Genomic DNA, 72,089 nt, shown 5'->3' with positions numbered 1-72,089 from the left:
TCTGTTGACTTAATGAGGCTTCATGTGGGGGGGGGAAAAACAACTCTCAAAAAGATAAAAGCAAAATACTGCAGATGCTGGAAATCCAAAATAGAAGCAGTAAATGCTGGAAGAACTCAGCAACATCCATGGAGAGAGAAACAGAGTTAACGTTTCGAGTCCGTACGACTCTTCTTCAGAGCTCCCAAAAAGAAATTGAGGGAAGGAAATATATTTTTTAATGGATCTGGCAATACCAGTGCAGGGAGCATCCACAAAGCCTGAAGGACTGCAGGACCTAAAACCAGTAGAACCAGTGGAGGAAGCAGTACAAACCAGCATTGTGGGACAGCAATGCAGATTTGCATTTGAAAATGGCAAACAAGTGTGAATCTGTGTCAAGGTGCCCTGTATCCAAAGGCTGATCAGGAACTAGCAAAATTCACAGCTCCACTTGCGCTGGTGCGTCAATGACCTGTGACTGTTGCCTTGGTGAAGCTTATCTTTGACGACTTGAGGGACGTGACTGCTTAGCAAAGGTTATCACCCAAAAAAAAAAGCAGTCAGAGCTAAACATGTAAATATAAAATAAAAGCAAACATATAAATCCGGTTCCGCCACTAATAGTGAACTGAAATTTGACGCACTGTTGACCTACTGATAAATAGTAATTGCACCAGACTAATAGAAGCAATGCCCCGGTAACACAATTGGTTTCAGAGTTCCTATTTATACAACAGGGTTTAATAAAAGATTAACTGCTCTGTGTATGTTTCAAACCTGTTTCTTTGCGTTTGCTCTCAATAATTTGAATCCTTTACAACTACAACTAAAATGTTCAGTTGACTTCCTGAATATTGATTCATTGTTGCCTCACTTGTGGTGACAGGTTATTAAGAGCACTGCAACTCAGCAGTTTTAGAGGGAATGACATGCAAACATTTATTCCAAGGTGGTAGCTCTTTGCTGAGTTCCTCTGCAATTCCCTATGTGGTCAACCCCCGATAATCTTGCAATCCCGCACCCCTCCCCTCCTCTACATTGGAGAGACCAAACGCAAACTGGGCGACCGTTTTGCAGAACACCTGCGGTCTGTCCGCAAGAAAGACCCAAACCTCCCTGTCGCTTGCCATTTTAACACTCCACCCTGTTCTCTTGCCCACATGTCTGTCCTTGGCTTGCTGCATTGTTCCAGTGAAACCCAACGCAAACTGGAGGAACAGCACCTCATCTTCCGACTAGGCACTTTACAGCCTTCCGGGCTGAATATTGAATTCAACAACTTTAGATCTTAAACTCCCCCTCCCCCCATCCCCACCTCGTTTCTCCCCCTCCCCCTCTTTTTTTTCAATAATTTATATAGATTCTTCTTTCCCTACCTATTTCCATTATTTTTAAATCTAAAACTAAAACCTTGTTGGTCTTTTCCACCCCACCCCCACTAGAGCTGTACTTTGAGTGTCCTGTCTTCCATTCTTAATTAGCACTTTTCTTAGACAAATAACACCACCTTCAACACCTCTTTGATCCTTTTGTCTGTGACATCTTTTGATTATCTGCTCCTATCACGGCTTGCTTATCTCCACAATCACCACACCCTCAACTTCTCTCTCCCCCCGCCCCCACCACCTTAAACCAGTTTATATTTCTCCCTTCTCCTAACTATGCTTCAGTTCTGCTGAAGGGCCATGAAGGCTCGAAACGCTAACTGATTTCTTCTCCACCGATGCTGCCAGACCTGCTGAGTTTTTCCAGGTAATTCTGTTTTTGTTTTGGATTTCCAGCATCCGCAGTAGCTTTTAGCTTTTTGTTTTTACCCCTCCCCTCCTCTTCTGTTGACGAGACTAAATCTACCTGCTCTACACCATGCTGCATAACCTTTCCCCAGATCCACTGAATTTCACCCCGATAGTGCCTCACTGCTGAATTCTGCTCCCACTTGATCTGGATCAGAACTCTGATTTCCTCTATCCTATCGCTCTCCTCAGGCTCCTCTGTTACTCCTGCTTCTCGAATATCGGGACTTTGTTCTCCCATTGTGCTACTCACCTGCTGGAGTAACCCTCCATGGTATTAAATTTACTTCCTTCATTCCTGAATTAAACCCAACTTGCATCCAAGCTTTTTATCTGCCGGCTCTCAGCCTGGAGCCTTGTGCTCTGTTAGTTTCCTGGGCTCTGCTTTTTCCCTCTGTTTTCTGAAGGGCTGAACCCTTTTCTTGGTCTCCTGGACTGCACACCATGGCTTCCCTGGATCAATCCTCGTTCCTCTACTATTCCTCCCCCAGAGGCTTTTCCCTCAAAGCAAAGTCTCAGTTTTTAACCCCTGGCAGGTGATGTGGGCCAAGGTGGTTGAGAAACCTGCGCAGCGTGAGGTTTTAACTTGTAACTTCATTTCCCTGCTGGTCCTCCAGCTCTGACCTTCTGTCCATTGCACCACTAACCCACGCCCCACCTTGTCCACTAACCCACGCCCCACCTTGTCCACTAACCCACACCCCACCTTGTCCACTAACCCACACCCCACCTTGTCCACTAACCCACGCCCCACCTTGTCCACTAACCCACGCCCCACCTTGTCCACTAACCCACACCCCACCTTGTCCACTAACCCACGCCCCACCTTGTCCACTAACCCACGCCCCACCTTGCCCACTAACCCATGCCCCACCTTGTCCACTAACCCACGCCCCACCTTGTCCACTAACCCACGCCCCACCTTGTCCACTAACCCACGCCCCACCTTGTCCACTAACCCACGCCCCACCTTGTCCACTAACCCACGCCCCACCTTGTCCACTAACCCACGCCCCACCTTGTCCACTAACCCACGCCCCACCTTGTCCACTAACCCACGCCCCACCTTGTCCACTAACCCACGCCCCACCTTGTCCACTAACCCACACCCCACCTTGTCCACTAACCCACGCCCCACCTTGCCCACTAACCCACGCCCCACCTTGTCCACTAACCCACGCCCCACCTTGTCCACTAACCCACGCCCCACCTTGTCCACTAACCCACGCCCCACCTTGTCCACTAACCCACGCCCCACCTTGTCCACTAACCCACGCCCCACCTTGTCCACTAACCCACGCCCCACCTTGTCCACTAACCCACGCCCCACCTTGTCCACTAACCCACGCCCCACCTTGTCCACTAACCCACACCCCACCTTGTCCACTAACCCACACCCCACCTTGTCCACTAACCCACACCCCACCTTGTCCACTAACCCACGCCCCACCTTGTCCACTAACCCACACCCCACCTTGTCCACTAATCCACGCCCCACCTTGTCCACTAACCCACACCCCACCTTGCCCACTAACCCACATCCCACCTTGTCCACTAATTAGTGGACAAGCCTTTAGCTGTCAGCTCCACATTCAGAACCCCCTTCCAAAGACGTCCACCTCTACATGATTCTTTCCAGTTTTAAAGACGTTCTATAAACCCATCTATTCAAGCAAGCTCTCAAGGAGGAGATTCCTCTCCTTGTCCTCCCACACGGTTCAGTTTGTTTTCCTTTGCTTCGTTTAATTTAGATTTTTACTCCACTCTCCAAGCACCTTGGGATGCTTGCCATTTTAACATTGCGATATAAATGCAGGTGGTTGTTTTTCAACTCCAGTGTTACTGGGCACTTTGTGATCTGAAGCTAATAGGTTCAAATCCTGCTTTAGGCAGCCATACCATGCTCCATATTCTGGCTTCATCCTTTCTGACTGTCATTAAAAGATTATCTTCCCTCTTTGCTCAGCCATGGCCCATTTCATAATCCTTTTATTCACATTCAATTGCCTGACACTTGAATCTGTCTGACTCAGTTAAGACGAGATTTGACATCAGGCCTCTAAGAGAAATCCTTCCGATAGCGGATGTTTACAGCTCAAGGGGCAATCCATCAGAATATATCCCATCCTGCTGTGTTCATGCCTCTTGCTGTCCTCTGACGAATGTCATGAGGAACCAAGAAGTCTGCAGCCTGGAAATACTCGCTCCTTGCAATAAATGTTCACTGCACATCCACGTGAGATTGTAGTGAGCTGTTGTATCTATGGAAATAGTCCATCAGACTTCATGTGAAGTGCTCTAGTGTTCTCCCCCCCCAACCCCCTCCCATAGATGCCCCCTCTATAGGTTAAGCACATGCCAGCAACGCAGTGCACATATCCTTCTTAGCTAAAGAAATAAGCGCACAGCTGTGTTAAATTACATGGAGAATTGAATTCTGTATAACCATCTCTGTTGTTATGACGACTGAGAACCCTTGCCTGTCAGCCAAAAGGAACCCAATCAGGGAAGATGGAGAACCAATGGCCTTGTGTCAATGACAGGTAAAGGAATACTGATTAAACATCAGAGTGTGTCTAACCTACCTCGCTGACTTTGCTGGGCTGTATTTAAATCATGTGACTGGGTGCGTTGGGTTTACTGGAAAGCCTTCCACATGGTTCCTTGTGGGAACTCCAGGTAGAATAAGGTTAGGAAGCTGGGTGCTGGAAAGGACACACTGCGAGGGGAGAGGTGATTTCTGAGTGTGGAAAGGGCGAGTACTGAGTGGAGTACCTCTGGGCAGGCTGCTGGGATTCTCTGTTTAAATAACAGCAAGTACCTCTAGGCGGGGTGGGGGAGAGAGGTGGTTTCGAAATGCATCAATCTAAATGCATCAATCTAAAATAATTCTAAACAGACGCACATCTTGCTGGAGTGATGGTGTACTGGAAGAGCCCTCACATTCCATCCTTTTGCAGGAGTAGATTTGCCTGTTCGATTTTATTTTGCTAACTTAAGCTTCTTCATGACATTGAGGGGAAGAGTTTTTCAGATGACTTCAAAACAATAGCTCACATTTATGCAGCTCCTTTAAATATAGTAAAACATCACGAGGGCAATATGAAAGCAGTGATACATGGGCCAAAGTGATACAAAGATTCCTAATAGTTACGTAAATTCACTGCTTACTTCTCTCAATGTTTCCTTTACATGTGTAGATTTTTAAAAAATCAAATTTGGCGGGGTGAGGGACGTTGTAGTTTTCTAACTTTGCACTCCTGTTGAGGTTTCTATCTGAAAATCATGGATAAAGACATTTCAGGGTGTTCTTACACTATTTCTCATTAATCTATAAGGTAAAAAATGACAGGCAGCATGTCTAAATATTTGACATGGGCTTGATAGGGTCGATGCTGTGTGAATGTTTCCCCCTGGGTGGGGAATCTATAGCAGGCAGCCGCAGTCCCAGGATAAGGGGGCCGATCATTTAGATCAGACAGGAGGAGAAATGTTTCCATTCATAGGGTTGTGAACCTTTGGAATTCTCTACCTCGGGGGTTGTGGATGCTCCATCTTTGAATACATTTCAGACTGGGATGGACAGATTTTTGGTCTCTCAGGGAATCAAGGGAGATGGGGAGTGGTCAGGAAAATGGAGTTGAAGCCCAAGATTAGCCATGATCATATTGAGTGGTGGAGCAGGCTTCACAGGCCATCTGGTCTACTCCAGCTCTTATTTCTTGCATTCGTGTATGTGCAATTCTCTTAAACTAGGAGCATTTAAATCACCACTTGCTATTTTTCCTCTTCTCTTTTTGGCTTTGACGTCCTTTCCTGTGCCATTGTCCACACTCTTCCACCTGGGTTCCTCGATGAAAACCTTGGCTCACAGGGGCAGTTCCTGGATTCTGAGCAGGCTCGTGTGTTGGGGCAATGGGTTGACAATGCTGGGAATGACAATCGAACTGTCTGCTGCTCCCTCACTCTTCAGAAAATGAGAGCAACAAAGATTTAATCCTTTAGGCACCCTTACAACAAAGATGCATGCACCCACAAGCAAGCCCACACAGTTAAGTTGGGTGGGAATGTTCCAGAAGGGAGTGTGGCCACCTTTTTGCGCCAATAATACGGCCTTAGGCTATTTTAATCATATAAGATCATTTGTTTTCCCAGTCCAGATCCATTTTGTTTACTTCCAGGACTCTTGGTCTAGGTTACATTTTCTTTTAATGATGTTATGGTCATATGTTAGCTTGAGTCACTCCTTTTGAAATCCCACAATGTAATCATTAATTAGACGTAGGCATTTTCCGTTAAGTTGCAACACAGGAGTAGTAAGAACAGGGAAAGGTACAAAGCCATGGTCTATCACAGCGATCTCTGACCCCCTACTTACCTTGCATAGAAAAGGGGTCTGAACTTCCAGTAAACTGAAGCATACACTCATTAAAGTCGCTATGAGAATTTTAAAAAAATATTCCTGGCCAGAGGCCCAGCCTCATTGAACACGAGTCTTTCACATGAAAGCACTGTGCTAATTTTGGTTCCACCAAATATTTCTCAGCTAAGCATGAAGTATATCGTTGTCCATTTAATTTGGTAAGGATTTTGTGTCATCCTGTTTTGCAAGCAACCCCAAATTTACACATTTTATTTCCCAGCTGCTGCATAATATATGAGCAGCTATTATTTTCAGAAACCAGTGGTAATTCTCGAAGTTTCACTGTTAGTGGACAGAAACTTAAAAATTACCAACAGCAAACTTCAAAACTATGTCAGTAAATGTCCTCATTAGGATTGCTATTTTGAGGATTTACTGATATTCTCGTAATGCGCCCTTGGCTATTTTAGTCATTTAGGATCATTTGCTTTCCCAGTCTGGTTCCACTTTGTTTCCTTCCAGGGCTCTATGTCCAGGTATCACGCACACCTTGACTTCATTGTAAAGCTTAGTCTCAATTCAAAGTCCACGCTGAACCGAGCCAAGAGGCAACAGAGCTCCGTGTGGTAGATCAGTGTATCTGAGATGGGGATCCCTTATGTGCTGGGAACCAGGCATCTTTGCATTAACACTCAGTCTAATATTGATGGAGTTCAACACAACCAAGAACATGTGCTATATCCAACATGCAGTACCGAGAGCGGCTCACTGTCTCTGTGGTTGGTAGATTTTCCCCAGACGTTTTTGCTGAGACTTTTCAGCCCTGGAAGGAGTGACAAGGCTTCCCTTTACCATGGAGGCCTACTCCTGACCCAAGCTAGACCACCAAATAAACTAACGATGCAATGGAGAGAAAACCATGAACGGAATGGACAGGGGCCATAGTTGTGAGAGAGTTACTGGTGAATCGAATTGGGAAATAGGAGAAATGTCTTTGCTCCGAGGATGGTTCGAATGTGGAACTCTCTACTACGGGAAGTGGTTGAGGCAAATAGCTTTCAAAAGGAAAGCAGACAAGTACGTGAGACAAGGTAGGTAGAATGGGATGAGTCCCATGCAGAGTATAAACTCTAGCACTGTCTTGTTGGGCTGGATGGCCTGTTTTGCACTGTACATTCTAAGTAAAATCTGGGCCTTTGTCTTGACCTGAAGGCTTGTATTTTTTGAGTTTCCATGGCCTCCTTGATAATTTATTAAAGCGCTAGCTAATGTTATAATATTAAACCAGACACGCTCACCTTGTAAAATTGAAATGACTTTTCTTTAAGTCAGGCAAAGTTACCACTGACATGTAAAAACTGATTTGTAATATTCAGCTGGAATTTTAATCTACTGCACACAATCCTTTACAAAGCTTTAATATTTGAGAAGTAATTGATCTTTTACTTTTTTTTTGCGGATGTGGACAACACTAGCAAAAATTATTACCTAACCCTTGTTTCCCTGAGAGTATTAAGAGTCAGGCACATGGGACTGGAGTCACATGTAAGGGGTGGCAGGTTCCCTAATTCCCTCAAATACATTAGTGAACCAGTTAGGATTTCTGCTGCCATTGTGTAAGACCAAATTAGCAGATTTATTAAATTCAACTACATAGAGCAGAATCTTCTACCTTTCGGGTGGGCCGATTGGGAGCGGGCGCAGGCAAGCTTGGAGCCGATCACCGCCCACGATTGGCTGCATGCCGCCATTTTACGTGGGCGGGCCAATTAAGGCCTGCCCAGCGTGATGCGCGCCCGGTAGCGCTCAGCGCTACCTGTGCAGGCAGGGGGAGGATGGACAATCGGGGCCTGAGCCCTTTCACACATGCGTGCAGAACAGCGCAGAAATCTCCCTGAGGCTCGGAGCTGCCTCAGGGAGATTAAGTTCATATTGAGAATGTGTAATAAAGAAAGTTAAAAACCATTTACACATGTCCCCTCAGGTGACAGTGTCACATGAGCTGGGACATGTTCATGAAATGAGCAAAATTTACTCAAATTTTTAAATTTAATAAAACCTTCTTGAAACCTTATCCCGCCCGTGGATGAGGTTTCATGCAAAATGCGAAGGCCGCTTGGGCTCTTTGCCTGCCCCGTCAACCTTAAGGTTGGATGAGCAGCATTGAGAATTAGGTTAATTGGTTTATTAATGGCTCCCGTGGAATGAAAGATCAGAATGATGCGGGTGACGTTGGGACACACGCCCAATGTCTCCACGCGTTTCCCCCGCACGCCCGTGTGAAAATTCTCCCCGTTATTTGCCACAGTGGGCTTGAACACATGGTCAGCAATAAAATGGGTTGGTAGCCCAGTGCCATATCACTAGGCTAGCTGTACCCAGGAAATGGTCTTGCACGCATGAGATGTCACTGCCTTTAATATTCAGTGAAACATAATAAACACTCGATGTGAATCCTGTGATGCAGTTATGGGTGTTCCTGTGGGGAGGCAGTAGCATAGTGGTATTATCACTGGACTAGTAATCCAGAGAACCAGGGTTATGCTCTGGGGACCTGGGTTCAAATCCCACCATGGTATAAAAATCTGGAATTAAAAGTCTAATGATGACCATGAAACCATTGTTGTTTAAAGCCCATCTGGTTCACTAATGCCCTTTAAGGAAGGGAAATCTGCCATCTTCATCTGGTCTGGCCTAAGTGTGAACACGGGCCTAACAAGCTGCTCAGTTGTATCTAACTGCTAAAAAAAAAGCTACTTCCTATAACAGGATTAATGTACCTGTTATAAGAGTGTGTTGCTCAACAAATACGCATCTCATTGAGATAGCATTGCTAGATTTCCCTTTGCTGCTGCATTCTGGCACACCTCCTGCACCTTAGCACAAACATGCTCCAAATTTATTCCTTTTCAACTCTTTAGATGGGACAGGTCATTGGAATTTTAAGGTGCCTGTAGTAATTATGGTTTTATTTAGTAATGTGCCTTTAAGAATAATACGTGTTAGGCAAGATCACATGATCTGTAGTAACCAATAGGAAAGTAGTGCAGGTGACCTCAGCAGTCAGCGTAGAGATAGAGTTGGAGTTGAAAACACATGTGTGGTTGCTGCTGAGTATATTGTAAATGAATTTAATGTTTCCACCCAAGAAATGTCTGCAGATCAGCTCTACATGAATAGCACAACTTGTCCACCCTACAATAGTGCCTTTATGTTGTTTTGATCAGATCATGAGGGATGAGAAAGTTTAACATGATCTAGGAGTCCGAAATGTTTAAAACCAGGAAGTTTTAAAGAACTCAGTTCTGAAATGAGGAACAACTGATGCAAATGGATTGGGAAGGCAGGAATATGTCAGGGAACTAGTGCAACATGTTTTTCTCTGATTTTGCTTCTTCCCACACTTCGAAACCCACCTTCAATGGTCTGGTAAAACTACCCCCATGTCCAATTAGTGCAAGAGCGGCAAGTGACAAAGCTGAGTGGATGATGAGCTATATAGGCAAAATTGTAGAATGCAGGTCCGAGCAGGTTAAGATCAAACTTTATAATCCTCAACTGGGCCACATCTGGAAAGTCATGTCCAATTTGATCAGCCAAAAAGCAAGAGAGAGATTGAAACACTAGATCTGTATCTCCCTCCACAGATGCTGTCAGACCTACTGAGTTTTTCCAGCATTTTCTGTTTTTGTTTCAGATTTCCAGCATCCGCAGTATTTTGCTTTTATTGAAACACTAAAGGCTTTGAGGAGAAGGGCTGCCAAGCTGACCCCCAATATCAGGGTATGAGTTCTGAGAAAAGATTGGAGATCCCTGGCTTTTCCAGCCTGGAATAGAAGAATCTAAGTGGTGGTTTAATGGAGGTACATCAAGGCTATGGAAAAGGTTGCTTCAAATACTTGGGGTATTACTTCAAATTAAACTACAGGGGTGAAACAAGGGGACCAGGTTCAAGCTAGAGGAGAGTGCTTTTAGAACAGATATCTATAAATTCTTCAAAGCAGCAACTTGTGGAATAAACCCAGGTATAGTGAAGACAAAAACCTTAGAATCATCGATGAAACAATGGATGTTACGCACAGGGATGGAGGTATAGTTCAGTGGCAGTGCCTTTGACCAGAAAGATGTGCTGATAAGATTAGATGAAGAGGCAGGGAGGAGATTCGAGTGGAGCATAAATGTTGGAATAGATGGGCCAAATGGTCTGTTTTTGCACTGTAGGCTCCATTAACTCCGTGCAGTGAGCAGGGGGCTAGTATCAGGATCGCTTTGGATGAATTGATCAAGGCGGGTCAAATGGCCCTTCTGACTCATAATTATTGCATGTTTGTCTGTCTCCTAGGGTTTACATTTTCTGAGATAATTTATCCCTAAAGTGGACTTAGAGCCGCACAAACCTTGGTTATTGGAATGAAAGAGACGGGTTTGGAAGTATAAACAGTGGGAGCCAGGGCTGGCGCTCTCTAGGAATCTTGCCTAAACAAAGCAGCTTTAGAGTTAGTTTTGAGGCTTGGGACAGACAGGAATTGGCTTGTGCCAAAGCTGTTTGAGAAAGTTTTCACTGCAGCCCGTCTCTTGTGATCCACACTTTGCATTAGGTGTCAGCTTTATTTTCCTAGCTTTACTCTTAGGGGCTTAATTTCGTCACAGCAATGAAATAACTTTCCTTTCCATAAACTTGAACACATTCACTAACGTAGGTGTCTGCCTGTGTGTTTGTGTACATGGATGTGCAGCATTTGCATTCTCTATTCATGCATGTTTGAGCATAAATGAGTGGAGATGGTTGGACATATATTGTGTCGTTGTTCTTTGCTGATGGGATCTGTCAGTCTTGTATTTTAAAGATTGTTTTCCACTTCTGGACTTCACAATATGTTAACGTTTTAGTTTGCAATCTCTAATGTGCTACAAAAGAGCAGAAAAGTAATCTTTGCATGAATGAATTGCTAATTAAATGAGAAGAGAATTGCTTCGCCAACGCTTTAACCGCCTATTGTTCTGATTCAGTGCTTCGGTCTTGGAGAGCTGTGATTGTCTCTTGCGTTATCATGGCACACGTTTTAAGTACAACAATCATATCTGGATGGACCCTTTTAAACTTTGCAAAGCATTTGCATTTCAAGGTGATGCTGTTCGGCAAACTATTCACAGCGATGTCTTCCATTTCTGGCGTGGTGTGTTCAGTAAATGCACATGACACAGTGAATGCTACCCCTTTTTCACAAATTAAAAGGCTGCATTGTTTAATTTGGAACCTTCCAGGACTAGGTGGCCACAGATGCAAAGATTAGCCTCTACCTTACTTTTCTGCTCTTTTGTAGCAACCTTCACTATTAACACCGAGATGCAGTTTGCCCCCATTAAAGTTAATAGCCTAGCAGCTTCGCATAGCTGGTGAGACATCAGATATAACCTGCGAGACAATTTTGTGACGCTTTCAGTTGTAGCAACAGCAACAATTTATATTTATATGGCTACTTTAATGTCCTAATGCACTTCACAGGACAAAGCAAAGTGTGACTGAGCCACATAAGGCGATATTCGATCGGAGGTAAGTTTTAAGCAGCATCGTAAAGGAGGAAAGCGTGGTAGAAAGGCGGAGAGGTGTAGGGAGAGTACTTCAGATCTTCGGGCCTGTAGTAATTATAATTCTGATAAATGTAGGACTGTAGCTTTAAGAATAATCCTGTGTTGTAAGATCACATGATCTGTGTAAACCAATGAGTTAACAGCGCAGGGAACCTTGAGGGAGGAGCTCTTCATTAGTTATAGAGTCAGATGCACGCATGTAGTTGCTGCGGCTGTCTTGTAAATAATAATGTTTCTACCAAGAAATGTTGTCTGGAAAATCAACTCTATAACAAACTGGCGACGAGGATAAGACCATAAGACATAGGAGCAGAAGCAGGCCATTCGGCCCATGGAGTCTGCTCTGCCATTCAATGAGATCATGGCTGATCTGATAATCCTCAACTCCACTTTCCTGCCTTTTCCCCATAACCCTTGATTCCCTTACAGATTAAAGATCTATCTCAGCCTTGAATATACTTAACGACCCAACCTCTACGGCCCTCTGTGCTAAAGAATTCTACAGATTAACTACCCTCTGAGAGAAGAAATTCCTCCTCATCTCTGTTTTAAATGGGTGACCCCCTTACTCTGAGATTATGCCCTCTGGTCCTAGACTCTCCCACAAGGGGAAACAACCTCTCAGCGTCTACCCTGTCAAGCCCCCTAAGAATCTTATGTTTCAATAAGGTCGCCTCTCATTCTTCTAAACTCCAATGAGTTCAGGCCCAACCTACTCAACCTCTCCTCATAAGAAAATCCCTCCACACCCAGGATCAACCTGGTGAGCCTTCAATGGACTACCTCCAATGCCAGTATATTTTTCCTTGGATAAGGGGACCAAAACTGTTCACAGTACTCTAGGTGTGGTCTAACTAATGCCTTATATAGCAAGTCTTTAGCAAGACTTCCCTATTTTTATACACCATTCCCTTTGAAATAAAGGCCAACGTTCCATTTGCCTTCCCTATTACCTGTTGAACTTGTATGTTAGCTTTTTGGGATTCATGCACGAGGACCCCCAAATCTCGGTGCTTAGCTTTCTGCAGCCTTTCTCCATTTAAGTAATATTCAGCTCCTCTATTCTTCCTGTCAAAGTGTATAACCTCCCATTTTCCCACATTATATTCCATCTGCCAAGTTTTTGCCCACTCACTTAACCAAGCTATATCCCTCAGTAGAGCAGGAGCGGGCGTGGGCAGGAGCGGGCGTGGGCAGGAGTGGACCCGATTGCTGCTCGTGATCGGGCCCATGCAGACATTTTACGCGGGCAGGCCAATTAAGGCCTGCCCAGCATACTTCACAACTCCCATGGATAGCGGGAGTGGGCAGGTGGTGGCGGCTGCGCTCAGGCTGCCAGGTCCAACGGCGACACGGCAGCCTGTATAAAGGAAGAGCCTGGCAGCCTTGGAAAGGCTGCTCACAATGGATGGGCAAAGGGCTCTACAGAGGGGCAAGGAAGTTCACGCAAGCCCGGAGGGTAGGCCTTCGGGACAGGCCAGGCCTTGAGGAGGTGGCAGCATGGCAGGAGATGCTGGTCCCCCAGGATGGGAGGAGGAGGCCCCCCCACATGACGAAACGTGTCTGGGAGGAGCTGGCGGGGGTGGTGAGCTCCCGCGACGTGGTGCAGTGCACCTGGATCCAGTGTCACAAGCGCTTCAATGACTTGTTGCGCTCTGGCAGGGTGAGAACCATGTTGGCATTGGGTATTTAACCCAGCAGGTCAGCTTACCCCCCTCTGCTGCACCCCCCACCTCCCAAGTCTGAGTGTACTGACTGCATTGAATCATTGACGGCCTGTGCCCTTTGCTGGGTGGGTCAGCAGATAGTGCCCATGCTGAGGTCAGCCTGAGAGGGTGGTGAAGAGATGTGTTTTGCCCCCGCAGCGTGTGTTACACTGAGTCCCACATGACTCAGGTTTGGGAGCAACCTGGAGGAGTTGCACCTGGGCACAGTGCTGGAACTCCAGGACATGTCCTAGTCAGGGTGATGAGATGCTGGGAGGGGAGATTCAAGGTGGCGTTGGCAACAAACCATCTGCTGCCCTCTGCGCTCCACGTGCTTGTGCCTCCTGGCTATGGGAGGATATACTGTGTGGTGCCTAATGTCATGTAGGCAGCATTTATCCAAGGAGGGGGTGGGTGGGTGGGGAACAGGCCCACCATCTTTGTGTGAGTGTTCAGCAGCAGTGGGGTGAGGAGACACTGGAGCCCTGATATGTCCCACTCTGGTTGGGGTGGGCCGTGTGTGAACAGAGTCCATGTGCAATTTGCACTAATCACTGCTCTTCTCTCTTTTTCAGGAGAAGAATGTTCATAACGCGGCCGAGCGTGTGAGGACTGGCGGCGACCGGGCGCAGATCGCCATTCTAAGTCATTTCAAGCAGGAGGCCCTAGGTTTGGAGAGGCGCCATGTACCCTGGCCCAATGGTGTTGGTGACGCTGGGTGATGCCTCTTCTGCATGTAGATGGTTTCCAAAACTGTAATGAGTGCTTTTTTGGACATTCAGCTTTATTAACAAGGCCCTTAGTTACTGTTCATAACCTGGCAGATTTTGCACTTAGGTCGAGTATGGAGCCTACAGACCAGGCTTGTCCTGGAGGTCCATATGTGGTGTGCTAGCTGAAGGTTCATTGGATTAAAGCCTCCCGGGTGTCCCTGACTCCCTGGAGTATGCTCAGGTCAGCGTCTACCCCCTCAGCATTTCCCTGTGTGTGCTCATCCTCGTACCCACTGCTGGACTCATCGTGTGCAGCCGCAGCCACTGCATCGACATCTTCATCATCCACTGCATTCCCCCTTTCCAGCGCAAGATTGTGGAGAGCGCAGCATGAAACCACTATCAGCGAGACACAATCTGGGGGGTACTGGAGTGCGCCCCCTGAGCGGTCCAGACATCGGAAGTGCATCTTGAGAAGACTGATGGCTCTCTCCACCATAGCCCTTGTGGTGCCGTGGCTCCTATTGTACTGCTGCTCAGCTTCTGTTCTTGGATGGCGCAGAGGCGTCATGAGCCACCTTCTGAGGGGATAGCCCTTGTCACCCAGCAGCCATCCATCCAGCCGGGCTGGAGCACTGAAGAGCCCCGGCACCTGGGAGTGTCTTGAGTATGTAGGTGTCGTGGGAGCTGCCTGGGTACCTTGCACAGACTTGTAGAATCTGCATCCTGTGGTCACACATTGTCTGCACGTTCATGGAGTGGAAGCCCTTCCTGTTGACGAAGGCACCGGGCTCACCTGCTGGCGCCTTGATGGCCACATGTGTACAGTCTATAGCACCCTGGACACGGGGGAAGCCAGCAATGGCCGCGAAGCCTCTGGCTCACTGTGTCTGACTGGCCTCGTCCCAGCGGAAGTGGATGAAGGTCAATGCACGCCTGTGGTCATCTTCTATTGGTTATTAAAACTTTCCCAATCCTCTGGGTTACCACTTTGCTTTTTCTTGTTGTTTTTTCTTTTAATTTAATACCATCCTTAACTTACTTGGTTAACCATGGTTGGTTTATCCCCTTTATCTCACTGGGATATATTTTTGTTGTGAGTCATGAATATTTTCTTAAACGTCTGCCATTGTTCAACAACCGTCTTTTCTGCTAAACTCCTTTCCCGGTCCACTCCAGCCAACTCTGCCCTCATTCCTTTGTAATTACCCTTATTTAAGTTTCGCACAGTTGTTTCCAACCTGAGTTTCTCGCTCTCTAACTGAATGCTAAATTCCACCATGTTGTGGTCACTGTTTTCCAGGGGATCTTTTAGTCTGAGATCATTTATTAAACTTGCCTCATTACACAGTACCAGATCCAAAATGGCCTGATCCCTGGGGCTGAATTTTAACCCCCCTTTGGGGAGGTTGTACGTGGGCGGGCGAGAGCGAGTGCGAACCCAATCGGCGCCCCCCGATCAGGTGCGCGCTGCCATTTTACGTGGGCGGGGCCAATTAAGGCCCGCCCAGCGTGACGCTTACCCTGTGCTGAGCTCTCCCTGTGCGGGCGGGAAGGGGGGGGTCCCCTGAGATCGGGCCTGTGCTCTTTCGCGCCCAGAGACGCCTCAGGGAGATTTGTTTAAGGTTCAAACATTTAAATAAAGAATTGAAAATATTTTAAGACGTATTCCCTCAGGTGACAGTGTCATATGAGCTGGGACATGTCAAGGATCATTAATTTAAAAATGTATTTAATTTATAAACACTTCATGAAACCTCATCCCGCCCGTGGATGAGGTTCCATGAAAAATGCAAAGGCCGCCTGGGCTTTTCACCTGCCCCGTCAAGCTTAAGGTTGGACAGGCAGCTCATTTAATTGATTTAATTAGTTTTAAACAGGCCTTAATAGGCCTTTGACAGTTCCCCTGCCATGCAGCAGAGTCAGCTGTGCGCCCGCCGAACTGAAAACCTAAATGACGCGTGGTGACGTGGGGACGCACGCCCGACATCACTGCACGTCATTTTGCGACCGGAAAATTCTCCCCCTGGTTGGTTCCAGAACATATTGTTCTAGGAAACTGTCCCAACTACAATCTATGAATTCTTGCTCGTGGCTAACTCTGCCAATTTAATTTTCCCAATCTACATGATGATTAAAGTCACCCATGATTAATACACTGCCTTTTTTACATGCCCTCATTATCTTCTGACTTATTCTCTGTCCGACAGAGGACAGTAGCTACAGTATAGCTACTGTTAGGGGGCCTATAGACTGCTCCCATGAGTGCCTTCTTCCCCGTGTCATTTCTTATCTCCACCCATGTGGATTCTACATCTTCCAATTCAAGGTCATTTCTTGCTACTGTACTTATTCCATCTCGTACTAACAAGGCCACCCCACCACGCTTTCCTTCCCGACTGACCCCACTCTTTTTAGTTTAAAGGCCTCTCTACAGCCCTAGTTATTCAATTCACCAGGACAATGGTCCCAGTGAAGCCCGTACCACTGGAACAGCTCCCTTCTGCCCCAGTACTGGTGCCAGTGCCCCATGAACTGAGTCCATTTCTCCCACACCAATCTTTGAGCCATACATTTAACTCCTTGACTTTATTTATCCTATGCTAGTTTGCCCATGGCTCAGGTAGTCGTCCCGAGGTTGTTACCTTGGAGGTTCTGCTTTTTAATTTAGCTCCTGACTGTTCAAATTCTTTCAGCAGAACCTCCTTTCTAGCCCTATCAATGGTACTGTCCCTCGCCCAGTGATTGTGAGTATCTAAGATAGTTAATAAAGAAAGGAAGATATACTCATCCGAGATGCCGCAGCTTGGCAGAATCGATCCCTTTGCACTAGCCACAGGTGATTGGTCTCAATATATAGAACGTCTTGAGTTCTACTTTCAAGACAATGAAATCACGGGGGAAGAAAAGAGGAGAGCGATTCTCCTGAGTATTTGTGGGAGCAAGCTTGACAGTCTCCAGTGCCCCAGATTTGAAGACCTTCAGTGAATTAGTAGACCTTGTTAAGCGATGTTTACAATGCAGGCCCTCAGTCACAATGGTTCAATTCACGGAATAGAGCCCCGGGGAGACCATTGCTACCTACGTGGCGAAATTAAAACAACTAACAGAATATGGTGATTTCGGTGAAACCCTGAATGACATGCTCAGGGATGGTTTGGTCAGTGGCGTGCAATTCAGCAAAGATGCTATTCAGTGAAGATTGCTGGCTGAAATAGATCTTGATTTTGAGAAAACATTAGAAATAGCGCTTATGATGGAAAACGCTGCAAGAGATTCGCAAGCGATTCAAGGTGCGCAAAATGGAGCTGTTCCCCTGGTTAGGCGGGAACGATCAGCCAAAGGTGGCGCGAGAAGCTGAGACTCTGCTGCAAAGTGGGAAACAATCCCCACTACCCACAAAGTTAGCGGAAACAATTTAGCAGCAAATTCGAAAACTAATTTTTAATCAACGTGGAAACAAACGCACTCCTAACGATTGGCAATTAAAAAGGTAGAGTGTTATTTTCATCACGACAGTGGACACGTATTGAAACATTGCAAAGCGAGATTAAAACAGACTTCCAGGCAACAAATAAAGTCCAGTGAAGTCTATAGTGCGGAAGAGCCAGAAACAACCAATTCTGACATTTATTCCTCACTTGATAGCTGGGAAGACAGAGCCAATTACTGTCACACTGCAAGTGAATGGTAAAGCCTTAAAAATGGAAGTAGACACTGGTGCTTTTACCACTGTAATAGGAGATCACACTTTCAGATATTTAAATAAAAGTGCTCAACAATTCAATTTCTGTCAAGCTGAAAACCTACACAGGCGGAGAAAACCAGGTAAAAGGTAACTGTTCATTATGGACACCAAACAGCACAACTACCAGTGATGGTGGTAGAAGGTGAAGGTCCAAGCCTTCTAGGTCTTGATTGGTTGTAAGAGGTTAAATTAAACTGGTCCAAAACCTTCCTGTTGCGAGCAGGGGGACGGCCAGAGCTGCAAAAAAAAAATGACACCGTCATTCAAGGATGAACTGGGAAAAAAATCAAAGGCCTACAGGCCAAGATTTACATGGACCCAGAAGCAACTCCTCATTTTTTGAAAGCAAGGCTGGTGCCATACGACGTGAGAGAGAAGGTTGATGCTGAGTTGAAACAGCTAGAGAGGCTGCATAACAAAGCAGTTCAACTCTCAGAGTGGGTAGCACCCATAGTCCCTGTCCTAAAATCAGATCAGACCGTCCAGATCTGTGGGGGCTATAAACTAACAGTCAATGGGGTAGCCAAACTGAACAGGTACCTTATTCCCAAGATTAAAGGCCTCTATGCCAAGCTAGCGGGAGAGACAACATATACAAAGCTTGACATGAGTCACGCATATCAGTAACTGGAACTGGATGGTGCCTCCCGAGAATTTGTGACCATAAACACCCACAAAGGATTGTATCAATACGCACACCTGCCTTTCGGTGTTTCTTCGGCCTGTGCCATTTTTCTGAGGATAATGCAGACCTTGTTACAAGGACTATCTCAAGTTGTGGTCTGCCCGGACAATGTACTAATAACTGGATTCTTGGAGAGGAACACTTGGCTAATCTGGAAGAAGTCCTGAAGCGATTTTCAGAAGCATGAATGCATCTAAAGAAGGAAAAATGCACTTTTCAGGCAAATGAAGTCATTTATTTGGGCCACCGGGTAGATCCCAAGGATTACACCCTGTTGAAGAGAAGGTTAAAGCAATCAGAGAGGCACCTGCACCTAAGAATGTCTCTGAACTTAAATCATTTTTAGGGATGGTAAATTATTATGGCCGATTTCTACGGTTCTATCAATGGTTCTAGCCCCTCTACAATCACTGCTAAAGAAAAACCAGCGTTGGGTTTGGGAACCACCCCAAGAAGAAGCCTTCATGAAAGTTAAAAAGCTCTTGCACTCTTCAAATTTGTTAGTGCACCACGACCCAACAAAGGAATTGGTGCTAACCTGTAACGTGTCCCCCTATGGAGTGGGGGCGGTACTACCTCACAACATGGACGACGGTACAGAGAGGCCGATAGCCTATGTGCCTAGGACACTTACCACAGCTGAAAAAGGATATTCTCAGATCGAAAAGGAAAGCCTGTTGATTATTTTTGGTGTAAAAATATTCCACCAATACGTCATGGGCGACATTTCACGATAGTATCAGACCACAAACCACCTTCGGGTCTGATTAGCATCGAGAAGGCTATCCCTCCCATAGCTTCTGCACGAATTCAAAGATAGGCCCCAATTTTGGCGGCATAAGAATACACCTTTGTGCACAGACCAAGGATTCATGCAGCCAATGCCGATGCCCTAAGTCGCCTTCCTTTGCATGAGAACAATGACCGTGTCCCTATTCCCCAAGAGCTCATATTAGTGATGAACTTCCTGGATTCCTCACCAGTCTGTGCCAGGCAGATAAGAAACTGGGTGAATTGTGATCCAGCCCTGTCTCGAGTGAGAGACCAAGTGTGACATGGATGGCCCCAGGAACCAGTCTCTGATGAATTGAAGCCATTTTTCAGCCGAAGACACGAAATGAGCAGTCAAGATGGTATTCTATTATGGGGTGCCTTCACAAGGAAAGGATCCACTCTTAGTAGAGCTACACAGTGCCCATCCGGGAATCTCCAGAATGAAGATGATCGTGCGAAATTATCTCTGGTGGCCGGGAATGGATGGCGATATTCAGGAGGTGGTTAAACACTCTGTGCAATGCCAACAGCTACAAAAGTTGCCACTGGCAGCCCCATTACACCCATGGGAGTGGCCTGGTAGGCCCTGGGTGAGATTGCACATAGATTTCATTGGTCCTTTTCTTGGAACCATGTTTCTACTGATTATAGATGCTCATTCCAAGTGGTTAGACATTTATGAGGTGATGGCATAGTGGTATTGTCGCTGGGCTGGTATTGCAGAGACCCAGGGTAATACCCATGGTAATCCCACCACGGCCGATGGTGAAATTTGAATTCAATAAAAATCTGGAATTAAAAGCCTGATGACCATGAAACCATTGTCGATTGTTGTAAAAACCCATCTGGTTCACTAATGCCTGTTCTGTTTTATTTTGCCGTCCTTACCTGGTCTGGCCTATATGTGACTCCGGACGCACAGCAATGTAGTTGACTCTTAACTGCCCTCCGAACAGAGCAATTAGGGATGGGCAACAAATGCTGGCCTACCCAGTGATGCCCACATCCCATGAACAAATTTTTAAAAAGTTGCCAACATCAGGTGCTACTAAAGAAAAACGATGCCAAAACATTGCTATCCGTGGATTGCCAGAAGTAATCGTCTCAGATAATGATACTGCATTTACGAGCACTGAATTTCAGAGGTTTGTCAGCCTGAATGGTATCAACCATATGAAGACTGCACCTTACCATCCGTCATCTAACGGACTGCCGGAAAGTGCAGTTTAAGGTGGGAATGAAAAATTTAACAGGTGAGTTCTGATGAAGGGGCATGTGGACTCGAAACATTAACTCTGTCTTCCTCTCCACAGACGCTGTCAGACCCACTGAGTTTTTCCAGCAATTGCTGTTTTTGTAACAGGTGAATCGTTGGAAACTAAACTTGCTCATTTCCTATTTCATTGCGGAACAACCCCCTCCCCTCCCCCCACACTACGACTGGAGCAGCAGCTGCAGAATTACTGATGAGGCGCCGTCTTTGAACAAGACTGAGCCTGATACTTCCCAATTTGGAGGGGATGGTGAAAAAAAGTCAAGGGAACCAAAAAGCGACTCATGATTTGCATAGTCGTGAGTGACAATTTACTGTTGGACAAGGAGTATATGCAAGGAATTTCGATGGAGGACCGAAGTGGTTACCTGGTAAAGTAAGCTCTGTGATTGGACCATTGTCGTACCATGTGGAAGTGGAGGCCCGGATCACCCAGAAGCATGTGGATCATTTAGGAAGGAGGGAGAGACCCCAAGAAAATGATGTTCCACCTGTAACCATTGCTGAGCCTGTGGTTCCTGGTGAAGTTGCTCAACCAAGGACAGACATGCCCGATGTCCCTGTCGGAGTGGGAGGCACTGAACTGCCTGTGCCTAATGAGGTACCTGACGTTAATGTGGTTCCAGAGAATGTGGTTCCTGCAAAAGAATCAGAAGTCGTGGAGATGCGATGTTCCACACGGATCAGGAAACCACCTGAAAGACTGAACTTGTAATTTCATGACCTGTGTAAACATTGTAATGTCAGGAGATAAATATCCTTGTAAATAGAAAACGTACAGGAAAGTTAAAGGGGGAGGAATGTAGTAATTATAGTTCTGATAAATGTAGGACTGTAGCTTTAAGAATAGCCCTTTGTTGTAAGATCACTTGATCCATGTAAACCAATGAGTTAACAGCGTGGGGAACCTTGGAGGGAGTTCTTCATTAGTTATAGAGTTAGATGCATGTAGTTGCAGCTGCTGACTTGTAAATAAAGTTCAGTGTTTCCACCATGAAAAGTTGCCTGGAAAATCAACTCTATAACAGAGCCTAAGCAGCTGAAGGCATGGCAGCCATTTTGGAATGACTAAATTCGGGGATGCTGAAGAGGCCAAACTTAGAGGAGTGCAGATATCTCAGAGGGTTGTGGGGCTGGAGGAGATTACAGAGATAGGGAGGGTTGACATGATGGAGGATCTCAAATCAAGGATGAGAATTTTGAAGTCAAGACTTTGCTTGACCGGGAACCAATAAAGCGAGAACAGGGATGATAGGGGAGCGGGACTTGGTGCGAGCTAAGGCCCGAGCAGCAGAGCTGCATTGGAAGATTACCTGAGGTGCCATCTGAGCGAGGAACTGACGAGAAACCAATCATGAAGGGTTTAGATTTGAATATATAAAAGGGAAATTGTTATCAGTGGCCGCAGGGTCGCTAGCAGAGGGCACAGATTGAAGGGTGACTGGTGAAAGGACCAGAGGCAACGTGAGGGAAAACTTTTTATGTGCAGCAAGTGGTTAGGATTTGGAATGCACTGCCTGCCTTTTGTGGAGGTTGCAATATCATTGGTGATCCCTGTTTGCAATTAAGTAGATGTTGATTTCAAGGCTGAAAATGACCAGATGCTGCTAGATGACAGAACGTGGGTTAATTTTTGTAAATTGAAAGATGAGTTGCGTTGTTTTTCCCCAGGAGATTTATTCTTTTTTTAGTTTCATCAGGGTTGAGGCTGAGTTTTGTGGGCTTGAATTGGTTTCGGCAGGTACCAGGAGTGAGGCCTTTTCCCCTCATCCCCTGTTGGTTACGGGTCGCTTGAGAACCTTCTTTTTAAATGTGCAACTTGTAAAATCCGTGCCTCCTGCCACATTCTGTTTTGACATGAGCAGCTGTGTAATTGTCACACTAAAATCAAGGAAAGCCATGTAAGGGTAGAGGCTCCAGCATTGCCTTTTTTAGTATCTGAGAATATCAAAAAGAGTTCCTCTAAGGCTGGAGGTAATAATCAGAGGTCTGAAGTGAAGCATTAACCATGTCTGTCTAGACTGTCCCACTTCCTGAGCACTGGAATTTCAAACCAGACTGTAGAATTCCACAGAAGTTGATGGAAATAGGGCTGGTTCAATATTTCTTTTCTCCAGCCCACAAGAAAGATTAAAAGATATAACTTTAGTATGACTAAAAGCCTCACCACTGAATAAGCTACTAATCAACTGGGTAAACAGTGAACTGCCATGAACTCCAATCAGCCAAAGATTTGCACCGATTCTATCTACAATATTACAGTCTACTCCCGATAATTATGTCATATTTTATATTGCATTTTCCAGTAGTTCAAATTACGCAACTTTTAATTAAGGGCAAACTGGTAGACCACACCAGGAGTTACCGAGAGCAGTTCTGGGCACCACACCTACGGAAGGACAGATATTGACCTTGGCGGGGTGGGGGGGGGTTGGTGGTGGGGGGGAGTGCAGTGTAGATTTACCAGAATGATACCTGGACTCCAAGGGCTAAATTACAAGGAGAAATGACACAAACTCAGGTTGCATTCCCCGGAATTTAGAAGGCTAAGGAATGATTTGATCAAAGTTTTCGAGTTATTGAGGGGAACAGATGGGGTACTTGGTCACAAATTGTATGGCGTGTTTGAGGTTTATCTCCGCTTCCAGTGCAAATAGTATTGAAATTCAAGGAGCTGTCTTCATGTTTTTCTTTTAATGTTGAAGGGTCAAGGCTGCTTTATGGGTTTTACTCGACCCCCATCTTGAGCTCTTATGTGATGAAGGAATTTCTGTACCGTCACTCTGTGGATTAGGTTGTTTTGAAGCTGATGGTTAAATTGAAAATTTATCCATATCTGATATTTGTTGTGTGCATTTACAATGATTTTTCTTGTTATTTGCGGTTTATCTTGCTCCTGGTGAAGTTGCTGTATTATACCTTGCGTAAAGAAAGGAAATGTATCACATAAGCTGAGAACATGTTAATTTCTACAATTTCAACCTGTGATAAACATGCATCAATATGGGGTGGACGTAAATGACAGTCTAGCCCACATCCCAAAATTACTTAAAAAAAAAACCCCAGCCCTCACTCAAATGGTAAATAAAGCACAATACCTCAACCTCAAATGAGCCAATATATCAGATAGCCCACATGCATGAAGAAAGGCTTCTTTTTCCTGTTGATTTTTCCTTTCTTTCATGGGATGTGGGCTTCGCTGGCTGGGCCAGCATTTATTGCCCATCCCTAGTTGCCCTTGAGAAGGTGGTGGTGAGCTGCCTTCTTGAACCGCTGCAGTCCATGTGGTGTAGGTACACCCACAGTGCTGTTAGGGAGGGAGTTCCAGGATTTTGACTCAGCGACAGTGAAGGAACGGCGATATATTTCCAAGTCAGGATGGTGAGTGACTTGAAGGGGAACTTCCTGGTGGTGGTGTTGCCATGCGTCTGCTGCCCTTGTCCTTCTTGGTGGTAGAGATTGCAGGTTTGGAAGGTGCTGTCGAAGGAGTTGGTGAGTTGCTGCAGTGTATCTTGTAAATGGTACACACACTGCTGCCACTGTGTGTCAGTGGTAGAGGGAATGAATGTTGAAGGTGGTGGATGTGGTGCCAATCAAGTGGGTTGTTTTGTCCTGGATGGTGTCAAGCGTCTTGAGTGTTGTTGAAGCTGTACTCATCCAGGCAAGTGGAGAGTGTTCCATCACACTCCTGGCTTGTGCCTTGTTAGATGGTGGACAGGCTTCTACTCACCGCAGAATTCCCAGCTGCTGACCTGCTCTTGTAGCCGCAGTATTTATATGGGTGGTCCCGTTCAGTTTCTAGTCAGTGGTAGCCCCCAGGATGTTGGTAGCGGGGGATTCAATGATGGTAATGCTGTTGAATGTCAAGGGGAGATGGTTGGATTCCCTCTGATGTTGACTGACCTGCTGCTTTACGGTTTGAGGCTATTGCAGTAATCTGCTGTTTACGTGCTTCTAGAGGAGAAGCTTTGAAAAATCATGGTGTGAACTCACACCACATTAATTACCAGTCCCAGGGAAGTGCTGCACGGTGAGTGGACCAAGCCCAACCTATAACCTCACTGGTTATTGGAACAGCAGTCGACAGTAAATGGTGTCCTGAGCGCAGCCAGAGTCCACAAAGGGAAAGGTAGAATCTATGGCATAGGGTGGGATCCGAGGGGTTAAGGAGGTGAAGGGCGAGAATGCAATTCTCTTGGGCCGTTGTTTCTTTCCAAGTGCATCCTTCACCTCCACGCCTTTGGAATCCTCTTCTCCAGCGAGCAATGGAGGCTGAATTAGACAGATTTATGGGGGGCGGGGAGGAAAATAGAGTTAAAGCCATCTTATTGAATGGTGGAGCAGGATGGAGGGGTCAAATGGCCGACTCCTGCTCCTATTTATTACGTTACTATTCATAACAACTTACCTTTTTCAAACAAGGTGCTTTCACTGCTCATCACCATCCACTACCTAGTGACCTTAGTGTAGCTCACTGTGGGGCTGTGTCAATTTGACAGTGGGAGCTGCCATATTTTGTTAGGGCAAAGAAAAGTATTATTTTTTGTTGGGCCCCTTGAAACCTTCTCATGGACCCCTCCCCACAGTTAAGAACCCATGATAGCATACAGAGAAACTATTTCTTCTGGTGACAGAATCTAGAACAAGGGGATACATTCTTAAATTAAAAACTAGGGTATTCATTGGTGATGTCAGCAAGCTCTTTTTTTTTAAACAACAAAAGGGTAGTGGGAGTGTGGAATTCTCTCCCCACAAAGTTGTGGCAATTGACTTTTCCCAGGCTGAAATCGGCACATATTTGTTCAGTAAAGGTGTTCAGCGCCATCAGGTAAATGGAGTTGAAGATGGATCAGCAAAGATCTAGCCGAATGGCAGAACACGCTCAGAGGGCTGAATGGTCCACCCGAGTCGCGGTGTTGTTGCTTGTGTTAAGCAGATAGTTATTTTATTGGTTTGGAGAGATTATATTATGCAATGCATTCCCAAGTATTCCGCAGAGCAGACTGCATCCATTTTCAGCCATAACATCCAGCAGCTGTTGAGTAAGCAAGGCTCGGGTCAATCAGAACTTAATTGTCATTTAGTCTGGGAGGTCCACAGATGGAAATGTGCTGCTTATCAGCTTCAGGCTGCAGATTGGAAGCAATCACCATCAGACAATGATCCTGCATCTGTAGGCCTGATGTATAGAGAGATCAATATAAATAGATGTGCGTGGGACCGAATCTCATTGGGTCTACAAAATTGCCTTGAGGGTAACTGTCACAGCATATGGTCTCTGTTTATATGTAGGGAGCGTGCCAGGGGAATTGGCATTACCCACATAGAATGCACTAAACATGTGTGCCATTGTGGCAAGTCTCCACAGGGAAACTGAAAGAAATTGAAAAAAATACAATCAGCTTTGTACACACTGGTCTTATAAATATTTCATTTCTGAAAGGAATTGTTCAGTTTCGGATCATTATTGGATGTGTTGGTGCACACAGAAAAGCACGGGACTTGTAAAGACTTTGTGTTGTGGCTGTGGTTTGCCCCTATAATCTAATGGTGACCTTGTGTCCCCCTTTTCCTATACCATGTCCCATAGTCACACAATGAAATCCTCCATGTACTCAATCTACTTTTAAAAGGCCAGATTTGGATTGTTTCATCTTGTACGCCTTTCATCTCAAGCCGACAATTTCCCTTGAGGTGTCTGTCAGCCATCAGATGAAATTTACTCTGTTTATTTAAACATTTTCTGTATTGTATTACATAGATTTTTCCAGGTTTCCCTACTTAAAAGCAGACGGCTTCAAAGAAGTGTCCCCATGTGCCAAGTGTTGGATGTATTAGGAAAAGCCGAAAGGCTGATTTCGGAATCAGAATAATTTCACATCAGAGCATTTTTCTCGATGGAATTTCCGAGGAATTGATTGGACCGGCCAAATGGCTCCGAAGCTGGTTTTAAAATTCTTATCTTTGTTTTCAAACCTCTCCGTGGCCTTACCTGCTCCCTATCTCTGTAACCTCCCCCAGCCCCACAACACCCCTGTTAAGTTTGTATTCCACTATCACTGGCTTTTGCACATCCGTCTACCAATGGCAGCTGTGCTTGAGCTGCCTGCAACCTAAGCTCTGGAATTCCATCGCTAAATCTCGTCAGCCCTCTTTCCTCCTTTAGGATGGTCTTGAAAACCCGAATCCTTGACCAAACCTTTGGTCGACTCTCTGAAAAGCTCCCTATTTGGTTTTGAGTTTTGTTTGATGATTTGCAGCGGCGAAAGTGCCTTGGGACATTTTTCTACGTTAAAGACGTTCCATAAATGCAACTTGGTGTTGGATAGCCATCCTCAAACATAAATCCATGCCTGGGCTTCACCTCTTTGACTGCTGCTGCTTGTAAGTGCTGAGGTATGCAGAGAAGGGGCGGCAATGTCCAGAATCATGGTGGCACTCTCTTTCCACATCTGCTTGGGCTGTTTTGTTCCTCACTGAATGCAAAACTGTTCCTGTTTGAGTCTGGCGGCCAGAATGGAAAATCTGAATGCAAGGGAACAAGTCTCGCACACTTCCTCGTCTGCAGGCGAAAGGGGCAAAGGTCAACTGCTGGCTTATGTAGTTGAAAAATGAAAGTAAAACAAATATTCCACATAATGAGGCATTAATCAAAGCGTTTCAGCAAAATTATTCACGCAAAAGTTCAGTTCCTTGGGGGGGTGGGGGCGCACCAAATCTCGTTTGCAAATAAGGGCCAAGCTTCAGGAGAATTTTGCGTCATTTTTCTTGTGATCCGAAGTTTGCCGTTTCTTCTCTGTCGCTGGGTCAAAATCCTGGAACCCCCCACCTCCCTGACAGCACTGTGGGTGTACCTACAACCACATGCACTGCAGCAGTTCAATAATGCGGCTCACCACCACCACATCAAGGGCAGTTAGGGATAAATGTTGGCCCAGCCAGCGAAGCCCACACCCCATGACTGAATACACGAAAGTCATAAGATATTTGAGGTTTATATAGCACAGAAGGAGGCCAGAGGGGGAAGTGGTGACATAGTAGTAATGTCAGCGGCCTGGTAACCCGGCGGCCCAGGCTAATGCTCTGGTGTCACGGGTTCAAATCCCAGCACAACAGGAATTTAAATTCACTAAATAATTGTATTGAAAGCCAGTCCCAGTAACCATGAAACTATCACCGATTGTTGTAACAACTGTTTGGCTCACTAATGTCCTTTAGGGAAGGGAATCTGCTATCCTTCTCTGGTCTGGCCTACATGTGACTCCAGACCCATGGCAATGCAGGTGACTCTGAAATGGCCTAGAAAGCCACTTAGTTCGGGGGCATTTAGGGATGGGCAATAAATGCTGACCCTGCCAGCGATGCCCACATCCCATGGAAGAATAAAGGGAAAAGCCTGTTGTGTGTGTTCTAACTATTTGCTAGAGAAACTCCAAACTAATCCCACTGTCGTACTCCACCACACCCCCCTCACCCCTCCTCCCTCCCCAGCTCTGTATCTTCCACTGATTCAAATAATCACCCAATTTTTCTTTCAAAGTCTGAGTGGTTTCTGTGTTGACTATCCCTTTTGGTCCAAGGCAATCCACACTCCAACCGGTCTCTGCATTAAAAAAAAGACTTTGAACTCTCTCTTCTCACTTGTCGTGACAATTTTAAATAGTCCGCTCCGTTATTGACTCCCGGACCTGAGGAAATATTCCTTCCCTAGCCATTGTGTCAAAACCCTTCATAAGATAAAAAAAAACCCACTATTCAATCTCCTCTCAGTCTTCTCTACTTCTGTGAAATGGGTTAAAAAGAACATAAGAAATAGGAGCAGGCATAGACCATACCAACTATTGAGCCTGCTCCGCCATTCAATACTATCATGGCTGACCTTGACCTACAACCTCATTTTCCTGCCCGCTCCCCATATCCCTTGAGCCCCTGAGAGACCCAAAGTCAGCCTTTAATATATTCAACGATGGAACATCCAAACCTTCTGCAGTGGAGAATTCCAAAGATTCACAACCCCTGTGAGTGAAGTAGTTTCTCCTCATCTCAGTCATAAATGATCAACTCCTTAAGCTGAGACTGTGCCTCCTCGGTGTTCCCAATATCCCCTCATAACCATCGTTCTCCATCATCTTGGGGTGTCGATGTTTAGCATGCAAGTAACAAGTGGAATGTATTTACCAATGAACGCCAAAAGGTCTCTGGAACACTTTTTCTCAGAGTTACTTTGAAGAGGAAATGGAGGCTTAGCCTTATGTGTAAGTGCTGATGCTAAAATACTGAACAATGGCATTCACAGGGAAGGGTTGTGGAGGCCTTATGTGTAATTACCTGCAAAGGTCAACAACTGGGCAATTTGGAAGGGAATGTCCAGAGGATATGTGTTTCACCTAACTGTTTTCTGACACTCCAGGGCAGTGGAGTGAGGGGGTGCTGCACTGTCAGAAGTGCCATCTTCCCTGTCTTCCCTCTCGGGTGGATGTGAAAGACTCTGTGTCATTATTTGGAGAAGAGCAGTGAGGTTACCCCTGGTGTCCTGGCCAAAGAAAAAAAAAAATCCCTCGATCAACATCACAAAAACAAATTATCTGGTCATTATTGCTGTTTGTGGGAGTTTGCTGTGCACAAATTGGCTCCACATTTCCTGCATTACAAAAGTGACTATTCCTCAAAAATACTTTTATTGGCTGTCGAATGGTTTGAAATGTCGAGTGGTCATGAGAAACGCTATATAAATACAAAGTGTTTCTTTTCTCAGGGCGCAAAGTTACTTATTTTCGGTGACCTAATTCCTTTCATGAAGATGTTGGGCGTGTTTTTCTGCCAATCGGGAACTGTTACAGGGAGATGCCGAAGAATGCCCAAGATAAGGCAGGGGCTGTTCCTTTAAATTTGAATTTAAAGTTTAAAACGAACACTTCTCCAATATTAATGCTCTCCGCTTGGATCATTTGTCGTTCTGAGTGGATATGAGCTCAAAACATGCCAGTTATAATGACCTCATTTGAGTTCTGAATGTTTGGCAAGCCTGCACCAACCACGAGAATCAAGGACCCTCAACGATAATCACTTCCATTTATATAGCGCCTTTAATGCGGTAAAACATTCCGAGGGTGCTTCACAGGAGCATAATGGAAGAAAATTTGACACCAAGTCATGTAAGAATATATTAGAAACAAAAACAGAATTACCTGGAAAAACTCAGCAGGTCTGGCAGCATCGGTGGAGAAGAAATCAGTTAACGTTTCGAGCCTTCACGGCCCTTCGGCAGAACTGAAGCATAGTTAGGAGAAAGGAGAAATATAAGCTGGTTTAAGGTGGGGGGGGCGGGGGGGGAGAGAGAAGTTGAGGGTGTGATGATTGTGGAGATAAGCAAGCAGTGACCACAATCACCACACCCTCAACTTCTCTCTCCCCTCCGCACCCCCCACCTTAAACCAGCTTATATTTCACTTTTCTCCTAACTATGCTTCAGTTCTGCCGAAGGGCTGTGAAGGCTCGAAACATTAACTGATTTCTTCTCCACCGATGCTGCCAGACCTGCTGAGTTTTTCCAGGTAATTCTGTTTTTGTTTTGGATTTCCAGCATCCGCAGTAGCTTTTAGCTTTTTGTTTTTATCTAAGAATATATTAGCGCAGCTGACTAAAAGCTTGGCCAAAGAGGTAGACTTTAAGGACCGTCTTAAAGGAAGAAAGAGGTGGAGAGGTTTAGAGGGAATTCCAGAGCTCAGGGCCTCAACAGCTGAAAGCATGGCCACCAATAGGAGATGAAAATTAGGCATGTGCAAGAGGCCAAAATTGGAGGAATGCAAGTATACTTGAGGATAAAAACTCGTTCATGCATTGCTGACATTGCCGACAAGGTCAGTGTTTAATGCCCATTGCTAATTCCTCTTGAGAAGGTGGTGGTAATCTGCTTCCTTGAACTGCCGCAGTCCATGTGGTGCTGGCATTCCCGAAGCGCTGTTAGGAAGGAAGTTCCGGGATTTTGACCCAGCGGCATTGAAAGAATGGTGACATATGACCAGGAACCAAAGTGGGCCAGTGACCAAAGGGATGACGAGTGAATTAGTGACCAAAAGCACAGGATAAAAGAGCGGCGGAGACACAGGATAAAACTGAAATAGTGACGTCACTGGAAAGCTGTGACCTGATTGGTTAGTAGGAAATCTGCACCAAATATGAAAAAAAAAACACTGCAAAGCTAATTAATAAATTAATTATCTAAGTCAAGCTGGCTGGGCAGGTGATGTGCTGTAGCTGTATGATGTGGGAGCTGGCAGATCCCATTGCGAGCCGCAGTGACCACATCTGCAGCAAGTGTTGGTTGCTGGAGGAACTCCGGCTCAGAATTGATGAGCTGGAGACTGAGCTCCGGACGCTGCGGCACATCCGGGAGGGGGAGAGTTACCTAGACGTTTTGTATCAGGAGGCGGTCACACCTGGTAGATTAAGTACCTCAAATTCGGTCAGTGGTCAGGGTCAGCAGGGTGTGACTGCAAGTGAGGCAGGTAGAGGGATCCTGTGATCAGGAACAGAGGAGCCTCAGCTCTTGACCTTGTCCAGCAGGTACGAGGTACTTGCTCCCTGTGTGGATGAGGAACAGGGATGTAGAGAGGATGAGCCAGCTGACCACGGCACTGTGGCACAGGAGGCCATTCAAGAGGGGGGAGCAAAAAGACAAGTGGTAGTTGTAGGGGATTCTATAATTAGGGGAATTGATAGCATCCTTTGTAAGGAGGATCGAGAGTCCGTTTGGTATGTTGCCTGCCTGGTGCCAAGGTGAGGGACATCTCTGACCGGCTTGAAAGGATTTTGGAGAGGGAGGGGGAGGATCCAATTGTTGTAGTCCACGTCAGGACAAATAACATAGGTAAGACTAGGAAAGAGGACCTGTTTGGGGATTATCAGGAACTAGGAACTAAATTAAAGAACAGGTCCTCAAGGGTTATAATCTCCAGATTACTACCCGAGCCACGTGCAAATTGGCATAGGGACGCGAGAATAAGGGAAGTAAACACGTGGCTAAAGGAGTGGTGCGGGAAAGAGGGGTTCCATTTCGTGGGGCACTGGCATCAGTATTGGAACAGGAGTGATCTGTACCGTTGGGACGGTCTCCACCTGAACCGATCTGGGACCAATGTTCTAGCAGAAAGGGTAAATAGGGTGGTCAACAGGACTTTAAACTAGAAAGTGGGGAGGGAGGGAAGGGTAAAACTCCAAGAAGTATGACTAATGGGAAACAAAGCAGCAGGTTAGCGTGTGGAGGGGTGGATTCAACTTCATGGAAAATTATGAAAAAACTGAAAAGGAAGGAGAGCCCAGGAGAGGCTATTAAAGTCTCCAGAACACAAAATAGGACAGAGTGTTTGGAAAGGGCTAGGAATCTAACTTCAAACACATCAGATAAAGGGACGACAATGAGAAAGGGGGTGGGAAATACAGGACTGAAGATGTTGTATCTGAATGCACGCAGTATACGAAATAAGGTAAATGAGCTTGTGGCGCAGATTGAAATTGGCAGGTATGATGTGGTGGGCATTACGGAGACGTGGCTGCAGGGGGATCAGGACTGGGAGCTAAATATCCAAGGATATACATCCTATCGAAAAGATAGACAGGTTGGCAGAGGGGGTGGGGTTGCTTTGTTAGTAAGAAATGAAATTAAATCGGTAGCAAGAAACGACGTAGGATCAGATGATGTAGAATCTGTGTGGGTAGAGTTGAGGAACCGCAAAGGTAAAAAACACCATAATGGGAGTTATGTACAGGCCTCCGAACAGTAGTCAAGATTTGGGGCACTAGATACATCATCATCAAGGGGAGGTCATGCCTGACAAATCTGTTAGAATTCTTTGAGGAGGTAACGAGTAGGTTAGACAAAGGAGAGCCAATGGGTGTTATCTACTTGGACTTCCAGAAGGCCTTTGACAAGGTGCCGCACAGGAGGCTGCTCAGTAAGATAAGGGCCCATGGTGTTAGAGGCAAGGTACTAGCATGGATAGAAGATTGGCTGTCTGGCAGGAGGCAGAGAGTGGGGATAAGGGGGTCCTTCTCAGGATGGCGGCTGGTGACTAGTGGAGTTCTGCAAGGGTCAGTGTTGGGACCACAACTTTTCACTTTATACATTAATGATCTAGATGAAGGAACTGAGGGCATCCTGGCTAAGTTTGCAGATGATACAAAGATAGGTGGAGGGACAGGTAGTAATGAGGAGGCGGGAGGCTGCAGAAGGATTTGGACAGGTTAGGAGAATGGGCAAAGAAGTGGCAGATGGAATACAACGTGGGGAAGTGTGAGGTCATGCACTTTGGTAGGAAGAATAGAGGCATAGACTATTTTCTAAATGGGGAGAGAAATCAGATTTCTGGAGTGCAAAGGGACTTGGGAGTCCTAGTCCAGGATTCTCTTAAGGTTAACTTGCAGGTTGAGTCGGTAGTTAGGAAGGCAAATGCAATATTGGCATTTATTTCAAGAGGACTAGAATATAAAAGCAGGGATGAGCTGCTGAGGCTTTATAAGGCTCTGGTCAGACCACATTTAGAATATTGAGAGCAATTTTGGGCCCCGTATCTCAGGAAGGATGTGTTGGCCCTGGAGAGGGTCCTGAGGAAGTTCACGAGAATGATCCCAGGAATGAAAGGCTTAACATATGAGGAACGTTTGAGGACTCTGGGTCTATACTCATGGGGGTTTGGAAGGATGAGGGGGTTCTGATTGAAACTTACAGAATACTGAAAGGCCTGGATAGAGTGGACGTGGGGAAGATGTTTCCATTAGTAGGAGAGACTAGGACACGAGGGCACAGCCTCAGAGTAAAGGGAAGACCTTTTAGAATAGAGATGAGGAGAAACTTCTTTAGCCAGAGAGTGGTGAATCTATGGAATTCATTGCCACAGAAGGCTGTGGAGGCCAGGTCATTGAGTGTATTTAAGACCGAGATAGATAGGTTCTTGATTGGTAAGGGGATCAAAGGTTACGGGGAGAAGGCGGGAGAATGGGGTTGAGAAACTTATCAGCCATGATTGAATGGCAGAGCAGACTCGATGGGCCGAATGGCCTAATTTCTGCTCCAATGTCTTATGGTCTAATGGTCTTAGGGTCTTTGTCAAAGAGGTAAATTTAGGGAACATCTCAAAGGAGGAGAGTGAGGTGGAGAGGCAGAGAGGAAGGGAATTTCTAAGCTTAGGGTCTTGCTAGCCACCAATGGTAGGGTGAAGGAAGTGGGGGATCCAGTTGGAGGAATGTAGTGATCGTGGAAGATTGTAAGACTAGAGGATGTCACAGGTATAAGTGGGGTGAGGCCCTGGAGGGATTTGAACATGAAGGATGAGAGTTATTAGTGCATTTTGAATTGCTGAAAATGATACATCCCAAAGCTTATATTATAGTCAAGTACAAACATCACCTGTAGGAATCTGGGTTGCTGTGATAGAAACAAATAATGTTCTGGGCGCTGTGTTACTCAATCACATCTCCGCAGCAGAATCCTGTTCATGGTTCCTCAAGTCCTGCTTGAGCAAATGTGAGAGACATTCTCATATATTAACAATATAATCAATCACCTTGAGAACAGCATATTGCAACTCAGGCTAATTTCAAAGTGTTATTATGGATAGACGGCTTAAAACAAAAACCAAAAAGTTTATCTTATCAACTTTGAGGGTAAACAGAGTGGATTCAATTAATTGATCTGCCTTCCAACCAATTTATCAGTATCCATTGAAATGGGCTAGTCAGGTTGGCCAACTCCAGTTGCAATAGGTTGGAAGCAGCTGGCTTTGCACCTGGTTTGTGGTAACTGTGGTAGGAATTTCATTTTGAAAGGCGGAACCTTTTCGGCAGGCAATGTTGGCAATTCATCGACTTTGCAGAGTGCTCTATGAGTTATGAACACGGCTGAGTTCTTAACTGAGCTTGGGGGCTCAATGCTTCGAAATGCTCCATCCGTGCGTTGTGAGAACCCCTCCCAGGCCTCCACTCTCATTCCACTCAGCTCACCTCGCCCTCTGTAGAAGGGGAGCCAACCCGCAGGACCCCATAATAAAGCGCGCCTCATAATCCGGACTATCCCAAGATATCAAACTGATTGGCAACCAACATCTTTTCGGGTTTCTCTTTATGTTTCTCTTTAACAATGGCCGGGTTTTCTGGGCCCCTTGTGTGGCAGGTCCTGCCATGCCAGATGAGGTGAGCCAGCCAAAAGCCCATTGACTTTGGTGGGACCAGAAGATCCGCCAATATTACAGTTTGTGACCAGTCATGCTGGATCAGCTAGGAAGTTGGTGAAAGGTGAACTTGTCTACTGGCTAAACTCTCCGCTAAGCCAGACCAGTGAGGAAGAGGGGAGTGCTAATCTAAACTATAGAAATAGCACTCGAAGGGGGGAATGTACTGGGGGCAGACTCCACTGCCCTCCCCCATCCCCCACCTGTTGTGTTGTGTTGGCTGCGAAGCCATTCAGAGATTAGGTTTTTCCAAGCAGAGAGGCTCACCACTCTGCTCATGTGTACAGGCCTATGGACAGGCTCTTCCCGTCGGCGAGCGGGGGGCGGGGCCTATTTATATTTTCCGGTAGGCGGGGGCGCAGCAAAATCAGCTGTGCGCCCACCGACCTGTCAACGGCCAATTGAGGCCATTGCCAGAGTCATTTAGCTAATTAGTGGACTTGCCTGTCCAACCTTAAGGCCGGTGGGCAGGCCAGGAGCCCCGGTGGGAATTAGAAAAAGCATCAAACCTCATCCACAGGCAGAATGAGGTTTTATGTAGGTTTTTAAAAACTTTATTAAAGTTTTTGTAAAAATTATGGACATGTCCCAACTCACATGACAGTGTCACATGAGGGGACATCACAGAATCACAGAATCACACAGTGCAGAAGAGGCCCTTCGGCCCATCGAGTCTGCGCCGACACGTGAGAAACACCTGACCTATCTACCCAATCCCATTTACCAGCACTTGGCCCATAGCCTTGAATGTTATGACGTGCCAAGTGCTCATCCAGGTACTTTTTAAAGGATGTGAGGCAATCCGCCTCCACCATCCTCCCAGGCAGTGCATTCCAGACCGTCACCACCCTCTGGGTAAAAAAGATTTTCCTCACATCCCCCCTAAACCTCCTGCCCCTCACCTTGAACTTATGTCCCCTTGTGACTGACCCTTCAACTAAGGGGAACAGCTGCTCCCTATCCATCCTGTCCATGCCCCTCATAATCTTGTACACCTCGATCAGGTCGCCCCTCAGTCTTCTCTGCTCCAATGAAAACAACCCAAGTCTATCCAACCTCTCTTCATAACTTAAATGTTTCAACCCAGGCAACATCCTGGTGAATCTCCTCTGCACCCCCTCCAGTGGAATCACATCCTTCCTATAATGTGGCGACCAGAACTGCACACACTACTCCAGCTGTGGCCTCACCAAGGTTCTATACAACTCCAACATGACCTCCCTACTTTTGTAATCTATGCCTTGATTGATAAAGGCAAGTGTCCCATATGTCTTTTTCACCACCCCACTAACATGCCCCTCCGCCTTCAGAGATCTATGGACACACACACCAAGGTCCCTTTGTTCCTCAGAACTTCCTAGTGCCATGTCATTCATTGAATACTTCCTTGTCAAATTACTCCTTCCAAAGTGTATCACCTCACACTTTTCAGGGTTATATTCCATCTGCCACTTATCTGCCCATTTGACCATCCCGTCTATATCTTCCTGTAGCCCAAGACACTCAACCTCACTGTTAACCACCCGGCCAATCTTTGTGTCAGGAATTTTTTTTTCTCTATTTTTATTTTTGTTATAGGACAGCCAATCTCCCCGAGGCAGCACCTAGCCTCAGGGAGATGAGTGCTGTGCGAAAGAGCGTACTCTCAATGTAGGGAATTCCCCCTGCCTGCACAAGGAGCACACAGCACTTCCGTGTGAACATCGCCTTAATTGGCCCGCCCATGTAAAATGGCGCTGCGCCCCCAATCGGGGGTGTTGATCGGAGGCGCACCTGTGCGTGCCCGCCCTTCAATTAGGCCCCCGACGGGGGGACAATCCTGCCCTATGTGTGGGCTAAGTATCACAGCTCTGTTAAGTATTGCAGCATCAAGACAGTAAAAAAGACTTGCATTTATATAGTGCTTTTCATGGACACTGGGTATCTCAAAGTGCTTTACAGTCACTTTTTGAAATGTAGTTACTCTTGTAATGTAGGAAATGCAACAGCCAATTTGTACACAGCAAGCTCCCACAGACAGCAATGTGCTAGTGATCAGATAATGTTTCTGTGATGTTGACTGAGAGATAAATATTGACACATTCATTAGGGACAACAACACTGCTCTTCAAACTAGTACAATGGGGTCTTTTACATCCAACCCAAGCAGGCAGATCGGTTCAATGTCTCATTCAAAAGATGGCACTTTCAACAGTGCAGCACTCTACTGGGGAGTCAGCCCTGATTCTCCTGCTCAAGACCTGGAGTGGGATTTGAACCTGGAACATTTTGACTCAGAAGCAAGAGTGCTACTAACTGAGCAAAGCCCAAGAAATTGAATTGATTGGATACAGGCACCGCGTGGACAACTATGGTTCCAAAATGGTGGGTAGGAAGCATGGTCAGATTTCCTGCCATATTGAGCAAGGACAAACCAGAGGTGTCCTTTACTTGTGCCTGTGAAGTAGGCATTATGGCCCTTTGAAAGAAAGAGAGACAAACAATTATATATCACTTTTCAAGGTGTCCTGGCATTTTAGAGCCAACCAAGTGGAAGTGTAGTCACTATTGTACTGTAGGAAAGGTGTTCCTTATTTGCATGTATGTGAATAAGGGGCCTAATGCCTAATTGAGGTCCTTAATCCAAGACTGATTTGCCACTGCTGTCTGTACTCAGGGGATCCAGCCCTAGAGACAATTGCAACAAAGCAGGTAAGTAATTTACCTTAATTTGAAGAAACAAAGAGCAGGTTTATATAACGCTGCATCCCCACACAGTTTGAATTTCCAGGTGGAAAAATGTAAACAATTCAATATTGCTAGGCTTGGGTATTTGTTTTAAAAGTACATCCATTTTCTCTTCTTTTTGGCCTAAACATCGTAATCTTTTGCATTTTGTTTTTTGTTCGTTCATAGGTTGTGCACGTTACTGGCTGGGCCAGCATTTATTGCCCATCCCTAATTGCCCTTGAAGAGGTGGTGGTGAGCCATCTTCTTGAACCTCTGCAGTCCATGTGGTGTAGGGACATCCATTTTGGTTCCCAGGTTACTGAGTGGCACAGGCAGACAAGCATGAGAAAGAAAGAAGCTTGCACTTGGATAGTGCCTTTCATAACCTCAATACACCTCAAAGTACTTTACAGTCAATTAAGTCCTTTTTGAAGAGTCATCACTGTCCTAATGCAGGAAACAATGAATTTGCACATAGCACAGATCCACGATGTGATAATGATCTGTTTTAATGATGTTGGCTAACAGATAAATATTGACCAGGCTGCTGAGAGAACTCCCCTGCCCTTCTTTGAAATAGTGCCATGGGACCTTTTATGTCCACCTGAGAGGGCAGATGTGACCTTGGTTTAATGCTTCATTTGTAAGATAGCACTCTTGACAGTGCAGCACTCCCTCAGTACTGCACTGAAGTGTCAGCCTGGATTATGTGTTAAACGTTGGCATGCAGCTTGAGGAGCTATGTGTGGTGTGGTGGGGCATTGGACGTAAAGAGAAGGAAGAGTGGTATAAATAGATGCTGGTACACCATTGACCTACACACAGGTGGAATAAGGTAGTATCACGTTGCTGTTTTGCATCATGACAGGTAACGACCTACCTGAGGAAGAAACCAGTATGGCTTCAATCTACTCTGAATATGGTCTTCACTATTTCTAAAGGAAGCATTTGCTTGTGCTGAAAACAGTTGAAATTTACTCCCCAGTCAGCTGTTCTGCACTCATGACTACAGCAAATTACTGGTATTTGGTGTACCACAACAAAGGGCAGGCATTCCTAGACCGTGTAACATGACAGGGCTGCTGCAGCCCTGCAACTTTACATAATAACATTCCTCAGGCAATGAAGACGCTGGCTGCTCTGCAGGTCTGACGAATAACAAATCAGTACAACTGGTTAGTTGCCTTGAAACAGAGCAATCACTTTTTGCCATCTGCCTCTTGCAGTTAAAACAACCAAAATGTGATTTTTTTTTTCTGTTATTTTTCTCACATGACTGAAGCGAACGTTGATTTTATGTTTCTTTGCTGAAGATACCTGAAGGCTTGTGGGAGTGGGAGAAAGTCAGCTGGGCATCTTCTTCAGGTGGGCTCACAGTCAGTCAGGGATGCCAATACAATACTTTCCTGACTCTCTGCGCTGTCCTATTTGGCCATTAAAAGAGCAGCTGGTCCATCAAACATGTCTCATTCGGCCAATTAAAGTGCAGTCCTTACCTTCTGTATATCTGCCTTCCTATTTGTAAGATCATGAGTTCGTAAGATCAGAAAAAAAATAGGTACAGAAGTAGGCCAATTGGCCCATTGAGCTTGCTCTGCCATTTGATAAGATCATGGCTGAGTTTATTGTGGCCTTAAGCCCACTTTCCTGCCTGTCCCCTTAACCGTTGACTCTCTTGTCATGAAGCTGTTAATGTATATAATATTATTGGAAAATATTTTTCTTTTAAAATAGAGGTTTAGGGGTTAATTTTTCGGTCGGTGAGAAGGGGTGGGGCCCGCTCGCTGATGTGAAAATGACGTGGGATGATGTCGGGTGGAGTCCTCAATGAGGCCATTGACAGGATAATTAAAACAATTAAAAAAGGACCTGCCCTTCCAACCTTAAGGCTGGGGGGCAGGCCAGGAGCCCCGGCGGACAATAGAAAAAACATGAAACCTCATCCACCAACAAGATGAGGTTTCATGTCAGTTTTAAAAAGATTTATTAAAGTTTTTGTGCAATTTATTAACATGTCCCCTCTTGTGTGCCATTGTCACATGAGAGGGAAGTGTTAATGATTTTTAAATTTTTCTATTTTTAGATTTTGAAAACCTCTCAGCGATCTCCCTGAGGCAGCACTTAGCCTCAGGGAGATGTGCGCTTTATCGTGTGCATGTGCGAAAGATCACACTCTCACATTTGGGGAATCCCCCCTCCCCCTGCCTGCACAGGAAGCACATAGCTCTTCCTGGCGGACGCCACGCTGGGCGGGCCTTAGAATGGCGGCGGGGCCTGCTTCTCCAGTGGGGATCAGCTCCCCGACCGCCGGAGATTGGGTCAGGCCTGCCCACCCGGCAGGCAAAAAATTCAGCCCTTAGTCTGAGGGTGTGTCTTAATTAGGTTAAAGCCAGCTAGTCTGGGTGCTTTGGTGTGTACTAGTTTTGAGATGTAAACAGAGAAGTAGAGGTGCATTTGCATTTTGTTGAATTGAGCATTCAAGAAGGGGAGTGAAATCTGGCACCTAGCTAGCAGAGACCAAGCAATATGTTCATATTACTAATAAAATTGGTACAATGAAAGGGGTTTTATTGTTAGAAGAGGTGGAGTTCAAAGAGGCTGGTGATACAATGAGAATTTACATTCAATGAGATGTGCTGGATATAACAGATGGCAGTTTTGTGTGTGGGGGGCAGATGCAATGTAAGATCAAAGCAGCTGTAAGCCTCCAACTGTCTCCACAGGACCAACATGAAAAGAACCTCATTTTGAATTCGTAAGGTGAAAATACTTCGCCTGGTGTCTGGTTAAGTCTATGGGTTGCTAATGCCTTAATGGAGATTAGTTTGGGAATTTGTTAAAAGTTATGATAGTAGTAATTTGTAGGCATGTATATGTGTTTAATGTACTGTAACTTAATAAAATGTTTCATTTAGTTTAATATAAAACCTCTTGAGCACTGGTGGTCTGATTCCTGAATATAGTGTTGCATCTCAAACACATCAATTAAAAATATAGGTTATGACAGTTGTTTAAAGTTTCCCTCTGGAATTTTTAAATAACCCCACTTTACCAACTGCTCAGTCATAACACTTGTCAATCAAAAACCTGCCTTGAATATATTCAATGACCCAGCCTCCACTGATCATGGGGGAAGAGAATTCCAAAGACTACCCTCTGAGAGAAGAAATTCCTCCTCAACTCCGTCTTAAATGGGAGACCCCTTATTTTCAAATGGTGCCCCCGAGTTCTAGATTCACTCATGGGAGGAAGCACCCTCTCAGCATCTACACTGTCAAGCCCCCTCAGAATCTTATATGTATAGGTCATAAGATCACCTCTTCTAAACTCCAATGAGTATAGACCCAACCTGTTCAACCCCGTCATCCCAGGAATCAACCTTGTGAAAATACTGCAGAGCTTTCCATGCAAGCATATCCTAAAGTAAGGAGACCAAAACTGTACACAGGACTCAAGGTGAGGTCATACTAATGTCCTGTACAGTTACCGCAATGTTCCTCTACTTTTATATTCCATTTCCCTTGCAATAAAGACCAACATTCCATTCGCTTAGCTATACCTGCATGCTAACTTCTTGTGATCCATGTACAAGGACACCCAGATTCCCCTGTACTGTGGCATTCTACAGTCTCTTTTCATTTAAATAATATCCTGCTTTTCTATTCTTCCTGCCAAAGTGAACAACCTCACATTTTCCCACATTATGCCCCATTTGTCAAATTTTTGCCCAATCGCTTAACCTATCTTTGTTCCTTTGCGGATTCTTGCATCCTCCTCACAATTTGCTTTCCTACCTATCTGGGCATTTTCAGCAAATTTGGCTACAATACACTCAGTCCCTTCATCCAAGTCATTAATATAGATGGTAAATAGTTGAGGCCCCAGTACTGATCGGTGCGGCACTCCATTAGTTACAGTTTGACAACCTGAAGATGACCCATTTATCCTGAATCTCTGTTTCCTGTTAGTTAACCAATCCTCTATCCATGCTAATATATCACTCCCACCACCATGAGATCTTATCTTGTGCAGCAACTATTGATGTGGCACCTTACTGAATGCCTTTTGGAAATCCAAAACTACATCTGCTGGTTCCCCTTTATCCACCCTGCTTGTTACATTCTCAAATGAATTTGTCAAACATGATTTCCCTTTCACAAAAGCCATGTAGACTCTGCCTGATTGTATTATGATTTTCTAAATGTTTTGCTTCCACATCCTTAAGAATGGATTCCAGCATTTTGCCAATGACAGATGTTAGACCAACTGGCCTGTAGTTTCCAACTCAATAGTGGTGTAAAACCTGCAGCTTTCCAATCTGCTGGGACATTTCCAGAATCAAGGAATTTTGGAAGATTGCAACCAATGCATCTACTATCTCTGCAGCCACTTCCTTTAAGGTCCTAAGACGGAGGCCAACAGGCCCAGGGGACTTGTCGGCCTTTAGTCCCATCAGTTTTCCCAGTACTTTTTCTCCAGTGGGCATGATTGTTTTAAGTTTCTCTTTCCCTTTACATTGGTTCTCCTCTACTATTCTCAGGATGCTTTCTGTGAAAACAAACACAAAATACTTTCCTTGTTTGCCATTATTTATTCCCTGATCTCACCCTTTAAAGGACTAATGCTCACTTGAGCTACTCTTTTCCTTTTTTGCAAGCTTTTACTGTCTGCTTTTATGTTTTTAGCTAGTTTCCTCTCGCACTCCAATTTCTCCCTCTTTTTTTTTTTAGTCATCCTTTGCTGGTTTTTAAAGCTGTTCCAACTGGCAACCTGCAAGGTGAGGGCATTTTTCTTCTGTGTTTAGCTGAGTGTCTTTATCAAAAAAAACAGTCAACATAAGTTTTTCAGACAGGAAACTGATCTATAATCATTTGCATCTTTGTTTAAGAATTTTGAAACTTGAATTTGCAACTAAAATAAAACAGAACTTGAGTCTTGCTGAAAAAAGACATCTTGTCGAAGCTTTTTGTCTTGCACTCATCAGGACAATCACAAGAATACCAATGTCAGGGGAAACAACAATTTTATACTGTATGAGAAGGGAGTGCTGATTGGTTGGCAAGTGGACTCTGGTAGAGGCGTTGGCACAGAGAATGCATCAGTTAATGGTGAAATCGTAAAATAAAACATTTAAATACTTTGAACAAAATGAATGATGGTTGCCGTAGCCCCAGAGGACCATAGGATGCTTTCTCGTCAGAGAGAGACAACTGGCGGTGAGTTTAACCTGAGGGTCACCACACCTCAGATGAGGGGCGAGGTTGAGAAGGCGGGCCCTTCATGGATGATCTCAGCCAGTACGGGAATTGAACCCACGCTGTTGGCGTCACTCTGTATACTTTACCTGTGCTTGCACTACCAACCTCTTTTATTCCTATTTGTTCTTTCCTTGCCTAACTGTTTAACTTTAATTTTCCTTTTTTTTCTAACTATATACTCTATACCATCCACGCTTACTATTTTGCCTTGTTTTGTTTTAAAATCTTTAACTATCTTTTATTCTAATCTACTCCTCCTTTCTATTTTTGAGTCAAGAGACACATCAGGGGAAAAAGTAGGTGGTCAAAAATTGGGTGCCAGTCAATCAGATGCCAAGGTGGGTGTGATTGTGAACATTAAGATAAAAGCAAAAAACTGCGGATTCTGGAAATCCAAAACAAAAATAAAAATACCTGGAAAAACTCAGCAGGTCTGGCAGCATCTGCGGAGAGGAACACAGTTAAGGTTTCGAGTCCGTATGACTCTTCAACAGAACTAATTAAAAATAGAAAAGAGGTGAAATATAAGCTGGTTTAAGGGGGGGGGGAAGGTAGAGCTGGATAGAGGGCCAGTGATAGGTGGAGATAACCAAAAGATGTCATAGACAAAAGGACAAAGAGGTGTTGAAGGTGGTGATATTATCTAAGGAATGTGTTAGTTAAGGGTAGAAAGCAGGATGAGCAAGGTACAGATAGCCCTAGTGGGGGTGGGGTGGAGTGAAAGAATCGAAATAGGCTAAAAGGTAGAGATAAAACAATGGATGGAAATACATTTAAAAATAATGGAAATAGGTGGGAAAAGACAAATCTATATAAATTATTGGAAAAAAAGGGGGGGATCGGAAAGGGGGTGGGGATGGAGGAGAGTATTCTGATCTAAAATTGTTGAACTCAATATTCAGTCTGGAAGGCTGTAAAGTGCCTAGTCAGAAGATGAGGTGCTGTTCCTCCAGTTTGCGTTGAGCTTCACTGGAACAATGCAGCAGGCCAAGGACAGACATGTGGGCATGGGAGCAGGGTGGAGTGTTGAAATGGCAAGCGACAGGGAGGTCTGGGTCATGAAAAATTTATTAATTTTGCTTCCAATTTCTACCCCTTCTTCATTTTCACATGGTCCATCTCTGACACTTCCCTTCCCTTCCTTGACCTCTCAGTCTCAATTTCTGGTGATAGACTGTCCACAAATATCCATTACAAGCCTACCGACCCCCACAGCTACCTCGACTACAGCTCCTCACACCCCGCTTCCTGTAAGGATTCCATCCCATTCTCTCAGTTCCTTCGCCTCCGTCGCATCTGTTCTGATGATGCCACTTTCAATAACAGTTCCTCTGACATGTCTTCCTTCTTCCTTAACCGAGGTTTTCCACCCACGGTGGTTGACCGTGTCCGGACCATCTCCCGCGCATCCGCCCTCACACCTTCCTCTCCCTCCCAGAAATATGATAGGATCCCCCTTGTCCTCACTTATCACCCCACCAGCCTCCGCATTCAAAGGATCATCCTCCGCCATTTCCGTCAACTCCAGCATGATGCCACCACCAAACACATCTTCCCTTCACCCCACCTGGCGGCATTCCGCAGGGATCGTTCCCTCCGGGACACCCTGGTCCACTCCTCCATCGCCCCCTACACCTCAACCCTCTCCCATGGCACTTTCCCATGCAACCACAGAAGGTGCAACACCTGCCCCTTTACTTCCCCTCTCCTCACTGTCCAAAGGCCCAAACACTCCTTTCAAGTGAAGCAGCATTTCACTTGCACTTCCCTCAATTTAGTCTACTGCATTCGTTGCTCCAAATGCAGTTTCCTCTACATTGGAGAGACCAAACACAGACTGGGTGACCGCTTTGCAGAACACCTTCAGTCTGTCCGCAAGCATGACCCAGACCTCCCTGTCGCTTGCCATTTCAACACTCCACCCTGCTCTCATGCCCACATGTCTGTCCTTGGCCTGCTGCAATGATCCAGTGAAGCTCAACGCAAACTGGAGGAACAGCACCTCATCTTCCGACTAGGCACTTTACAGCCTTCCGGACTGAATATTGAGTACAACAATTTTAGATCATGAACTCCTTCCTCCATCCCCACCCCCTTTCCGATCCCCCCTTTTTTTCCCAATAATTTATATTTCCCACCTATTTCCATTATTTTTAAATGTATTTCCATCCATTGTTTTATCTCTACCTTTTAGCCTATTTTGATCCCTTCCCCCCACCCCACCCCCACTAGGGCTATCTGTACCTTGCTCATCCTGCTTTCTACCCTTAATTAGCACATTCCTTAGATAATATCACCACCTTCAACACCTCTTTGTCCTTTTGTCTATGACATCTTTTGGTTATCTCCACCTATCACTGGCCCTCTATCCAGCTCTACCCTCCTCCCCACCCCCTTAAACCAGCTTATATTTCACCTCTCTTCTATTTTTACTTAGTTCTGTTGAAGAGTCATACGGACTCGAAACGTTAACTGTGTTCCTCTCCGCAGATGCTGCCAGACCTGCTGAGTTTTTCCAGGTATTGTGATTGTGAACATGTTAGCTCATTTGATGGTTCCTAACTGGAAGAGGCTATCCACCGGGTGGAATATTTGCCTCAGACCTCCTGGGGAATGACACATATACCTGGATAAATTAGTGAACTATTCAGTGGCTCAGCAAGAGTTGAGGTCTGTACACGTAGCAGTCTGGTTGGAGGAAATTGTTTGGTCAAATTGCCCTAGTGGTTGATGAGTGAACTGCTGGAGAATTTCTCTTTAGACACCAACAGCTCGTGGCTAATAAATACTCCCCAAGGTCCTCGCAAGCAGAAAGGAAATTAATTTTTGTGTTTGTGAGAGGAAGGTAAGTATCGGAATTAGATTCAAAAAATACATATTAAAGGCTGGCAGAATGAGAGGAGTGTGATCACACCTCCCTTTATTGGCTTAATTCCCTTTTTATATCAAATCCTCTGCTGCAGTCACAAGTCCCATGCACAATGAAACTTGTGTTCAACAATCCCTGCCCCACCCCAAGCATCTAGATATAATTTGTCTTGAAAAATATTTGCTGAATGATGCGAATGGGGGAGGAGGGATGTGGCACATTAGTTGGTGAAACCTCATCAAACATGTGTGGAGATATGAGGGGAGTAAAGGTGTTTAGTATCTCTAGTTAGCACCACGGAGATGTGAATATGATGTTCCACAGCTGGAAGAGGAGATATTTATGGTTTGCATGAAAGGAATTAAAACAGTCGGATGATTTGTGGGAAGAAGGAAGTTGGGATCAGGAGCTAAAGAATGCTTTATGAATTCCTCTTGAATGGAGTACTGGGAGCAGATCTGGGCACCGCACTTCATGAAGGATATATTGGCCTTGGGAATGCATGCAGCATAGAATTACCAGAATGATACCTGGACTCCAAGGATTAAACTGCAAGGGAAGGCTAAACATGGGCTGTATTTGCTGGAATTTAGAAGGCTAAGGTGTGATTTGATTGAAGTTTTCAAGACATGAAGAGGAACAGAAACAGTAAATAGAAATAAACTATTTCCGCTGGATGGGGAGTCTAGGATTGGTGGCGGGGGTTGGGTGGGCGGAAGGAGGGGTGGGTGCAGAGTTTAAAAATTAGGGCCAGATCTTTCAGGGGTGAAATTAGCAAACACTTCTACACTCAAAGGATAATAGAAGTTTGGGGCTCTCTTCCACAAATGGCAATTGGTGTTAGATCAGTTATTAATTTTAAATCTGAGACTGATAGATTTTAGTTAGCCAAAGATAGATATGGGGCAAAGGTCAGCATATGGAGTTAGGTCACAGATCAGCCATGATCTCATGGAATGATGGAGCAGGCTCAAGGAATTAAATGACCTCCTCCTGTTCTGAAGTTCCCAATGCAATATTACATATTTTTAACTACCCCGACTTACTGCCTATATTGTATGCATCTGTATATATTCCCTTTTAAAAGCATTCTCCAGGAAAATTCCAGGCTTAATTCACAATGTTACTTTCCGGAAATAGTTTCCAGGATTAGATTTTATGGGGAGGGAAGGAATTATTAAAACCTTGGAAATGTAAAGTCCTGACTTTAAGAATCTGGTGAAAGATATGATGGGATTGCTGTCCTTCGGAAACTTGGCCTGGGGTTCCCGGTTGATGGAGACCAATGGAGGCCGGGTTTTCCACTTGGTTAATATAAATGGACAGGCAGGAAACAGACCCAGACTTCATCAGCGATCACTCCATCTTAAAAAAAAATACAAAAATGCTCTGTCCACAAGTGGGTCGCACAGCTGCTAATTCGATATGGTGGAAAATAACTCATTCGCAGGGTGCAGAATCCTCTAGTTTTCAGTAGGACTGGCTTGCTCTCTCTAATATTATCCACAAGATACATTATTCTAAGAAACAAGTGACCCCCCCCTCCCCCCAAACTCTGCATTTAAAACAGAAGTAATGAGCTCCAGTGGAGCTGTTTTGTTGCTCCGCTAAACCTCAGTCTCTTTAGGCATCTTTTACTGCCGTTGCACCTGGTGAGGGAGACCCATTGACCTAGGGATTGTGGAGGCAAGTTCAATCGAACCATTCAAAGGGGGATTAGACTGTGACCTGAACTGTAAGAATGTGCAGGGTTACGGGGAGAATAAGTGAATTGTGCATTCGGAAAGCCGGTACAGTCATGGTAGGCCGAATAGCTGCCTTCTGCACTTTAACAATTCTGTGCATTTGGATGTACCGAGTTCTGGGCACATGGCAGATGCAGGGAACAAGCCTGTGTCTAAGCGATGAGGCTGGAAGTGCTGCCAAGATTGGACTTCATGCCTCGTTTACATTGAGTTGACAAGAGCAACAGCGAATAATCAATGAACATGGGGGTAGGGTGCGGGGCGACAATCGCTGAGCAGTAATGAGGGCCAAGAAACTCTTCCACACTGAACACAAAGAAGCTGGACAGTCTGATATAGCTTGGAGCCCAAGGCCTCTATGATAGCAGCCTGAAAATCCCTGGGAGATCGTATCAACTGGACTTAGGAACTCTCATTGAGAGGTCGACTGTAGATTTGCTCAGTTTGATTAAAAGCAATGACATAACTGCTTGGAGCAGCTCACAGTCTGTTCCAGAATTATCGCAGACTTTTGCAGGGTATTTGTCACAGTGTCTGATGACAGCACGAATATTGACGCTCAGCTAGAATCCTTCTTTTAAATGGAGATTTGAATCTCTTCTCTACAGGTGAGGAAGGACACTTACCTTCCAGCCATCAGGTTCTGCTTCCTCCTCAGACACCATTGCAAAGATATTTTTTTTCCCTTTCTTTCCACTGCACTTTTCAGCCAAAAAAATGCATTTTAAGGAAGATTTTCCTTCTGCAGCTGTACTGATTTCTATCCCTGTGATCCTCAATGAGATATTTTAGAAACAAGCTTTAAACAATTGTTCTCCAGCATGATCAAATGTCAGTCTGGAAAGACACTGACGCTAGAGAAAAGTGGGTGATTGCACAATGTTCAGTACCATTTGCAACTCCTTGGATACTGAAGCAGTCCGTACCAATATGCAGCAAGACCTGGACAACATTCAGCCTTGGGCTGATAAGTGGCAAATAGCATCCGTACCACACATGTGCCAGGCAACAACCATCTCCAACAAGAGAGAATCTAGCCATCTCCCATTGACATTCAATAGGATTACCATCACTGAATCCCAAACCATCAACATTCTGGGGGTTACCATTAACAGAAGCTGAACTGGACTAGCCATATAAATGTTGTGGCTACAAAAGCAGGTCAGAGGCTGGGAACTCTGCAGTGAATAACTCGTCTCCCAATTCCCCAAAGCCTGTCCACCATCTACAAGGCACAAGTCAGGAGTGTGATGGAACACTCCCCACCTGCCTGGATGAGTGCAGCTCCCACAACACTCAAGAAGCTGGACACCATCCAGGACAAAACGCCAACTTACATTCACTCCCCCCACCACCGATGTGCAATAGCAGCAGTGTGTGCCACCTATAAGAGGCACTCTCCAAACTCCCTCCCCCCACCCCGGTCAGTTTCCCCTCTCCGAACTCCCTCCCTCTCTGGATACTTCGCCCCAAACCGCACCCCCCTCTCCCCAAACCCCCCCCCCGCCCACCCCACCCCCCACAAACTCCATCCCTTACACCTTCCTTCCCCCTTTACACTTACTTCCCCACTGCGTTCTCCCTGGTTACACCCTCTTACCCCTGTACTCCCTCCTCCCCCCCCTCCCGCCCTCACCCCCTGGCACCTTCATTCCCGCCCTCCCAACCTTGAGCAAGGCCCTAAAGTTGACTCCCGACTTCGGCACGTCACGCTTGCCCAGACGTGTTCTGGGCCGGCGTGTTTTCCCGGCCGGCGTAACGGTGAATCGGGCAATCGGGCGCGGCGGGATGATTCCGGTTGGGCCTTACTGTGCATCCCATTACTGGCATGTGAACCAGTTTCACGCCCGCCTCCAGCGGGACTTGTGTCCCACCATGGTGGGCACCGTCGGATGACCCTGCTGTGCTTTCACCCCGATGTGAAACCAATATCTGCCCCTCCCGCCGAATTGTCCCCTCCGTCCGCCATGAAACCCACTGCCAATGGGACAAGACGATTCCGCCCTCGGTATATACGTATAAATGTGTAGAAATATATCGATGGATATTCCCTATGGTTAATAAGCTTTAACATGTACTCCAAGGTAATCTGATTTCTGATGTTGATCTAACAGTTGTTTGTCAACTTGTTAATATCTTAATTATATAATCTGATGGCTAATATTAACTTTACTATAAGATATCGTTACATTATATTTCTAATCTCTCAAGGGTGTTTACTTTAAACTGAGTTCCTTTGTGTCAAATATAAACTTCCGTGTCTATTTCCAATTCGCTCATTGCTTCCCTGGCTTAGGTCTTGGTTGAGGCAATATCAGAAACATAATGTCCATTTCTTAATACTTTGTATGTTTTCTCAGTTTTGGAGAATGAATGTTTGTGTTAGTCATGAGTAAAAATAGTCTGTATATGTCCCTGTGGAATTTTGACCCCCTAACATTGGAAGCTGAGTGAGGCTAGTGAGCCAGTGGCGTAAATTATGAGAAAAATATTGTCCTATTGCTGGATTATAGCGCCCTCCTAGTATTTGTCACTTCAGCCCTCTGACATGTATCTCAATTCACTGCCTTCCATTTCTGAAGCCGGCTGCACTCAAACATTACGAGGTAGGCCTGAAATACAAATTTAAACAAGTGACCCATGTTCTTCATTGATTATAAAGAGCTTGGAGACATCCAGTAGTCGTGAAAAACGGCGTATAAGTGCAAATCTGCCTTTCTCCTGCAGATTTCCTCATGTTAATACAGAACGAGACTTGAAAAATGTAAGGATGCTGGAAATCTGAAACAAAAACACAAAGTGCTGGAAATACTCAACAGGTCTGGCAGCATGTGTAGCGAAAGCAACAGAGTTAACCGTCCGAATCGAATGTGACTCTTCAGAACCGTAGCTATAAATGTAGCTACAAGTGAAGCTCAGTGGTTACCTGTTCCTTGGCATGTCTGTTTCTTCAATCCTTCCGTGAGATGCTTTTCAGGAAACACGCGAGAAACGACGATGGCTGAGACCCTCCTTATCAGATTCTTTGCTTTGCACCTAGGCTGGGATTTTCCTCCCCCCTCCCCACCACCCCCTGGCGCGGAGCGGCCGGAGAGCCATTGAAATCCATGATTTGGCTCGAACTTCAACTTTTTACACAGTATTCTCGCTGTAAAAAAAAATGGAAAATGTTAAGTCTTACTGAATGAGGCGTATCTGAGATTATAATGGAATACTAACTCAAAATTACCTATGATCCAACCTCCTTAAGCCTGAAAAAAAAACTGATTTTAGAAACCTGGAGTGTCATTTCCTCCACCCCATGATGAAAATTCCACAGATTTCAAAAATAAAAGTTTATTTTTATTTCTTTTTGAAAGGTTGTTTCTACTTTGGCTTTTATCTTAACCCTATGTGCATGTCCCGATCTTTACTTTGCCACCTGTAAAAATTATTAAAAAGTGAATGTTAATCAGTACTTTTAGCTTCCTGCTTTTATGTCTGTGAGAATTATTCAAAATGATTGGCTACTCAGCTTGCCTGATGACTTCATTGTTCTTGGATACAAGAGATCCCCCATAGCTGATGCAGGAATGAAATTGATGCCTTAATAGGGGAAATTGACACCATAGAGCTCGCTAGATCTTTATGGACAGTTTCGTTCGAGCTCAGTGATGACTGTCGTTCCTTCATTGCTAACCACATACTCCAGCCCAATATCTCTTTATGTAGCTCCTTATCAGATGGCACTTTTGTGAAGCACCTTGGGATGTTTAACTACGTTAAAGGCGCTATATAAATTGCCATTGCTTCATCGTCCTGAGGTCCAAATCTTGGAACTCTGTACCTAATGGCACTGTGAGAGTGCATTCAGCACCTGTACTGCAGCAGTTCAAGAAGAGAGCAAGGTTAGCTAGGGATGGGCAATAAATGCTGACCTTGCCAATGACGCCCATGTCATATGATTGAATAAATTTTAAAATGTTGCAAGTAATTGCTGCTGTCCATTGTCATTTCACAGGAAAACATTGCAGCCAATTTGCAAACAGGGACAGATGATCGACCAGTTATATGCTTGGTGGTTTTGTTGCCCAGAGCACTGTAAGAACATGTGGCTTTACACATTTTTTTGAATGTAATTTTTATGTCCATTTTATAACAGTTTAATATTTCACCTGAAGGACAGTACCTCCAGCAATTAAACAATCCTTCAGTCGTGCGCTCAATTCAGCCTTGGTAAGTGACTACCATTCTCTACTAGATCCCATTAGCGGATAACATCTAACCATCGCCCCCTTAACATTCAATGCCATTACCATCGCTGAACCCTGACTATCAACATCCTGGGGGTTATCATTGACCAGAAACTGAACTGGACTAGTCATATAAATACTGTGACTACAAGAGCAGGTCAGAGGTTAGGAATCCTGCAGTGAGTAACTCACCTCCTGACTCCCCGAAGCCTGCCCACCATCTACAAGGCACAAGTCAGGAGTGTGATGGGATACTTTCTACTTACTAGGATGAGTGCAGCTCCAACAACATTCAAGAAGCTTGACACTTCCTGAACAAAGTAGCTTGATTGGCACCCCGTCTATAAACATTCACTCCCTCCACCAACGACGCACAGTAGCAGAAGTGTGTACCATCTACGAGATGCAGTGCAGAAATTCACCAAGGCTCCTTAGACAGCACCTTCCAAATCTGCAACCACTATTATCTAAGAGGACAAGAGCAGCCACCACCTGGAAGTTCCTCTCCAAGCCACACACCATCCTGACTTGGAAATATATCGGCGTTCCTTCACTGTCGCTGGATCAAAATCCTGGAACTCCCTCCCTAACAGCACCATGGGTGTACCTACACCACATGGACTGCAGCAGTTCAAGAAGGCAGCTCACCACCACCTTCTCAAGGGCAATTAGGGATAGGCAATAAATACTAGCCTAGCCAGTGATGCCCACATTCTGTAAATGAATAAAAAAAAAACTCCTTAGACCGTTCCTGCTCTTGAGTGAATATACTCTCTCAGTCCCTCCTCTTGGACTTGACAGCTTCCTAAAGTTAGCTTTTGAAAGGTCCAAGATTTTTAGAGAAAGTGGGTTACAGTTCATTCAGGGTGTCTGAGTTGCCATGGCAACATGCACTTTTACATGCATGTTGTAGTCTGGAACTATGGGCAGTGACAGTGGAGGCTCTAACATCCTTTCCATCATGTAGAAAGAACATGCCTGACCAGGTATTTCTTTCACTCTTTGTCATTGGCATGTGTTGGAAGGACTTACAGGTTGGTGCTCAACCATTGCCGCACATTATGAACACATCTTCCTCGGTGATTAGGTCCTGGGGACATGGGACTTGAACCCAGGGATTTTGTCTCGGAGACAGCGATGCTACCCACCGCACCACAAGCCTCCCTTCTTGAGGTGAAAAGAGAGACAAAGGGAGATAACGGGGTCCCACAGTTTTAATGTTGTAGTTAAGCTTCATTTAGTACTTAGATTTAGTACTTGCTGAGGAAAACAAAATGTTTGGCATTAAACTTCTTGGAGGCAGCTTGAGCAATGGGGGAGTTGTTGGGAGATCCATTTGATTTCAGAGGAGATGGTGAGGCCAAGAATGCTGTCTAGACGGAATAAAAATGGTAAAATGAAACAGTGAGAGCAAAATGACAGCAGAATGTTTCCCCAAACTTGTGAATTTATCCCATCCAGGGACAGCCTGTTCCCTTCCAATATTATTATTACTCCCAATGTTTTTTTGGAGTCCAAAGTTTGTACAAGAATATCCAACACCTGTCAAGTGGGTGCTTAAATGAAGTGATGTGATAATGTCCCACAAATGGGCTTCAAATGCTATATCATTAATAAAGTAGCTTTCATTTAAATAGCAATGACAGGATATGGGCACGGAGGGAGGTTTTGAAGAATTTCTTAAAGGAAGAAAGAGAGGTGGAAAAGCGGAAGGGTTTAGCGAGGGAATTCCAGAGCTTAGCACCCAGGCAGTTGAAGGCATAGCCACCCAACAGTGGAATGATTAAAGTCGGGGATGCTCAAGAATTGGTGCAGTGCAGATATCTCGGAGGATCTTGAGGCTGTGGAGTTGGGGGGGACGGTGAGGCTGAGTTTGAAAACAAGGATGAGAATTTTAAAATCGAGGCCTTGCTTAACTGGGAGCCAGTGGAGGTCAGCGAGCACGGGGATGATGGGTGAGTGGGACCTTGTGTGAATTAGGACATGAACAGCAGAGTTTTGGATGGCTTCAAGTTTACAGAAGGTAGAATGTGGGAGGCTGACCGAGAGTGATCAGTCAAGTTCCTGTACCAATGCCTAATGCTCTTGTGCTACAGATTCACATACCCAGCATGGAGTTTTATTTGCCTGGATCACACGTTGGAAATTCAAGTGTATGCTCCCAATGATTTTGAATCCCTTATGGCCTGAAGTTCATAGGAAATGTATGCCTGGATTCTTGACTGACGCTGTTAGTTGAGGAAACTTTGCGCTGGGAGCTCAAATGTGTAGAATTGCCTCATTTCGTGTTTAAAAACAGAGCAGACTGGAATAAATTAGTAGGCATTCCTCTGTCTTAGGAAATGATGGACGACGCCCAGGGTGTATGTCACTCCTGGATTGATCTGTTGTGGCTGTAGAGGCTGGTTGATGAGTAGCAGTCCCTTCCGCAGCTGGCACAGATGAATAGGGTTGGCCCAAACACGACTGATGCTTTTTCCTTCCACTGGGCTCTATTTTTCGCCTCCTGGTCGGTTCTTTTGCCCTCACTTTTTGCGTGCTCTTCCTGACTGCTTGTCTCCAGGGTCAACAACAAGGAATTCCCATGCATCAACTCCGACCCTGGTCAACTTGGGGCCTTGTTATAAATACCTAGTTCATGGTTCAAGGTGATATTTTAGAGGTAATTTTTAGCTCTGGGAAGATTAAAGTTTAACTGTAGAAAACGGGAAAAATGCAACTAAAGCAGCTTGAAGACCATTACACTTAAAAGGTTGGGGCTGTGTTGACTTAAGGAATTAACAGCTGGAAAGATAAGATCATAAAACAGCAGGAGGGCTTGATGAGCTGGAGAATTGGAGATGAGGTGAGTGTGGAGAATTCATATAAAGACCGAGCGTGGTGAGTGTGGAGGATTCATTTTAAACAAAGAGAGGGGAGATTTCATTTAAAAAGACCGGGGAGAGCAGCTGATTGGCCAGTTGGATTGGCGAGTGTTTCTAACCGTTAAAGTAAAATTAAGGTCTATATTTTGTGTTTAGATCTTTAGTCTTTATTTTCTCTTTCTTAAAGATAGCTTGTTAAGTATAAGATCGATACTGGTGTAAAAAAAGTAAACAAAGTGTAAAGAGCGGGGATACTAGAGTAATTATTCTGTAAATTAAATAAAATAAGTTAGCGATGGCAGGACGGGTGATGTGTTGCTGCTGCAGCATGTGGGCGCTGCTGGACACCAAGGTGATCCAGAGCCAACACATCTGTACCAGGTGTTTGCAGCTCGAGGAACTTCGGATCCGAGCTGAGGAGCTGGAGGCCGGGCTGCAGACATTGCACCACATCAGGGAGGGGGAAAGTTACCTGGAAACTTTGCTCCTGGAGGTGGTCACACCCCTCAGACTAGGTCATTCAAATTTGGTCTGTGATCAGGGACAGGAGGGTGTGACTGCAGGTGAGGCAGGTATAGGGACCCAGTGGGTAGCGTTCAAGGAGCCTCAGCCCCTCCAATTGGCCAACAGTTACAAGGTTCTTGCAAGCTGTGTTGATGAGAACAGGGACTGCAGGGAGGATGAGCGAACTGACCATGGCACCATGGTACAGGGAGCCATTTAAGTGGGGGGAGGAAATAAGAAAGTGGTAGTGGTAGGGGAAAGTATAATTAGGGGGATAGATACTGTTCTCTGCAGCTGTGAGTGTGAGTCTCAAAGGCGGTATTGCCAGGGTTAAGGACATCTCCTCAGGGCTGGAGAGGAACTTGTTGTGGGAGGGGAGGGATCCAGTTGTCGTCGTCCACGTTGATACCAACAACATTGATAGGACTAGAAAGGAGGTTCTGCTGAAAGAGTTTGAACAGTTAGGAGCTAAATTAAAAAGCAGAACCTTCAAGGTAATAAACTTGGGATTACTACCTGAGCCACGAGCAAATTGGCATAGGGTAAATAAAGTTTTGGAGTTAAATGCGTGGCTCAGAGATTGGAGTGGGAGGAATGGGTTTCAGTTCATGAGGCACTGGCACCAGTACTGGGGTAGAAGGGAGCTGTTCTGGTGGGACGGGCATCACTTGAACTGTGCTGGGACCAGTGTCCTGGCAAACCGAGTAACTAGGGCTGTAGCGAGAGCTTTAAACTGAATAGAGCGGGGGAGGGTTCTGGAAATGGGATACGTATGTTTACAAAGCAAAAGGATATGGCAGCCTTGCAGGGCAGCTATTTAGGTAATGAGACCCGGAGTGTGACAGGAAGGGACAGAGTGTACAAACATAAAAAACAGCAGCAAATAGGGTCAAAGGGGGGAAAATGATAAAAAGGCAAAATTAATGGCTCTTTATTTCATGGGGAATAGAGTATAAACATAGGGGAATATTACTATAACTATACAAGGCACCAGTTAAACCACACCTAGAATACGGTAAACAGTTTTGGTCCCTCTATCTAAGAGAATATATATTGGCATTGGAGGCAGTCCAGAGAAGGTTCAGTAGGTTGATCCCGGGTAGGGAGGGATTTTCTTATGAGGTGAGGTTGAGTAGATTGGGCCTGTACTCATTGGACTTTAGAAGAATGAGAGGCGACCTTATTGAAACATTTAAGATTCTTAGGGGGCTTGACAGGGTAGATGCTGAGAGGTTGTTTCCCCTTGTGGGACAGTCTAGGACCAGAGGGCATAATCTCAGAGTAAGGGGGTCACCCATTTAAAACAGAGATGAGGAGGAATTTCTTCTCTCAGAGGGTAGTTAATCTGTGGATCATTAAGTATATTCAAGGCTGAGACAGACAGATTTTTAATCAGTAAGGGAATCAAGGGTTATGGAGAAAAGGCAGGAAAGTGGAGTTGAGGGTTATCAGATCAGCCATGATCTCATTGAATAGCGGAGCAGACACGATGGGCTGAATGGCCTACTTCTGCTCCTACGTCTTTCTGGTCTTATGGAGGCGCCCACACTGCTTGCAAAGAAATGCAGCCCAGAGAGTTGATTTTGTTTTGAGAATTAGAGCTACAATTAATGTAAAAGCATTCAGTGAGCCCTGGCAGGCTACGTCGTCATGGGGATGAATGGAGCTTCAGAAAGTTCTAGGGTTTCAGTGTCTCTGCGTGTTTGCTGGGGGATTGAGTGTAATGCAGCAGGGAAACAAGGCCAGGCTGAAAAGGTGCTGCTGTTGGCAGGCTCCAGGCAGCAAAAGTGTTACAGTTGGCTGGCTCTGTGCAGTTGGATATCAGGATAAGTCCTGTGGAGCTCAGAAGGTGGCAGAGGGTCACTGGCTCCGTGCGGGAAAGGGTTAGGGCTCTGAAGAAACCCCGGGGAGACATTTATAGCTTGGTGTAGCTGGGGAGATTGGAGCTTGGTGAAATCCAGGGGCAGTGCCAGCCCAGTGAAGCCAGCCAGCTGTTAAATAGCTGAGATTGCAGCAGGATGCAGAGGCTGGAGTGTAGATCTGGAAATCCAGGGGATAGAGTCTCGCGAGATGAGACTGAAACCCTGGGGGAGGGGGTGTGCAGTCTTTGAAGCAGTCCGAGTCGGAGAGGCTTTGAGGGAACTCAGAGGCCTCAGTCTCTAAAGTGAAAAGTTTGGAGTTCCTCGTGAGGGAGACAGAGAGCAGAATTTGACCCTTGGCGTGCGGGCATGTGCCCGTCACCCCCGAGTGTGAAACAAAGCGTGTTGACGTCGGCTGAGCGTGCCAACGCGCACTCTCACAATGCTTTGCTAGGCGGGCGCGCGATGAAGGAGGAGGTGCTCCCGCTATTAATTAAAGTGGCCAGTTAAGCCTCTTGAGAGAGCCATTGTCTCCGACACTACGAAGCCCGTGCGATTTTCAGTCCCTCGCATGGGCAAAACGGGCAGGTGGGCAGGCCTCAATTTGCAAAACCTCACCCACGGGCGGGATGAGAGGGGTCAGTGGGCTTGTCAATGTGATTAGTGAGGGGTTTAGGGTAACATTTGCTGCTGGTTGCTTCTGTGACCAGGACAGTTTCATCTCGCTTCAGAGCTGCTGCTTTCTGAGAATTTCTAGGCTTCAGTTCGGGACTCAGTGTTGTTTTCCAGGCCCCTGGAGGATTCACGGCACGTGGGGCCTTCCAGGTATCAGACAGCCTTCCCTTACCCTGGTAATGGGGATTGTGGTCTCCGCTGGAGGCACTTCCACTGGGGAGGAAGAGAGGGGCAGGAGGGAGAGGAGGCCAGGTGTCCCAAAGCAGCTTCCAGGGGAGGGACCTGTGGGAGGAGAGGCGCAGGCACAAGGGGCGCAGGGCCAGCAGGTAGTCCAAGGCGGGAAGGACCACAGAAGATGCCACTGTCCTGCTGCCAGGGTTTACAGGCGGCGGTGCAGCTACCTCAATATGTCCGAGGTGCAATGCCAAAGGAGGCTCCGCCTCTCAAAGGAGACAGTGACCTCCATTTGTCAGATGATTGGGCCTGAGATCAGCTCTGACTGTGTGGGTGGACACCCCATGCCAGTGGCTTTAAAGGTCACAGTGGACCTCAACTTCGATGCCTCCAGCTCTTTCCAGGGGTCAGTGGGGGATCTGTGTGGAGTCCCCCAATCAGCTGTGCACAGTTACGTCAAAATGGTGACAGAAGCTCTGTTCAGGCAGGTATTGACTTTCATTCATTACCGTATGGACGAGGCCAGCCAGGCTGAGTGAGCCAAAGGCTTCATGGCCATTGCTGGCTTCCCCCGTGTCCAGGGTGCAATAGACTGTACACATGTGGCCATCAAGGTGCCAGCAGGTGAGCCCGGTGCCTTCATCAACAGGAAGGGCTTCCACTCCATGAACGTGCAGATAGTGTGTGACCACAGGATGCTGATTCTGCAAGTCTGTGCAAGCTACCCAGGCAGCTCCCACGACGCCTACATCCTCAGACACTCCCAGGTGCCGGGGCTCTTCAGTGCTCCAGCCCGGCTGGATGGATGGCTGCTGGGTGACAAGGGCTATCCCCTCAGAAGGTGGCTCATGACACCTCTCCGCCATCCAAGAACAGAGGCCGAGCAGCGGTACAATAGGAGCCACGGCACCACAAGGGCGGTGGTAGAGAGGACCATAGGTCTTCTCAAGATGCGCTTCCGATGCCTGGACCATTCAGGGGGCGCACTGCCCCCCAGAGCGTGTGTCACTGATAGTGGTTGCAGGCTGCATGCACCACAATCTGGCGCTGGAAAGGGGGGGACACAGCGGAGGAAGAAGATGTTGAAGCAGCTGCTGTGGCAGCAGACAATGAGTCCAGTAGTGAGTCCGAGGATGAGCACACTCAGGAGAACGCTGAGGGGATAGACGCTGACCTGGGTAACCTCCAGGGAGGCGGAGACACCTGGGAAGCTTTGATCCAACTACCTTCAGCTAACCTACCAAATAAGAACCACCACCACATGCCAGGGCTGCAGGCTCCACACTCGATCCCTGACAGGACCAGTTCCTTGGTTAACAACATACGCCATGTGCCTTTGCAATAAAGTTTCAGGAGACAGACGTCCATCATATCATCATGGCTTACCCTGCACCTACAGAACAAATGATGCACACAGAGGCCAATTGCACAAAATAACATCTCATTTACTGCTGACTGACAAACATTGCAGAAATTAACATTAACCGGTGTTTTACATCACACCATTAAAAAAAAGAACAGAAAAATGGGGGAAACAAATACCACCCGTGATCAGGCCGTGTTGTGCTTAAGGTGCTTTAAGTTTTTGTTTGCGGGTGCAATGTCTAGGTGCTCCCCCCTCGCTGACACTGGCATTGGAGACAGCCTGCTCACTCTGCCGTCTTGTTGGCCTTGATGACCTTGACGGGCATCCTCTGGCCCGTGGAGCCTGTGCTGGACCCGTCTGGGAGGGAGCGGCCAGTGCCATGGCTGGCATCTCCCCAGAGCCGCAACCTCATCAAATGCCACGGTCACTGGCAAAGAGGCATAGGAGGAGTCATCCGGAGCGCCCTGAGAGGAGCCCGCAGAGACGACAGGCAGCTCCTGCGCCAACGTGAGGTCGCTGTGGACCTCCCTGCTCACCATTGATGGACGGGCACCTGGCTGGGATACTGGGTGCCCAATCCGTCTCCCACACTGACACTGACCAGCTGAGGTCATTGCCGGTGTGAGGGCTTGCAGGTCCGAGCACATCCCCAGGAAATCCTGATCCTGTTCCTGGAGGAGCCTCTCCATGAGAGTCACCACTTTCTACATGGAGGGGGCAGTGCACTCGGACATGAATCTCAAAGCATTGCTTATGCTTCACAGGGACATCTCCACAACGGGACACCATGACACGCATTCCCTCATGTATCTCTGCCAGATCCTCCCGCACACCCTGCTGGACATCCAGCATCTGCTGCCTCATGGACAACTCCAGAGGCTCATCATCAGCCACTGACCGAGCATCGTCCTGTTCTCCAGCAGTCCTCCGACTGCCAGCACCCTGGGCACCCTCTGCCTCCGTCTGCACCTCAATGTGCACTGAGATACTAGACGGCGATGTTATGCCCACCGAGGTGCTGGTATCTGTGCTGGTGCCTGCTTGACAGAGAGGGTGTGACACTGGTGCGTGCTCAGCACACTGGTCCTCAGGGGTCAGGGGTGGGCCTTCAGGCTCCTCACAACAAGGGGCTGCTGGTGAGCCTAAAAGACAGAAGCAGGACATGTCATTAGTTTCAGCCATGACAATGTCACTGTGCATGCCTGGCATTCTGATGAGACAGAGATCTGCATCATGGTGCCCACGTCTTTCCATTATCAATGGGGATTCCAGGTTCAAGGCTCACATCAGTATACAGACTACACTGGAATGGTAGCAATAACCAACATTCTCACCTCAGTGCACTGCACTCTTACCTCCCTCTGGCAACCCAGCCTCACCGCAGCCGCTTGACTGAGGTGCAAGGCGCCTCTCCAGCTCCAGGGCCTCCTGCTCATATCGTGTGAGGATGAGGAGATGTGGGGGTCCACGCCAGTCCGTGACCTCTCTGCATTGTTATGGGATGTTTTCTCCTGGAAGGATAGAGGAGCATTGATTAGTCCACCCTCTACCTGCATTGCCATTGCAGCCTGGCCAACCCCACCTGAGGAACACCTCGCAGGGCTCAGCACGTTCGTGACCCTGGAGCCTCAAGGCACTCAGTCCGAGCAGACAGGGCTCACCCCCTTGGCCAGTTCCTGCCTCATTGATATTTGCCACTCACACTCTAACACCTCTGAGGTCCATGGTGGGGATGGGCAGCTCTTACCTGTCCTGCAAAGTGACCCATGCCAACACGGGACTCACCCTTCCCGATCGCAGGAGATCATTGAAGCGCTTCCGGCACTGGACCCCTGTGTGCCTCACCACGTCGTGGCTGCTGACCCTGGATACCACCCCCACCCCCAGGCCTTCTTGGTGAGGTGGGGGTGGGGGGGTGGGGGGAGGCCTCCTCCCCCTGTGCCTGGGGACAAGGGTTTCTTTCCGCGCTGCCACTTTCTCCAGGAGGGCAGTGACGCGCTGATCCGAGAAACGCGGGGCCGACTGCCCTGCCTACATACCCTCCCGCCTGCCGTGTCCACTCGCTGCGGCCTCCATGCACACGACTTCCGCCTCCTTCAGTGGCAGCTTTCCAGGGGCTGCCGAGGCCGCATTTGAATCAGCCGCCAGGTCGCCAAAATACCCGGCGGGCATTAAGCCCCCACCCATGCCCACCCCTTCTTGCTCATTCACAGGCCGGGTCTCACGCTGGGCGGGCCTTAATTGGCCCACCCGTGTAAAATCGCGGTGCACTGCCGATCACAGGTGGCAGTCGGCTTCCCAACCATCCCCGCCCGCCCGCCCACCCCTGCCGAGCACCCCCGCCAAGGGTAAAATTCCGCCCAGAGGTTCAACGAGATTGGCTGACTCACAATGCTTACTGACGTCTGGAAGGGTTGCTAAGAAATCCATGGGATCTGTCTAGGTTGCATTTGCTATTTATTGTACAGTGTGCTATGTTCAACCAGAGTTTGCCTGTTAATTTACATGTGCCTCATATTAACCCTGAATGTTAGAACATAAGATAGATATTGTAAATTGTTTTACCTTTCTGACTTTGAATAGTAAAGTGTTTTTTGTTTGTTCAAAACCTGTGGAATTTTGTGGCTTTATTCACGGAGCAAGTGTCTTAACTCTCAAACTTTGTCTACTTCAAACTAAGGCCCCTAACTGGATTGTACCAAAATCTTGGAGTCCGGCCAAGGATCATAACAATCTCGCTCACAGACACCCTTGTATTGCAGATATGGGTGACCTGTTGGTCTCTTGCTGATAGCAAGCTCACCATAGAGCATGTCTTTGGGGATGTGGCCATCACCCATTCAACCCACATGGACCCAGCCAACGGAGTCGCCATTGACTCAAGAGGGCAAACAAGCTGGGGTCTTCTATATTTGTGGGGGAGCGGGACTTGGTGAGTTCTACTTGCAGAGAGCTGGCACAGACACGATGGGCCAAATGGCCTCCTCCTGTGCTGTAGCCATTCTATGATTCTGTAATTCTAGGAATGTTGGGCAGGTCAACTTTCTGCTCTTCATTAAAAAGTAGATTGAGCAGATGGGCCCTCAGTTCATCAGACAGACTGCACCTTTAACAATGGTGCATTATCTTAGTACTGCACTGGATTATTCGCTTAGACTGTAGGTTTGAAGGCTAGAATGGGACTTAAACCCACTATCTCCTGACTCAGAGTCAAGAGTACCAACAATAAGTCAAGCTGACAATGACACGAAATGGTTATTTTTTTTTTAGCAGTTTAATAATTGTTTCCCTCAATACTGAATCAAAAATTAGTCCTTATACAATGTTTGAAATTATAAGCAGTTTGCAGCTGTTATGTCTAAATTTTAAAATTAATGCAAACTCTTCATTTCAGAATCACAGAATTTTAATGGCACAGAAGGAGGCCATTCAGCCCATTGTGTCTGCACCAGCTCTCCATTGAGCATTATGGCCTAGTGCCATTGTCCTGCCTTTTCTCCCCGTACCCCTGCACATTGTTTCTATTTAAATAATCATCTAATGCCCTCTTGAATGCCTCGATTGAACCTGCCTCCACCACACTTCCAGGCAGCGCATTCCAGACCCGAACCACTCGCTGTGTGAAAAAGCTTTTTCTCACATCACATCTGTGGCCATAGGACTGCCTTTTTGAGCCATTCGGAAGTTTTACATTTCACAAGTAATTTCATAGGGACAGGAGGAGGCCATTTAGCCTTGATCCACTTCTGCCATTCATCGAGACCATGGGCAAAATTTTGCCCTCATCAGGCCGCTGTCTGCAATTGGGCATGGATTTCGCGCTGCTTGGCCAATTAACGGCCAGCCAGTGCGTTTCACTCAGTGCTGCCGGAGTGGGGGGTGGGGGAGGCGGGAGGAGCGTGAGTGTGGAGGCGCGCGCATGTGCAGGGCTGTGCCGCGCAGTAAAGGCTCCCTGAGGTACGGAGCTGCCTCAGGGAGCTGGAGGATCCTGAAAACAAAAAAATAAAGAACTAAAAAATGTTAATAACTCTGTCACATGAGCAGGGGCATGTTAGAAATTAGTTTGAAAAACTTTTAGTTTTATTTTTTAAATCACTGATCGAAACCTCACCCCGCCCGCGGAAGAGGCTTTGCGAAAGATCCAAAGGCCGCTTGCCCTTATCGCTTACCCGCCAACCGTAAGGCTGGACGGGCAGCGAAAAGTTTCATTTAATTAGAACTTTAATGGCCTTAATCGTCCTGTTAATTGTCGGCGGGTAATGTTGCTGACTCCCGCGCTGGCCTGCCGACCGATATCTCACACGAGTGCGCAATGAGATCGGGACGCTCGCCTGGCATCATCGCGTGTCATTCAACGCTCGTTCGGGCCGGGCATGCGACCACCCAACGAGCGCAATGTTCTGCCTCAGGGTTGATCTGTGATCTAACTCCATATACATGCCTTTACCCCAAATCCCTTAATACCTTTAATGTAAACCTGACAATCCCAGTTATAAAATTAAGAATTTATCTCACATCAATTGCCTTTTGAAGAAGAGAGTTCCAAACTTCTACCACGTTCTGTACAGAAATGGTTTCCAATTTCGCTCCATAATCTCGTTTAGCCCATTTTGTCCCCTTTACTTTGCGCTTGATTTGGTCTTCCCCTTGTGTTTGGTTTTCGGGCAGCAGCACCTAAACCAGGCGCACCCTTTGTCTCTTTGGCCGGAATGTTCTGGCCCCTCCCGCCAGTCCCGCCGAACTCACCGGGCCTTTAATGGCTCACCGCGGTGGAGCCCGCTTTGGGAAAGCCGGAAAATCCCAGCCTCTGTTTCTTCCCTAGCTCCGCTGCTGTTTGCTCTGGCCGCGGGAGGCTTGATCTCCCCTGTCGTCTTTCATCCAGCTGTCACACCCCTTCCTCTTCCCCTTGCCCCACCCGCCCCCTTGCTCAAAACCTATAACATCTCTGGCTTTTCCCAGGCCTGAAACGTCAGCTCTGTTTCTCTCTCCACGGATGCTGCCAGACTTACCGAGTATTTCCAACATTTTCTGCTTTTGTTTCAGGTTTCCAGCTTCTGCGGCATTCCGCTTTGCGTTCCCGACAGGTCTGGCTCCAATTTTTAGACAATGCCCTCTAGTCCTAGGCTCCCTTTTTAATTCATCCACACAAGAAAGACCAAACTGTGCCTGTGACGCATGAAAGGCTATTTTTGCAGCCAGCAGGCAGGTTAGTTTCTGATTCTCCCAAACGGTAAACAGTTTGGGGAAGGTTCACCCTGGCCTGATATTAAAAGTGGCTCTCAGCCTAACCAGGAATAGAATCCCTGGTGCTGATGATCCCATCTTAATAAAATGCTTCTCGAGCTCCATTGCTGTTGCAGTTCTTTAGAGGGACCTCGACAACAGAATATCTTTGAGAATGAAATCCCGATGTGACAAAGAACATGTCAAAAGGCATTGAAACAACCAGGGACCAGGGTCTAAGATAAGGAGTTGACCAGACCAAAAATGAGATTCAGCTGCTCATGATTATGAAGGAACAACTCTTAAAAAAAAAACTTGTCCCGCGGAAAGACCTGGTTCCTCCACAGCACATCCAACGTGGAGCTGGACCTCATCACAATGTCATTTCCGAGATGCCCTGGATTTGACATGGAAGCTGACGTTTGTGAGGCACCTTCAGTACTGGGGAAAACTTGAATTTTGATACTTTCGATCTTTGATTCTTGCCTTGTTAGAGTAAACAGAATGGCACTGTTGGGAATACTAAGACCATTTATCATTTTGTTGCTTTCCAGTTCCTCCATGGCCCTTGCGCTCTCTCTGTCTCAGTAACCCGCTCCAAACTTTCGAGATCTCTTTGCCTTTCCAATTCTGGCCTCTTGCCCTGCCCTGATTTTCATTGTTCCACCATTGGTGGCTGTACCTTCAGCTGCCTGGGCTCAAAGCTTTGGAATCCCTTCCCTGTCTCCTTACCTCTCTCTCTCTCTTACCACGAAGTAGTCCTTAAAATGTACATACCTCTTTGATCATGCTTTTAGTCACTTCTCATGATGTCTACCTATGTGCTCAGTTTCAAAATATTGTTGGATGACATTTCTGTAAAGAGCCTTGGGCTAAAGGTGCTATATAAATGCAAGATACTGTTGTTATACAAAGTCAGTTGAAAGAGGCTCTGTCTGCCTGTGGTTCAGATGAGTGTTAAAGACACAGCGCGTTCACCTGGTGTCATGGACAATACGCTCCCTCAACAAACACTCCCACCCCAAAACGTAATGCTCATTCATCACATTGCTGTTTGTGGGATCTTGCTTTGTGCAAAATGGCTTCTGCATTGTCTACACAACAACAGGTTTTGATTTTAAATGGTCTGCTAAATGCAATGAAACAATTTTGAGAGACATGATGAGGCACTCGGTCAATAAACATGTGCATAGCAAGGCTAGAAAAGCCTATCAGGCCCAACAAAGCCACAATTTTCTGGATGAGCACAGCTCTACCAACATTCAAGAAACTTGACACCTTCCAGGTCAAAGTAGCCCACTTGATTGGCACCCTATCCACCACCTTAAACATTCACTCCCCTCACCACTGGCACACTGTGGCAAGTGTACCAGCTACAAGATGCAGGGCAGCAACTCGCCAAGGTTCTTTAAACAGCATCTTCCCAACCTGCGACCTCTGCCACCTAGAAGGACAAGGGCAACAGTCACATGGGAACACCACTACCTACAAGTACTCCTCCAAGTCACTCACCATCCTGACTTGGAAATATATAGCCGTCCCTTCACTGTCGCTGGGACAAAATCCGGTAACTCCTTCCCTAACAGCGCTGTGGGTGTACCTACACCAGATGGACTGCAGCGGCTCAAGAAGGCAGCTTACCACCATCTTCTGAAGGGCAATTAGGGATGGGCAATAAATGTTGGCCTTACTAGTAATGTCCACATCCCCTGAACAAATGTAAGAGAGAGCTTCCCCAGCTATTAAATGATGTGTCATCACACATCGATCCCCTATTTCCAGTAATTCTTTCTCTGGGAGCAGAGCGAGACCAAGTCTTTTCCTATCTTAAGCTTAATGATTATAACACAGTGCGTTCTTTAAATATCAGATTCATGCGTTGTTCTCCTTCAATGACAGCAGTATCTCTACAACATACCAGATGCATCTGTAAGTGGAAATGTGCAAATGCTTCAAACGTTACTATAGCGATGAAGTAACTGTGAGTCACAGTTTCTTATCATTGGGTCATTTAAGGTTGGTTCTTTCAATATTTATCGAGTATGTCACCAGGACAAAATTAAACATTAAATTTCCTTAATGCAGCTTTTCAATGAATGTATATTTGGGATTTCATTTATTAATTATTTGTGCCTTTATATGAAGGCAAAAGCAAAATACTGGAAATCTGAAATAAATACAGTAATCTGTTGTAAATACTCAGCACTCTTGGCTGGTCTCCCACCTTCCACCATCCATAAACCTGAGCTCATCCAAAACTCTGCTGCCCATGTCTTAACTTCTCTAAACCGCTTTGCCTCTCTACATCACTTTAAACCACTCCTTAAAACCTCCTGCTTTGACCAGGTTTTTAGTCACCTGTCCTAATGTGGCTCGGTGTTGTGTTTTATAATGGTCCTGTGAAGCACCTCGGGAGGTTTTATTACAGTGAAGGTGTTAGATAAATATAAATTGTTGTTGTTGTCCACCATGGCGAGAGAAACAAATTGGCCTGAATTTTACTAACCCCGCCCCCACAGGAGATGGGAACAGAGGAAGGGGTGGGTGGTGGGGCGGGAGGGTTGGGGGGTGAGGGGTGCTGGCGTGATAAAATAGCTGACATCGGGGTCCCGAAGCTCACGTTAAAAATTCAGCCCAGTGTTTCACTAGGTCAAAGGACATTTCATCAGAGCCGGAAGAAGTTAAAGAGTCAACTGTTTTCCTGCAAATTTCGAGCGCAGGGCAAGTGGGGGAGGGGAACAAAGAACAAACAGGGAGAGGGGAGGAGAGATTAAATGACGCAAGGGGTGATGGTGCGAGGCACAAAGAGGTGGTGAGTCTGGAAGGCTGTAAAGTGACCAATCGAAAGAACAGTGGCTGTTCCTTGATTAAAAAGCAAAATACTGCGGGTGCTGGAAACCTGAAACAAAAACAGAAAATGCTGGAAAAGCTCAGCAGGTCTGGCAGCCTCTGTGGGGAGAGAAAGGCTGAGTTAACGTTTCCAGTCCATATGACCCTCCTTCAGAGCTCCGCTTCTTCGGAGCATTTTCTGTTTTCGTTGCAGCTCCTCTGAGTTCGCTTCGAGTTTCGTGGAAACAGCGTCGGAGGCCGAGGAAGCCGACCGGTTCGAGAGGGGACGGCTTCGCGAATTAAGATGGCAGGCAGATTCGGGGGGTCACGCTTGCGGACCGAGCTGGGGTGCTCTGCAAAGTGATCGGCCAACGCGTTCTCAACGCCGAGGGGGACAGCACTGCAAGCAGCCGGCACGCCATCAAGGCGCACGGCGTAAATCACTAGATTCGCTGAGAAGGAGGCTGCAGCTTCCCAGTATCTGCAGGGCTTTGCTTTTGCCTCCGACCACACATTCCCGCTGCTTGCTAATTGCTGCATATCAACTGGCTGATCTTTCCGCCTCCCAAGTCCAGACAATACTGATGTGAATTTGAATGTGCCCAACCCACTTAATGCACAGCAGCTGGGAACCAACTCACTGTGTCACGGCCCAGGGACTGAACCTGTCACCTCCCTGCCCGGCGTGACTCAGAACGACAGGTACGGTTTGCACAGCTGAGCTGCCTGGGGAGCTCCTGTCCACATTTCAAAGGGTCGACGGGTTCCTGCCAGCCGATCGTTGCTATTGAACAACCAGCGAGGGGGAAGCTGCAATGATTTAGCAAGAGGCTGACTTATGTACAGTCACCACAATATCCTTTTGCTGGAATCTCAGCCGCAAAAGAAATGGGTCACATGGTGTGCATCACCGTTTCCTGGAGAGAAATTATTCACAGCCATCGTGGTTTAGTTGGCTTCTTGGCAAGATATCACAGGGCAGACATAGACACCACAAGAAGCTTGAAGCCAACTTGATTGTTTTTATTGCCTGCTGCAGTTTACTTATAAAAACTGACATTGAATCCATAACTCCTGGTTCTTAACAGAAAACATTTCCCAGGGAAGGCTAATAAAACTGTAGGACCAGAGTATTTTTTTGGGAAATTAATTGGGCCGGCGCTGCCAATTGTCTCCGCCGGCAGTGGAAGTAGAGCAACTCGTAAAGGAAAATGAGGGCATTTTAACAAGAAAGTGCTAACCGATGCGTTGCATTTTGGGGTGCTACTTATATCAAAGGCTGCGTGGTGGAGGGTAAAATGGTAGAACTGGACTTGTGAGAGTGGGTGATGTGAAATGATACTCAGGAACTCAAGCTGACACCACCGGGAACTACTTCTGCAGAACCGAGTACAAGAGGTTCCTATTCAAAACTAATCACTGGGGAAAAGACTGAGGTCTAGTTGGGAGTGGGGGTGAGGGGGGTGTTTGGGGAGGGTAGGGGTTAGATGTGGCGGTGTAAGATTCCCCTTTTAATGAAAGATGGGAGAGCACCTCTGCCCCCACTTGCTTGGCCATGTCCAAGAACTGTTTAGTGTCAAGCACCTTGGTGTTCAACTGGACTCACATAGGCCAGACCGGAGAAGGCTGTCCTCCCCTAAAAGGTACTTAGTGAACCGGTTGTGTTGTTTTTTACGAAGTCTGACAGATTCCTGATTTACTGAAACCAGCTTTATTATTCCTCCTTTTTTCTTAAACTGGATTCAAATTTTAAAGCTGCATGGTGAGATTTGAAATTGTGTTCTCCGGGTTACTTATGTGCCCTCGAAAAGGGATAGCATTTACTGAAATTTAAAGGGCACTTCTTGAGGAGGGAGTTCTCCTCGTGACCTGGCCAACATTCCTCCCTTAACAAATATGACCAATTTAAATTTTTTTTTTATTGTTTCACAGGATGTGGGCTTCGCTGGTTAGGCCAGAATTTATTGCCCATCCCTAATTGCCCTTGAGAAGGTGGTGGGTGAGCTGCTTTCTTGAACCGCTGCAGTCCCTGAGGTGTAGGTACATCCACAGCACTGTTAGGGAGGGAGTTCCAGGATTTTGACCCAACGACAGTGAAGGAACGGCGATATATTTCCAAGTCAGGATGGTGAGTGGCTTGGAGGGGAACTTGCAGGTGGCGGTGTTCCCATCTATCTGCTGCCCTTGCCCTTCTAGATGGTAGAGGTCGCAGGTTTGGAAAGTGCTGTCGAAGGAGCCTTGGTGAGTTCCTGCAGTGCATCTTGTAGACGGTACACACTGTTGCTACTGGTGGCGGGAGTGAGTGTTTAAGGTGGTGGATGGGGTGCCAATCAAGTGGGCTGCTTTATCCAGCACGGTGTCAAGCTTCTTGATTGTTGTTTGGAGCTGCACTCATCCAGGCAAGTGGAAAAATAACAGACTTACTGGCCATTGATCTTGTTCTGTTTTAGGGATGTTAATGACGAACTTGCCCATGTAACAAAACTCACTATACTCCAAGGGAGGTTCATTGTGGTTCTCCGAGATGTTTCAATGGCCTAATAAATATAAGTGTTCATTTCTAACGGCTGAGACTTGTCAGATCTGGGACTCATCCTTGCGGAGAGACGAGTTCCTTTCGAGCAAACTGGGCAGAACCCAACCACCCAGATCCACTCCTGGCTGCAGGATTATTCTTGCCCCCGAAATGCAAGAGGAGTAAGGGAGAGGGAGAAGGAAATAAAGATGGAAATATGTGATACTAACAGATAATTCAGCCAGAGATGTTAACTGGAAAATAACTAAAGAGTAGAGTTTTCTGCTCGTGCACTGTCCAGTTACAACATCGCTTTCACAGCCATTCAGCTGTTTACCCAGTGTAACCTTACAGTAAGTCTTAACAAATACTTTGATTCAACACTAGTTGAACTCGGTCAGGTATGCACCAGATTATTTTCTTTAACTTCTGTGTGGCTAAAGAACTTTCAATTCTCAGTTCATTGCAGTATTAAGTCACTTGCTGCCCGGCTGTGTTTATTAACCCTCTGCCACTTAGTAATATTTTTCTCTGACGTGTCCTCTGCTGGTTACCAGAACACACGGTGAGCTCAGACTCGATTCATGAGAGGTATCAGCGTCCCAATCACTTTGCTTTGTCATGATGTAATGTTGAAATTGCTGTCTCCATGGTTACCAAAATTGGAGACCAAACTGGATGTGATCATTGGCGGGCAGCCATTTTGAAGAATGGAAGAGAAACATTGAAACAGGTGAAAGATCTTCATTTATAGAAATATTAAAAAGAAAGAATAAAGCAGAATGTTGGAGTGAATCTGTTGAAACGAAGGAAACATGGCAGTCAGTTTGTACACAATATGCTCCTAACCAGTTAATGCTGGTCGAGGGATAAATTTTAACCAATCAGGAATACCTTCCTGCTGCTCTTGAAAATAGTGCCATGTGACCCTTTGCATCCATCGCAGCAGACGGGGCCTTGAATAAAGTCTCAGCCCCAAAACCAGTACCTTCGACAGTGCAGCACTCCCGTACTGCAGTTAAGGATTTTGAGCTCAAGTTCTGGAGTGGGACATGAACTGATGACTGCCTGGCTCAAGAAGCGAGGCTGCTACCCAATGAGTTCTGGCTGACACTGGAGGGGGTGGGATTTGGACACTGGAGGAGATGTTCAATGGAATAGCGACAACGTTAGAGGGGAGGACAGATGTGAGAGCTCTGGAAGAGCCCCAGAAGATCTGTGCTTCCTTAAGGTTGTTGTTCTGGTTATGAGGTTCCACAGTGCCAGCATTTCATGAATTGTGGTAAGTTTATAATTTAATTTATGTGTGCCAGACAGTTGTGAGTTCAAATCCCACTCCAGAACATGAGCTCAAAACCCTGCACTGCAGTACAGGACTGCTGCACTGTCAGGAGTGCTACATGGCTGAGATGCTATTCAAGGTCCTATCTGCTGTGGTGCATGTAAAACATCTCACGGCACTATTTTCGAGAACAGCAGGAGAGTATCCCTGATGTCACGGCTAAAATTTATCCCTTAACCAACATTAACTGCTTATTATCACTGCTGTTGGTGGGACCCTGTTGTGTGCAAATTGACAGCCATGTTTCCTACTTACCACAGATTCACTTTAATATCCTGTTTTATTCTACCTCATGTTGTTAGTTTTCACATTTGATTCAAGGTTCCATCTCTTGTCAACGACTTTGTGACACTATTCCTTGGCTAAGATCACAGCCGCACCCCAACCAGCTGCCCAGACTCCACTGGTGGGATATGGTAGACAGAGTCGTGGCTGCTCCAAACCCAGCTGTTTGTGAACCCCTCCCCACCCCCACAATTTTCATTATCGACCATGTCTTCAGCTGCTTAGACCATAAGCTCTGGACTTCCCTCCCTAAACCTCTCCATCTCACTACCTCCCTTTCTCCTAAGATATACCTTAAAATCTACCTCTTTGACCAAGCTTTGGTCACCTGTCTGTGGTAAAGTAGAGTGCTATGTACCTTTAAGAGAGTGTAGTTAGTTGGCCACGTGACTGCTTTGACCAATCGCTACACAGCACGGGTTTCTTGGGTAACTGGAAGTCGAGAGCTGGAGGTGATTGAAGAAGCACACATGGTGTTAGTGCTCTGCTCTTAGTTCCAATAAACCACCAGTGTTTGTTCAGTCAATCGGTCTCTCTGCCTGTATCGTTTCAAGCACCAACTAATGTGTTAGTATCAAGGGTGCAGCTAGCATTTGCTGGACAAAACGAACCTGATAACCAAAAATATAAAACTGGTGACGAGGATAAACTGAATCAATTGACGGCAATAAAGGAGGCCGTGGTAAGCCAGACACGTTATTTCACCACTACCTTGAAAGCGCAGTCTCCTTAGTCATCGAGTGTGCCGCAGTTTGGGCACCTGAACCATTTGATCCTGTTTCCGAT

This window comes from Cetorhinus maximus, chromosome 15 (assembly GCF_964194155.1).
Source record: "Cetorhinus maximus chromosome 15, sCetMax3.hap1.1, whole genome shotgun sequence".
In the NCBI taxonomy this organism is placed as follows: domain Eukaryota; kingdom Metazoa; phylum Chordata; class Chondrichthyes; order Lamniformes; family Cetorhinidae; genus Cetorhinus; species Cetorhinus maximus.
The sequence above is the reverse complement of the archived record's forward strand: the minus strand, read 5'-3'. Positions refer to the sequence as shown.